This window comes from Salvia splendens, chromosome 3, assembly GCF_004379255.2.
Source record: "Salvia splendens isolate huo1 chromosome 3, SspV2, whole genome shotgun sequence".
Taxonomy (NCBI): domain Eukaryota; kingdom Viridiplantae; phylum Streptophyta; class Magnoliopsida; order Lamiales; family Lamiaceae; genus Salvia; species Salvia splendens.
Genome location: NC_056034.1, coordinates 42101664 through 42172216, shown reverse-complemented (window position 1 = coordinate 42172216; position 70553 = coordinate 42101664). Strand labels below are relative to the sequence as shown.

At 36.6% G+C, this 70553-nt stretch overlaps 7 protein-coding genes across 13 annotated transcripts; 5 read left to right on the top strand and 2 right to left on the bottom strand.

The window, feature by feature from the left end:
• Positions 1 to 19722: 19722 nt before the first annotated feature.
• On the bottom strand, positions 19723 to 20618 carry LOC121793352 (transcription factor MYB1-like). The gene is made up of 2 exons (XM_042191347.1): positions 20476 to 20618; positions 19723 to 20398 (listed from the first exon to the last, which is right to left on the bottom strand). The coding sequence occupies exons 1-2, from the start codon at positions 20606 to 20608 to the stop codon at positions 19872 to 19874; spliced, it is 660 nt and encodes a 219-aa protein (XP_042047281.1). The 5' UTR covers positions 20609 to 20618; the 3' UTR covers positions 19723 to 19871.
• An 11903-nt stretch (positions 20619 to 32521) lies between these two features.
• LOC121796126 (N6-adenosine-methyltransferase MT-A70-like) lies at positions 32522 to 37651 on the top strand. The gene is made up of 7 exons (XM_042194872.1): positions 32522 to 33652; positions 33932 to 34030; positions 34319 to 34402; positions 34490 to 34845; positions 35206 to 35422; positions 36469 to 36548; positions 37228 to 37651. The coding sequence occupies exons 1-7, from the start codon at positions 32543 to 32545 to the stop codon at positions 37451 to 37453; spliced, it is 2172 nt and encodes a 723-aa protein (XP_042050806.1). The 5' UTR covers positions 32522 to 32542; the 3' UTR covers positions 37454 to 37651.
• Positions 37652 to 39403: 1752 nt separating this feature from the next.
• LOC121796125 (metal-nicotianamine transporter YSL1-like) lies at positions 39404 to 42871 on the top strand. 5 transcript variants are annotated; one of them, XM_042194870.1, is made up of 8 exons: positions 39404 to 39620; positions 40050 to 40137; positions 40208 to 40572; positions 40644 to 40819; positions 41066 to 41160; positions 41253 to 41387; positions 41467 to 41656; positions 41749 to 42871. In XM_042194870.1, the coding sequence occupies exons 3-8, from the start codon at positions 40218 to 40220 to the stop codon at positions 42778 to 42780; spliced, it is 1983 nt and encodes a 660-aa protein (XP_042050804.1). In that variant the 5' UTR covers positions 39404 to 39620; positions 40050 to 40137; positions 40208 to 40217; the 3' UTR covers positions 42781 to 42871. The 5 variants fall into 5 exon arrangements, with proteins under 5 accessions (XP_042050804.1, XP_042050803.1, XP_042050802.1 ...); XM_042194869.1 differs by having other exon boundaries at positions 39405 to 39620; positions 40216 to 40572; XM_042194868.1 differs by lacking the exon at positions 39404 to 39620 and adding an exon at positions 39863 to 39920 and having other exon boundaries at positions 40216 to 40572.
• A 2128-nt stretch (positions 42872 to 44999) lies between these two features.
• Positions 45000 to 48538, top strand: LOC121796123 (granule-bound starch synthase 1, chloroplastic/amyloplastic-like). The gene is made up of 12 exons (XM_042194865.1): positions 45000 to 45074; positions 45680 to 46083; positions 46151 to 46249; positions 46327 to 46416; positions 46493 to 46556; positions 46626 to 46726; positions 46810 to 47169; positions 47272 to 47448; positions 47530 to 47721; positions 47807 to 47893; positions 47958 to 48086; positions 48173 to 48538. The coding sequence occupies exons 2-12, from the start codon at positions 45694 to 45696 to the stop codon at positions 48287 to 48289; spliced, it is 1806 nt and encodes a 601-aa protein (XP_042050799.1). The 5' UTR covers positions 45000 to 45074; positions 45680 to 45693; the 3' UTR covers positions 48290 to 48538.
• Positions 48539 to 48617: 79 nt separating this feature from the next.
• Positions 48618 to 50268, top strand: LOC121796124. The gene is made up of 2 exons (XM_042194866.1): positions 48618 to 48976; positions 49055 to 50268. The coding sequence occupies exons 1-2, from the start codon at positions 48753 to 48755 to the stop codon at positions 49650 to 49652; spliced, it is 822 nt and encodes a 273-aa protein (XP_042050800.1). The 5' UTR covers positions 48618 to 48752; the 3' UTR covers positions 49653 to 50268.
• Positions 50269 to 54932: 4664 nt separating this feature from the next.
• On the bottom strand, positions 54933 to 63334 carry LOC121796120 (ubiquitin carboxyl-terminal hydrolase 10-like). Of its 3 annotated transcripts, none has more exons than XM_042194862.1 (15): positions 63101 to 63334; positions 62824 to 63017; positions 62609 to 62704; positions 61535 to 61792; positions 61074 to 61218; positions 60364 to 60423; positions 60184 to 60279; positions 58990 to 59370; positions 58761 to 58901; positions 58214 to 58384; positions 57404 to 57661; positions 57163 to 57311; positions 55913 to 56446; positions 55542 to 55818; positions 54933 to 55464 (listed from the first exon to the last, which is right to left on the bottom strand). In XM_042194862.1, exons 2-15 carry the CDS (start codon positions 62976 to 62978, stop codon positions 55345 to 55347), a joined length of 2841 nt encoding a protein of 946 aa, XP_042050796.1. In that variant the 5' UTR covers positions 62979 to 63017; positions 63101 to 63334; the 3' UTR covers positions 54933 to 55344. The 3 variants fall into 3 exon arrangements, with proteins under 3 accessions (XP_042050796.1, XP_042050795.1, XP_042050797.1); XM_042194861.1 differs by having other exon boundaries at positions 62824 to 63040; positions 63152 to 63334; XM_042194863.1 differs by lacking the exon at positions 62609 to 62704 and having other exon boundaries at positions 62824 to 63333.
• A 2076-nt stretch (positions 63335 to 65410) lies between these two features.
• On the top strand, positions 65411 to 67397 carry LOC121796121 (coatomer subunit zeta-1-like). The gene is made up of 6 exons (XM_042194864.1): positions 65411 to 65537; positions 66093 to 66252; positions 66338 to 66485; positions 66577 to 66654; positions 66844 to 66928; positions 67029 to 67397. Exons 1-6 carry the CDS (start codon positions 65517 to 65519, stop codon positions 67086 to 67088), a joined length of 552 nt encoding a protein of 183 aa, XP_042050798.1. The 5' UTR covers positions 65411 to 65516; the 3' UTR covers positions 67089 to 67397.
• Positions 67398 to 70553: the final 3156 nt, after the last annotated feature.

Genomic DNA, 70553 nt, shown 5'->3' with positions numbered 1-70553 from the left:
TTTGAGCTGGAGTACTAGCATCTGTTGGCGGGAAATGCCTGAGGAATCTCTCAACTGAGGGACGCCGGGCAAGAACTATGTCGTACCGAGAAGCCCAGCGCCGCAATGATTTCACGACTTGTTGGCAAGCCGAGCTCTCCAGCGCATTGTTCCTCCGGAGTACATGATATTCCTCCCACAGTTCGTCAACTCGACTCTGAACATCTGAGATGGTCATTCCCCCGCGCCTGCTGATGAAATCCTCATACGCAGTCCTCTCAGCCACGGCGGTATTCAGCTCGGCCTCCAGATCCTTCTTTTCGGACTCTAAGTCCTTATTATCGGCCTCCAGCTTCACTAAACGAGCCAGAAGCTCGTCATTCTTCGTCTGATCGGCTATAGCTCTTTTCTCAGCTTCGTCTAAAGCCGAAGAGTACAGCCGTTTCCAGTGAAGTATCTCCATCTCCTTGAGTACAAAGCAGCTATATTAGTTCGGCAGCTGTACCGAGCAGATAGTAAAATACAACAGGAATAAAGGCAAGTACGAAAAGCTATACGAAGACAAGTGTAGAGAATTTTTCATTCACAAGGAAAATTTTTTACACTAGGAGGGCTTCAAGGCCACCGTACAAGGAAGAAACTAGACTAAGAGAAGGGAGACGAAATCATACTCCGCCAGCTTCGTCTCCGGCTCCTTGGTCTGGTTCAGCTTCCTTCTCCTGAGCTACCTCAGCCTCGGCCTCGCATCCTGCCGGCCTCGCCTCCGCCTCCTGATCGGCTTCCTTCTCCGGATGCCCGGCCCGCTCGACTTCGGCCTCCAGCTCCAGCGGCTCGGCCTCACCCTCTCCGTTGTAAGTCGAAGCGGGTGAAACGGGTCCCACGGAGGCAAAGATAGCCTCCAGGTTCTCGTCCCGATCAGCTCGACAACTCCGGACTCGGTCTGCAGAAAGCAGGACCGAGGATGAAGCGAGCTCCTCAAGGAGCGGCAGATTCTGAAGCCGAGCTGCTATCTCTCGGCTGTACAGAGGCAGCACGACATCGGCCCCCTGCTCGCCCTTATCGGTAATTAGCCTTACCAGACTACCGACAAAGGCCGAGAACTGGCTGCTCAAAAAGAGTTTCTCCGTGTAAACACGGAGAGCCTCCCCCTGGGCAACCACGGCGGCAGCATCACTCCGTTTCGTCTGCTCTCGCTGGATGACGAGCTGGTTTTTGGCAAACTGAGCCTCATCCTGGGCCGAAATCCTAGCAGCTCTGGCTTTCTCAAAGTTTGCCTCAGCCTGCTCGGCCCGGTGACAAGCAGCCGCCAATTTCCTCTGCATCTCAGCATAGTCATTGGACGCTTTGGAGAGTTCGACGGCGACGAGCTTGGAGAGCATATCGTTCCTCTGAAAATGAATAAAGAAAAAAGTCAACAAAGGGACCACAAAAAATACAGGAAAAAAGCAAGGCCAGAAAATCAAGAAGAGAATTCACCTCGGCGAAGTCCGTGGGCCATAAAAACGGCTCACAGATATGTTCCGAAGGAGGCGCCAAGACCACGTCTTTCTCTGGCGCTCTCGGGGGCTTCTGGGCCTTCCCCCTCCCCTTTGCCGAAGTTGACTCCGGCTTCTTCGGATCCGAAGAGGTTTTTTGCCTTTTCGGAGTCCTCTCGGCATCAGACGCCGAGCTGGTGGTTTTCGGCCTCTCCGGCTCCTTGGACTCCGAAGATTTTCGGGTAGCCTTGTTCAGCATGTACACTGCCAAAAAGCAAGAAAGCAAGGTTAGTTTTCTTCGTTAAAGCAGTAGAACATAAAGGTAAAGAGAAATCCTCACCCTCGGCCTCTTCGTCCGAAGACGAGATGTCGAACACGACGTCGCCCTTGACGAGCTCAGACTCCGTGTATTGTTTCCTAACTATGGGAATCTTGTTGAGCTCGCCATCGAGCTCGGCCAATGGTTCTAACCGAGGATGAGGAATCACGGACTTCGGCCCTCTCCAGGGGAAGCCCGGAGCCGCTGTCCTATTATAAAAAAAGAAGCGGTTTTGCCATTTCGGCCACTTGGTTTTGCAGAATGCCCTAAAAGGCTGTAAGGGGATCAAGTAAAACCAAGATCCCTTCCTTTTAAATTGAAAGAATTTAAGGATCGCCTTCAAAGACAAATCCCTTCCTAACCTACGGAGTTCGGCAGCGAAGGCCGACAAGTGCCTCCAAGAGTTCGGAGTCACCTGGCCTAAAGGAAGCTGAAAAAAATCTAGTAAATCTATAAAGGCAGAAGGGAGGGGGAAACGAAGCCCGCATTCTAAGCAGGCCTCGTACACGGTGGCGTAACCCTCCGGCGGGGAGTCAGCCCTATGATCACCGTCAGGTACCACCGCCTTCCCCCCAGGAAAAGAGTATTTTTCGTAAAGGGATATCACAGTATCCTTACTCAAGATACTGTGAAAATACTCTACGGTCTTCTCCCCGGATTCTTTCCGGCTAGAAGACCCCTTACCCCCTTTTCTACCGCTACCAGACTCAGACGAAGAAGAAGCAGACATGGTTCTTACTCTTTGAAAGTTTGAAGAAATCCTGTGGAAATTTTTGAAAGCGGAAGGAAATTTTTCACGCAAAAGATAGAGAGTGCAGAAGAAGCCAATAGCAAAGGTGTTCGAATGATGAAGAAAGGCGGTATTTATCAGATTTGGAAAAGATTTCAAATCATCGCACCGTTTCATATCCCACCTTTTCAGGATTCAACGGCCGGATTTTACTGTCGCATTTAATGCCGCATTTAATGCAGTCACGCGCAGGGCACGTCCCCTGACTTCAGCCTCCCCCGTACCCTTTTCCAGAATGCCGAAGTGACTCGCTTCGCCGAAGTGATTCACTTCGCTTTTCGGGGGGGGTAGTGATGGGGTATGGACTAAACAAGCCCAACAGCAATGACGGCCCATCAGCCCAAAGCCCAAGGAAGAGTATGAGTTCGGCATTACCAAAGAGTTCGGCCTCAGCCTACAGCTCGGTAAAAGCCAACCTATCAAGCTCTGCTCTCAGGTCGGCATCAAGCTCTACTCTCAGATCGGCAACCAAAGCAGGAGTATGAGTTCGGCATTACCAAAGAGTTCGGCCTCAGCCTACAGCTCGGTAAAAGCCATCCAATCAAGCTCTGCTCTCAGGTCGGCATCAAGCTCTACTCTCAGATCGGCAACCAAAGCAGTTCGGTCTCAGTATTCGACCGAACAAGGAGTTATTGGACCCATACTGGATTTCCACAACTTCCAACATACCCACTACCACGTGGTGTCAACTCAGGCCACGATCGTAGGCCATGACCTACACTACCCCCACGATCTTAGGCCATGACCTACACGACATCCACGACTTAGTGGTGATGCAAGCCACGATCTTAGTTGAATGTATAAATAGAACTTAGATCAGATAGAAAAAGGTTAAGCTCTCTAGAGATAAAACACCATATAGCAAGTCTGTGTTGTAAGCTGGAATCCCAGATCAAGCAATACAATCTTGCCCTCCCTTCTTCCCGTGGACGTAGATTTACTTCAGTAAATCGAACCACGTAAATTCTCTGTGTCGGGATCTGCATTTTCATTCTCTACCAGCATTTACAAACATCAGAAATTCGCGGATTCATCAGGATGTCAATGTAACCCGAACCCGCGGGCCGGCCCGAATAACCCGATAAAAATACAGGGTTAGGGTTGTAATTTCGCATCCCGAATTTAAAATCGGGCCATTCGGGCTGACCCATTCGGGTTGTCGGGTTAGGCGGGCTGACCCGTTCGGGTTACGGGTTGGCCCGTCGGGTTGAAGGCTTCTGCACAGCGAGCAGTTTTTGTAACGGTCATAACTTTCTCTACAAAGCTCCGATTGAGGCGTGTAACATATCCACGCGAAGCTCTTTCGAAGACGAAGAGAATGATATGTATTAGAGGTTTATCAGACTTCAAAATCGCGAGAAACATTGACTCAAACAAGGCTGCTGCACATCCACATATTTTGTGTACATTTTCTAATCAATTTTCTATCATTTCTCAACAAACATATAAACATACCAAAATATATAAATATAATCAAAATCATCCAAAACAACCCTCTAAAACCATGCAAAATCCAAATACGTCAACCGACTATATAAGATCACGAAAAAAAATCACCATGTGGTTCATGGATTCATAAATACTCGTATATAAAAGCTTTCTTTTAGTATATTTCCAATATAATAGTGCAAAGTGTTTTGACGCCGCTTCCTCATTGAATTATGCGTACTTTGATGATTCTTAAAACAAAGATAAATTATTATTTGACTTATTTACAGCTGGAATAAATTAAATTTGACCAATCATAATTCAAGAAAACTTAGAGTTACTCCAATTAGCTAGCATCTTGATAATTCACTCTTTAACAATTCAAAATATTTTCGTTACATCTAAGATGCACCTCTCACGTTATGAAAAATTTATTTAATTTTCTACGAATTGATTTATGTTTGAATTTTGAAACAAAGTGTTGATTTATGTTTTAAATACATAAACATAAACATACTATTTATAGATATTTTGTAAATAATTATGTAATGAATAAGTTATTTAAATTTAAATAACTTAATCTTTTTTAAAAATATTAAAGAAAATTAAAAATATGTATTTCATTGTTGAATGATTAATTAAAAATATGTATATAATTAAAGAAAATTTAAAATACGTATTATTTTTTGAAAATATTAAAAAAATTAAAAATACGCATTAGCCCGAATAACCCGGTGGGTTAGCCCGAAACCCGAAGGGTTAGGGTTAGGGTCGAACTTTTATAACCCGAAAAAATCATAACCCGAATAGCCCGTACCCGAATGGCCCGACAACCCGAACGGGTTGGCCCGAACCCGAACGGGTTGGCCCGATTGACATCCCTACATACACACATATACGCCAACTAAATCCATAATTCGCACAAATTTATAAATTCTAATCTTAATATATATGGGTTTAGATAAATGATATGCTACATATTTTTTACAAGCATTATTCGTTAGTAGTGAGCACTAATCTCGTTTAATATATGCTTAAGATTATTTATTTTGTGTTTTAAATAAATTTAATTTGGTTATGGGATAATATATTAAAAATTGTTACTGATACTTTTACTTTTATAATTTTTATAAAATTCAAAGCTTGGTTTGTCATTTTATTCATTTATTTAAGTTTAGTGATCCGTTTGAGCTTGTATTAATTAATTGTTGAGAATTGGAAGATAAAAGATGAGAATGTGACGAAGAGGCGAAAGGAAATTAAAGTCAGGCCGGCCCTGGGGGGGTCGAGCAGTGCCCCCGCCCCGGGCCCCCAAAACGTTGGGGCCTCCAAAATCCAAATACATACATGAGTATATACATGCTACTGGGCCAGGTCCAAGCAAGAAACAAGAGCCCACTGTTAAACTATTAGTTTATAGTATTATTATGGGGCCCTTCTTTTAGTTCCGCCCCGGGCCAATAAAAACTCAGGACCGGGCCTGATTAAAGTAGGCAACGAGAGTATTCAACTATTCATATATGAATATTAAGAATTAAAACAAAAAAATTAAAAAAAGTGGTTTTTTTATTTAATTTTTTTATAATTAGATTATTTTAATCAAAATCAAGTTTTTGAATATTAAAAAAAAAGGAAATTCTACATGTTACGCTAGGATTGGGTAAATGCAACGAGCTTAATGCGACATTCAGCACGCACTTGCGCATAATTTTACAATTGATAATATTAATATGCAATATGGATTATGGAATATTATAATCCCTTATATTTTTGTATTGATATTAGATAACCAAGAAAATTAGCAGAGTGCTAAACCGTTAAGAACAATTATAGAAGTGGCCGACCTTTGAAATTATCCTTGGGAGACTTGAAATTCATTAGAGCCATTCCCAACGGTGGTGGGAGTGTGCTTGTCCGTCCGTGCCGCTGGCAAGGACGCGCTCCGCCGCAGCTGCGCTCTTGCCGCTGGCACGGACGTGCTCTTAGCTAAGAGCATGGCCGTGCCAGCGGCAAGAGCACGGGGCGGCGACGTGGCATGCTCTGATTGGTCCGTTGATTTATCATTTTTTATTATTTTTTTAAAAAAAATCGAAAAATTCTGAAAAATTCAAAATTAATAAAAAAATATTTTCCCACTTTCTAATAAAATATATCCAATTTTTCCACACTTTTAATTTATTTTTTTTCATTATTTTTACCCCAAAATTCATACTTTCATCTATAAATACTCTCATTTCAAACACAAAAAAATGACACTATACCAAACAACTCTCTCAATCTCAAATTTTAGGATTTTAATTATGTAATTTTAAATTTTTAGGAGTCTAATTATGTAATTTTTATTTTTTAGGAGTTTAATTATGTAATTTTTATTATTTTTATAATTTGTAATATTATTCGGCAACGACTAGTGGTTTTTTTAATTTTTAGGATTTTAATTATGTAATTTTTAATTTTAGGCTTTTAATTATATCTTTTTAAATTTATTTATAATTTGTAATGTTATTTCGGGTTTTTTAATGAATTTTCATATTATGGAAATGTTTTTGTTTAATTGAATTTTAAATTGAATTGTGTTCGTCCTTGCGGAAGAGCACAGCTGTGGGTGTTGTGTTCTTGCCAGAGAGCAGGCAGAAAAAGTGGGACCGGACCCACAACCGTGCCGCTGGCAAGAGCACGGTTGTGGATGCTCTTATTGTCTTCCCACTAAATCCGAAATCCCGGTTTGTTGTGAAGGCCGTAAAAGTTTATATTTTCATAATTAATTAAAGGAAGGATGCAATATATTGGCCACCTAATGATTGTTTTTATCTCCGTATCTACATTTGCATAACATATAATCCATTTAAATTTATAAACCATTACACAATCAGTAGCCCACAACAATCTTGAAGCATCAGTAATGACGCCCGTCCCGGCGGAATTCCACGGCGGACGTCCGCCATTGTTCATGGTATGCACGGATACGGAATTCCGCCGAGGACATCGCAGTTCCGCGGCGTTACGCGGAATTCCGTCGCGACGGGCGTGCGGACGTCCGCCATTGCGTTGACTCCCACGGACGTCCGCGCCGAATTCTCGTTTATTGCATTAAATTTTAATTCCGTATGCACGGATACAGAATTCCGACGAGGACATCGCAGTTCCGCGGCGTTACGCGGAATTCCGTCGCGACGGGCGTGCGGACGTCCGCCATTGCGTTGACTCCCACGGACGTCCGCGTGGAATTCTCGTTTATTGCATTAAATTTTAATTCCGTAAGCACGGATACGGAGTTCCGCCGAGGACATCGCAGTTCCGCGGCGTTACGCGGAATTCCGTCGCGACGAGCGTGCGGACGTCCGCCATTGCGTTGACTCCCACGGACGTATGCGCGGAATTCCCGTTTATTGCATTAAATTTTTTTAAAAAAAATTTATATATATACGGCTCGTTGAACTGTATTTCATTCGCAGCGGAGGGGTCGTCGTTGATGTAGTTTTTAATTATTGAAATGTTTTTTTTTTTAATTTGGTGAAATGTACTTTTCTTTTTTTTAATTTAATGGAATTTTTTTCTATTTGTGTCGAAATTTTAATTCCGTAAATTGTTTAATTCCGGAAATTATTTAATTTGTGAATTTGTGGTTTTTTTTAATTGTGGGAAGTCCTTCGGGAAGTCCTTGGGAATGTCCGTCACTGTGCAGTGGGAAGTCCTTATGATGTGGCAGTGCAGTGGGAAGTCCGTATGACGTGGCAAGAGGTGTTTTTGGGAATTCCACCGGGAATTCCGTGCCACTGCTGATGCTCTGATCACACGTGGAAATATAAGAATTTTATGATTTTATCTCTCGAATTTCTAGAAGCATCTTTCAAGGTTTCACAAACCTTGAGGATCGTAAGAGGGGGATGCCATAATTAAAGAATTACATCTTTCAAGGTTTCACAAACCTTGAGGATCGTAAGAGGGGGATGCCATAATTAAAGAATTATCATCCTAATAAGGGAAGGAGAAATATACCAAAAGGAATTTTACTGATTTCTTATTGATTAAGAATGGCCAGACATCCTATGTCAATGGAGGCAAGCCCAAGAAAACGCCTAAACATTGGCAACAAAGGGCGAATCCAGACCCAAGGAAATAGCCATAACAATCAATAATTAATCAAACCTGGGTATATTTTCCTTTCGATATTAAAATTATATTTCCATAATTAATTCCTTAGTATCTTATCTCCTAGTTTATCCAATACTTACAAACTTAGCCAATCATAAATAAATACTTATAAAACAGAGTAGTAAAGGAAACTTACAAAATATATATTGAAAAACCTTTCCCGAGGGATAATTTACAATAGGAGTAAGGATGGAGGGTTACAAGAGAGAGAGAGAGAGGGTTCTTATCTCAACACATGAGATTCTGATCTTTTCCTATCACAAGACCTTATTTAAAGACAACAAAGTCGGATTTCAAATCCGGATTTGAAATTTATGATTTTTCAGCTGACGTAAGGGCTGACGAAGGTGAATGCTGGCGAAAGCGAATGCACCCTTTATTCTTTCATCTTTCCACTTTGTTGGCTCTCCTTTGCCTTATCTGGCGTTTTTTCTATCATTTTGATGAAGTTCGCAAAATTATCTTCTGTTGAGAAGCCTTCTTCTTCTTCGAATGGATCCTGAGCATCCCTAAAGTTTTTGTGCTCATTATTATCCGGAGAGAATTCTGGAGAATTAATATCTGTGTCTCCTTCTTCGTTTTCTTCTTCGTTTTCATCTTCATCCATATGATCAATGTCTTTTCCAATACTAGCCATATAATTTGCTATAAGTTCCTTCTCATTCATTTTTGAAATATTCTTTCTCAAGAATTCTTCAAAAGGAGAAATGTCTTTTTTCAGAGATTTATTAACTCTCTTTTGTTCTTTATAAAAAGAAACTTTCTCTTTTATTAATTGAAGAGTCTGGAGACCTTGAATATCTCCTGACTTGTCCTTCTCCATCATTGTAGGCCAAAACCTAGTGAAGAACTTCCTTTTAAGGCACGGAACATTATTATGATCAAAACCAATTTCTGGTTCCCATTTCCAGATCCATGGGATACCAAATTCTGCATAGAAATGAAGAGTCTCCATATTATGAAAAAATCTATTTTGATTCTCTGCTTCTATTAATGCAGGAGAAACTTGTTTCCATTTAAAAAATAAGGACTTAAACTCTTCTGGAAGTATTTTCTCAGAAGTTCCAAAGGTTTGCCACCAGTCATATACCCATGTTGGCAGTCCTTGTTCATAAACTTTTGGGCAGATTTTAATCCACCACGAATGTTTATGATAAGGATTTTGATAAAAGAAGGTTTTATAATAAGCTTCCTTAATATCCCAATAATTGAAGTTTATGACTTCTCTGCCACCATTATTATTCTTAACTTGACATTCTCTTTCTCTTAGGGTTCCAAAACCCCAATCTTCAGCTGTTATTATTTGCTTAATAATAATTCTGCTAAAATTATAAACTTTAGCTTCCCTAAAAGTTTTGAAATGCCTGATCTCACAGGCTCCCATACTTGTCAGGAATTCTTCATAAAAAATTCTTCTTTTATAAGAAGGAGCAGCATATGATGCTGTATCCATATAACGCTGCATAAGCTTCCAAGGCTCCTTTTCCCATCTAAGGTCATGAGTCTCAAGGAAGACAATGATATCTTTGAAGGGAGAAGGAATATACTTTTCTCTGTCATCAGATGAAGTAATTGCCTCAGCATAAGATGTTGAACCTTGAACTTTATTAGCCCAAGATGATGAGGTTCCCTCATTATCCTTTTTCGAGTTCAGATATTCCTGAACTTTCTGAAATAATTCTGGATTATCTTCCAGTTGGTCGATACCTGTGATATTCTCTTTAAAGAGTTTCTTATTACCATGCTGAATGATGGGGATTCTTCCTCCTCTTCCTTTATAAAAGGAAGGGAATTGGCTCCTTTGGCCCCTTCCTCTGGGGAGCATAACTACAAAATGAAACGTTTTTAGGTTAAACCAATGAGAATAATCATATTAATTTTATCTTCACAATTTCTTATCAGTCTTTTAAGATTAAGAGCTTCTTCCAAGATAGGCCTGAGGGAATCCCAGGGTCTCCATCTTCTAATATAATACCTTTCTCTGTCAAGTTCCTCCATTCTAATCTTATAATTTAAAATCATATTTTGGAGATTCCTAATCTCCTGTTTATAGTGATTCCTGTAAGGATTAACCATTAGTAATAAATTCTCTGGTTAGAAAATCGGGTAAATTATTGTCCGATCCTTTTTTATAAATAATTTCAAAATCAAAAGGAGCAAGTTGAGCTTGCCACCTAGCAAACATCTGCTTAGAAACATCATGCTTAAAATCTTTATCAAACAAAAATTTTGCTGCCTGGCAATCTGTTTTTATTACAAAACTCTTATTAAATAAATCGTCTTGAAACTTTAAAACGCATTTAAGGATAGCCAGGATTTCTTTAACAACCGTAGCATAGTTCTTTTGACTACTATTCCATTTTCCTGAGTAAAATCTAACAAGATATTCTTGTTTATTTTTTGGATCAATTTGTTTAAGGATACCTCCATATCCTATATTTGAGGCATCAGTTTCTATAATTTTTTCCCAATCAGGATTAGCAATTAAGAGGCAAGGGATATTTTTAACCTTTTCTTTTATCTTTTTAATAGCTTCTGTATGACTATTATTCCAGGGCTTAGGATCCTTCTTGAGTCTTTCATAAAGAATAGCTGTATCTTGAGCAAGATTTTTATAATAGGGAGAAATATAATTAATACTCCCTAAGAATCTTTGTAATTGAGTCTTATCCCTTATTTCATCAGGAAATTTAGACGCAAACTCGATGCTTCTATTAATAGGAATTATCTTTCCTTTCTCAATATTATGACCTAAAAATCTGACACAAATCTGAAACAATTTCATCTTAGATTTGGATATAACCAGGCCATTATTTGAGATAAGATTTTTAAAAATTCTGAGATGCTCAAAATGAGTTTGGATGTCTTTTGAAAAGACTAAGATATCATCGATATAAACAATGATAAAATCACTGTAAGGATTGAATATATCATTCATGATTTTTTGGAATTCTGAAGGTGCGTTTTTTAAACCAAAAGGCATCACCTTCCACTCGAATTGTCCAAAAGGAACATTAAAAGCAGTTTTATAAACATCCCTTTTATTAATCTGAATCTGCCAATATCCAGATTTTAGATCAAATTTTGAAAATATAATAGCGTTTAAAAGCCTATCTAATAAATCTTTTTTATTGGGCATCGGATATCTAAACCATTTCAAAGCCTTATTAAGCGGTTTATAGTTAATAACTAACCTTGGAACTCCTCTTTCTTGCTCAGCTTGCTTATTAACATAGAAAGCTGTGCAGGACCAAGGGGATTTAGAGGGTTGTATGAGACCCTTTTCTTCAAGACTTTTGACTTCTTTTTTACAAAGATCCAGATACTCTTTATTCATTTGACCTGGTCTAGCTTTAGTAGGGATTCTAGAATCATCAAAATCATCTTCATAATCAAGGTTAACAATATGTTTTTTCCTATCCCAAAAAGCATTAGGATGTTCATTACAAATTTGTTCAGTAAAATTATTTTCTATTAATTTAATTTTTTCTTTAAGCTTCGGATTTTCCAATTGGGCTTCAATATTAATAGAATTAATTTCTTGTTTTATAAAATTAATTTGGTTTTGTTTATTAATAATATTTTCTCTAATATTATTCAGGACTCTGGTAATAGGTTCTGTGACGAAAGGAAACTCTAAAGATATATCACCGAAATTTCCTATTATGCCTTTGTTATCAACTCTGATAGGTAAGATTCTCCTAAGGAAAGGAGTTCCTAATATAATTTGGTTTGAAATATTCTTAACTAAAAGAAAGCTATTAGGAATACAAACTTTATTTTTACATATAAAAGCTTTAGGAAGTTTATAACTAATTTCCATTTTTTGATTATTAGCAGAGAATAAATTATGCGAGGTTTTTTCAAAGTACCTAGTAGGTATTAAACCTTCCTGAATACAATTAAGATCTGCACCACTATCAACAAGAGCAATTAATTCTTTCTTATAATTATTATCAATAAGAAGGATGATTTTTATAAACCATTTCTGAGAAGTAATAAATTCAAGTTTTGAAAGAAATAACCCTTTGTCGTTGCTATTTGAAGTAGAAACTTCTTTTCCTTTTTCAATTGTTGAGATCCGTAAATCTTGGATCCTTAAGTTATCTCTTAATTCTTTAATTTCTTTTTTAAGGTTATCTATTTCTGAATTTAAATCTTTTACTACAGGTTTATTAGAGTATTTTTGATTCATTAACCTTTTAACTTCGGCCATAGTATATGGCTCTGAATTATTATAGGTCATAGTATAAGGTTCATAATCATCGTTATCTTTCTCAATTAAACCTTTATTTTTTAATTGATCAAAGATCTCAAGTCTTAATTTCTCATCTTTTATTGTTTTTAAAAGTTCTGTTATATCATTATTAGTTATAACATTTATACTACTACTTTCTGCTTCATCCTGAAACTGGGCTATGATTTCGTAAAGATTATCACATTTACAAGAATCATTACAGGAATCATTACTGGAATCTGAAACAGAACTATTTTCTGTTTCTTCACAAGCCATATCCTCATCGGAATTATGATCACTAAATTCTCCTTTTTGTTCTAAAATTTCTATAATAGAATCTTTGAGATCTTTATCTATCTCAAGATTGTTAATTTTTCTTCTTATATTTTTCTTATTTTTTACCCAACAATTACTAGCATAGTGACCTGGTTTTTTACAAAAATCACATATAACAGGGATATTTTTCTTCCTTCTATAAGTTTCCCTTTTTTCTCTTTTTTCCCTTCTTTTATGAGTTTTTCTAGTGGGGACATTATAATCTTTTCTTTTATCATATTTTTTAGTTTTTTCTTTTGTAACAGGGATATTTTCAACACCAAATTGGTTACAAAATTGCCCTAATTGTTTTTTCTCATTAAGATTATTTTTCTTAATTTGTCTATCAAGTTTTATCTCATTGCAAAGAGATAATCCTTCTTGGATACAGAATCCTATTAATTTTCCATAAGTAAAATTATCATAATTGATATTAATATTTCCTTGTCTTAATTGGGTTCTTACTCTTTCAGCAAAGAGATAAGGTAACCCATCTATGAATTTAGACTTCCAATGAGCACTATTACTCTCTGGGAGTTCCATAACCCTACTTAAAAAAGTATCTTTGTACCATCTAAAATTAGTAAGAGTTTTGCATCTTAAATTTTGAAGTAGAGTTCTAATAGTCTCACTATTATCAGACCATCTTCCTGTAAAGTGTTCCATAATATTTATGACAAGAGTATAAACAGAATTTTCTATAACCTTATTGTCTTCAGTTTTTATCGATGTAAGAATAACATTTCTATTTTCTGTGGTGAGGTAATTATCCCACCAACCTTTTAACTGACCTGTAAAGCCTGCTGTTATCATTTTTGCAATTTGGCTATCAGTATTACCAAGGTTTTTTGCTACAGTACTATACATGAGCATTCTATGGATAATATTTTGAATGTGTCTATCGTTATAACCATCAATATTCCATTCATAAATATTTTTCCCATTATAAGAATTGTTTATAGTATACTCCTGTTCTTCAATAAGGACATCCTGGGGAGTTGGTCTATTATAATAATACATCCTTTGGGTTGGTCTATCAGCAAATTTAAATTTTTCCAGTTTATAAATTTCTTCTATATTTTGGCTATCACTATCAGTTTCCTCCATTCCTTTATTGAGAGTATTAATCTTAAACTTATTGAACTGTTTAATTATAACTTCTTCAATGTTATCCTTAGCTCTCATTTTAAAATCTTTTATGATAGGAGGAGGTTGTATACTAGGAGTACAAACAACCTGTTTAACTTCTTTTTCAATATAAAAGTGTTCTTTAATACTTTTTAATTCAGAAGTTATTTTTTCAATCTTACCTGTTATACAATTAATATTTTCTCCCAGCCTTATAAGATAAAGATTTGTAAAATTTCTTTGTTTAATAATCTCGTTAATATAACCCATGGTATTAATAAAGGATTCGTTATCAATCAATTTATGAAAAGCTTTAAAATATCTAATTTCATTGTCTTCTTCTATTTGAAAAGATTTATGAGGAGGAAAACTAGATTTAATAATTTCTCCTGTTTGGGAAAGAGTATAATTTCTTTCAATAGTAGAGATGTAATTTTTTACATAAGTATTTATAAACCAAGGAACAAACGAAATTTCTAGATTAATTTCAGCCAGTTCTTTATAAAATTTTTCAGCAAAATCTTTCTTTTCTTGAAAAGAGAAGCTGGTATCAAACCAATCTCTAAAATCTTTCCAAATGGGTTTTTTATAATCCTCCTGTATTTTAAGTCTAGCAGGGGATCCTTGACTAAAATCAATTTTTCTTTTATCCATTTTAATCAGAGAAATTAAATTCTGATACTGTCGCGTTTGGATCAACAGTATATATTCCTCTAGCAATATTATCTTCTTTTATTTTAATTCCTTCAACTTTATCTTCCCTAACTCCTGTCTCTCTTATTCTGGAGGTGGAGGCTCTAGAGGACTCGGGATATTCAACCTTATAATTAGGGGCTATATAAAAATAATTTTCTTTATCAGATCTAGAGCATAAGCTGTCACTAGATCTTCTGTGATTTTCAAATTCGATTTGAACTTGCCCATCAGGCGTTTGCGTAATACTTAAAGGCCTGTTTTGAGTCCGAGGAACTCGTGGGACAGCGTTCTCTATGATCCAGCTTTTAGGAAATTCAATTTCTTCCCATTTAATAGATCTTCTAGTAGTGATCTCAGATTTTTTAAAATTAGTTTCTATTAAAACAGTTTCATTTATGGATTTATCCTTGATTCTACATCTTGGGTTTAAAGTATGTAGAGGTTTATAATATATTCTGCTACAGACACATATAACCTCAGATCCTGAAGTATAATTATAGCCATGAGTTTTAACATTTAATGTTAAAGCCTCATATATATTAATATCTGATAATGAAAGTTGTAGATTAGGATAAACATTAAAGTATACAGGACCATGAGCTAAACTTGACTGTATAATACCCATTAATGAAGAATTATAATCAAGATTTCTAGCATCTCTCAGGGCTGCTATAAAACTTTCTGGTAAACCTTCTAAAGTTAAAGGTTTAAAGGCAATTTGAACTAAACCTATATGTAAAAATTTATGAGTTTTCTTATAAATTTCAAGACTCTTACTATTTAAAAGTTTTATTTCCATATCCTCTTTATTTAGAGATATGGTTTCCTCTGTGGTTTGGACAACCTGGGTTAATTTGATATTATCAAAAAACCCGTATCTATAAACAGTTCTAGGATTAATCCTAGGAATAGTCCACTTATTTAATAATTCAATGTCTTGAGGAACCTCATATTCTTCCTCAATTCTGTTTTTCACAATATTATCGGCCGTAAAGGACATGGATAAAATAAGTATTGGACAATCTAGTTAATAAGATACCAAGAAATCACATGGCTCTGATACCATCTTTCAAGGTTTCACAAACCTTGAGGATCGTAAGAGGGGGATGCCATAATTAAAGAATTATCATCCTAATAAGGGAAGGAGAAATATACCAAAAGGAATTTTACTGATTTCTTATTGATTAAGAATGGCCAGACATCCTATGTCAATGGAGGCAAGCCCAAGAAAACGCCTAAACATTGGCAACAAAGGGCGAATCCAGACCCAAGGAAATAGCCATAACAATCAATAATTAATCAAACCTGGGTATATTTTCCTTTCGATACTAAGGTGACACAATATATGTCAATTGGAGTAACTTATATGTTTCGTGCAATCAAATGATATATTTTATATTGCCAACTAATAAGTTCTGAAGTTGTATATTAAAATAGCTCTGAAATGAACCATTTCCTATATAGTACTCCATATAAGTATAACTTTAATAATCTTGTCAATCTATACGCTTAGATATATAGATTTGAACCCACAACTTAATTAGATTGATTACAGAATATATTTACATGTATAAATTACCATTTTATTGTTTGCTTGAAATTCTTTACTATGCTCTAGTTAATTGATTTGTTGTAGATTGATCGCTAGCTAATCCGAATTCATTTACATTTGTTTACACAAATGAAAGCTTTTCATTTGCGATTTATATATTAATTGTCATTTGCGATTCAAATATTAATTGATAATCCGATTTCATTTATATTTTCTGTGTACACAAATGAAAGCTTTTTATTTGTGATTAATATATTAATTGTCATTTACCTTCTCATTTCGAGCGAAACATTTCCAGTTTAACATAGAATTAATTACAGTGTTTTCCGTGTGTCAACCAGGGAAAATTTTCGTAAGAATGACAAAAAGAAAACACTAAACGAAAAAAAAACAAAATAAAATAACAAGAAAAAAAATAATGTTAAATAAGAAATAGGAGAGATGTTCACAATTAAAATAGATAGAGGAGAGAGAAAAGTTTATGGTGGCTACACATATAAAAGACACCACAATATTTCAATGGGCGTCCATCTATTTTTACCTTTAATTTTGTAGCCCATTTTCGTAGGCCCAGGATTACTTGCCCAAATTATAGTACTAGTACTACACTTTATTTATTCAACAAAGTTCAGTACTCCCTCCGTCCCAAGTTATTTGAGGCATTTTTTTTCGGTACGAGATTTAAAAAAGTTATGTTTAGTGAGTTAAATAAAGTAGAAGAGAGAATAAAGTAATAGAGAGGAGAGAGGGTTAAGTAAAAGAAAAAATAAAGCAAGTGTGATTAAATGTTTTGTTTTTAACCAAAAAGAGAAATGACTCAAGTAACTTGAGACAAGCTAAAATAGAATACGACTCAAGTAACTTAGGACGGAGGGAGTATTCCGCAGGCTGACAGTAGAAATCTAGCATTAGTCTTCTGAGATGCAAGTAAATTTGCTAATCAAGCAGTTAGCCGAATATCAAAGAGATTCTATAATACTACCTCCGTCCCCAATTAGGAGTCCCTCTTTGACCGGGCACGGGTTTTAAGGAAGTGTTTGAATGTGTGGTTTAATAAATGGAGTTAGGTAGTGGAATGTGAGACCTCTTTGACTTTTAGGGTATTTTTTATGTTCATATATAGTAAGTAGGAAGAGTGACTCTTAATCGGGGACGGACCGAAATGGAAAAGAGAGACTCTTAATCGGGGACGGAGAGAGTAGTACTCTCTGATTAAAGTTATTAAGTTATTGAGAAGTAGGTGAGCTTTGTTAAGAACTAGTAGTCTCTGATTATAACAGTGCAATAGTAATTCTTTGAAGTTTCGAATTTGTAGACTTTTATTTCTAGTTCTTATCGAACTCAATAATTAAGTACCTAGCTAACCCCCTTTAACAGAAAAATAGCAAGATACTCCACAATCATCAGACCCCTTTTTACTATAACAACTAATTAAGAGCTAATGTTGGCCATATATTTGCAAATGAACGAATATGAATAAAAGATCAACTTACAAGTTTTAGGGGCCCTTGGTAGGGAAGATAGATAATGCAAACATGATAACAACACACATTTTATGTCATTTTAGGATAGATAACTCCAATATAAAATGAGTTGTCTACTCTATCATTAAGAATTATATTTCTGGTAACACAATAGTACATTCTAGTTTAATGGGCTTTTTTATTCAGAAAACTATTATTTTTGATATTGTATCAACGTGCAACCAGAAAATTATTCTTCTTTATCTCATTTTGACTTAGTTTTTATGGATTCTAAAAATTTATTTTAAAAGTTATAACTGTTTAAATCGTGAAATTTAATTATATTCAGGTCAATCCTATAATATTTTAAAATGTAATATTACGTCAAGAAGTTCCAAAAGAAATTGGCACATCTATATACAAAAGGACATGTTTTGTTGCTCTTAAACAACGTAATTTTATTAAAATAAGAATGAAAAGAAGAAAATAATAGAGAAATAAAGTTCTTATTTGAATGGAATAACTTTGTTTTGAGCACTACGAGACTAAAAAATTGAACTGATTTAATATTCTATTTTCAAATATTACGAGTCTAATTAGAATTTGACTAAATTTCATGAGTCAAATTAATATTATCCTTTTATTTAATTTTGTAATACAGATTATGTAATTATATCATTTATTATTTTCACATCCTAATTTTATGGGACTAATTCGTATTGATTATAGAAACTGTATAAGATGGTAACATTATTAAACATTAGAAACATGGTTGACATAATCGTACACCAATAATGCACAAAATTGTTTAAGTAGGGCATCAATTGCATTTACACAATAATAGAACTTTAAATAAAGTTATAGGATACAAATTTTAAAGTTGAGGATAAAAGTTTCAAAGTTGAAACTAGGAAGTAGTAGCTATTATTGCGTATTAATTAAGTTATAGGCCAAAGGTTTCCAGATTGAAATTAGGTTGGATAATCAAAATTTGAATTGAGCTATGGTAGAAGTTTCTAGCATTGAAACACTATTCATTAATTAAGAGTGTGATCATAATGCATTTACTTCATGATAAGATGCAAATGCAAACAAATACAATAATGCAATCACATATTTCGAAAGGTCTAATATTCTTTTAGGTAGAATGGGAACGTATGGTAAAAAAATGTAAAACCTATTTTGGTAAGTGAATATAACACGTTTAACTAGCTAATTTTATTTATATTTTATTACATACGTATATAAGTAGAAATGTAAGACCCATTATATTTATATAAATTTATGACAAGTTAGATGGAACATTTATTTCATAGGCAAAAGGGAGTCCCTATTTTTTTGTTATAGTGGCACACTAATTTTATACTACTAATCAAGCAATTTATCATGCAGTAAAAGTAGCTGGAAGCGGATTAATTTGGTTAACAATTAATGATGGCTTCATGAAATATGATGAGTTGAATATAAGATGAATTGAAAAACGTAAACAAAGCCATCAAAAAAGGTGGTGTTGAGATCTCAATGGATTTCTATCCACTTGTTCTATTAAAATACTCACTTTCCTTTTCGAGGGAAATGTATCACGTGATAACTATGCTAACCTTTGACACAGACATAAAGCAATGATAATTTTAATGCAATGTCATGTCATAACATATGAAATCAAACTATATACTACTATAAGCCTACGCAAATTCTCGCTAAAACAACCAATTTTTAGTCAAATTCTAGTTCGTTCCACTATTTTTACATTGTGCCCAATTTTTTTGATGTCAAGAAAATCATACATCGACGTCAATATACATAAAAACGACAAAAAAACATTAACAATATATTACAATCAGTCGAACTGATTTTTTTTTCATGGGATACTTGTGACCGAATTCAATTTTCATAATTTTTTCAGTTCATGTTCGAAGTACTTTTTTGTCATGGGATACTTGTGATCGAATTCAAGATTCATGATTTTTTTATTTCATTTTCAAAGGTACACATGAGTACAGTATAATTTAACTAAATTTAATAATTTTTCCGATAATTAGTTGTAGAAATAAGTAAGTAATTTCAAATCTTTTACCTCCGTTGGCGGGCATGTTCAATGTTTTGAAAAGTCTCATTGGAGTATGTCACAATTAGCAAATCTAAGCACTAAATTTATGAAAACAAAAGAAGAAGAAAGGAAAAGTAAGCAGAAATAGTAGTAGCAATAATAGAATTAATAATGATGAGGCGCAGACATAAAGAGACAATAATAAAACGATAAAAGCCGCCAGTTTTGCTTTTTTCCATCCACTTATTTATTTAATTAATTACTATAATTAATTAATTAATTAATTAAAGAAGCTGCATATACTCAGCGTACACCTGCTCCCACATCTCTCCGCCGAACGAATCGGAGAAGTGGTAGAACTCCATCTCCGGCACGGCGGCCGCCGCCGCCGCCACGACCTCGCTGCTCGACGATCTGCTGCTGCCCAAGCTGTCGTAGCTCTCGTTCCTCAGAAAAGCAGAGGAAATTCTAGTAGGTTTGGGCGAGAAGACTTTAGCAGTTTCGATCTCCGGCGGCGCGGTGGCGGCGGTCTTCTTAGACGGCTTCTTTTTCTTAGCTGCGGTGGAGGGTGGTGGTGGTGGTTTGGAATCGGAATTGAGTTTTTTGAAGAGATGAGTGTTCCAGTAGTTTTTAATCTCATTGTCGGTTCGACCTGGCAATCTGCCGGCGATCAGGGACCATCGATTCCCGAGGAGGCGGTGCAGCCGCACGATCAGATCCTCTTCGTCTTCGCTTATGTTGCCTCTCTTGATCCCTGGCCGTAGATAGTTCATCCATCTCAATCTGCAGCTCTTTCCACACCTCAGCAGCTCTGTTTCAATTTCAACCATTTAAACTCAAATCAGTTAGTCAATTAATTAATTATATTTATACACAAAAATACTATACCTGCTTTTTTGGGGAGAGAACGCCATTGGCCTTCGCCGTGTTGTTGGATGTAAGAGGAGAGAAGAGAGTCTTCTTTGGCAGACCATGGCCCTCTCCTCAATCCCACTTTTGAGCAGCAAGCGGATCTTCCCATTGCCTCTCTCTCTCCTACTAATGTGTTTATTATCGTGATTCCATCTTTCTATATATATATATAGACAGAGAGATCTCTACACCTCTTCCCACCGAGCATTCACATCCGTACTCTTGCCAAAGAGTACAGACGTGGTCCTGGACCCACATTTATTACTTTTTACTCCCTGCTCGTCCCCAAGAGCACAACACTCATATTCATGCTCTTCCGCAAGGACGTGCTCAAGGGTCCCATCATTTTATTATTTAATTTAAATACTTCAATTACTAAAAACATTTTCACAATATTAAAATGCATTAAAAATATCCGATACCATTACAAATTACTAAAAAATTAAAAATTACATAATTAAAATCCTAAAAGTAAAAAATTACATAATTAAATTCATGATATTAAAAAACACATTACTCGTGGTCGAATTTCGCCCAAATGATTAGGTCTTCTTGTAGCTTAGTGTGGGTTCTGGTATCGCGCATTGTGTGTCTTGTTTCGATCCTCTCGCCCACCGTCGTATGCACACCTCGGCGTCGGGGAGACCTCGCGGTTGAGCTTCCGGCTTCATCCTCGTCCTAAAAGTTAGCCGCCATCGGTCCTTCATCAGCTGTAATCATGTTGTGCAAGATAATACACGTGTACATGATGTCAGCGATATTCTTAACGTACCACAGCCGAGACGGGGCCTTCACAATGTTGAATCGGGCTTGAAGGACCCCAAAAGCTCTTTCGAAGTCTTTCCGAGCCGACTCTTGACTCTGCGCAAAAAGAACCCGTTTCGGGTCTTGCGGATTGTTGAACGTCTTCATGAAAGTAGACCACCTTGGGTAGATACCATCGGCGAGATAGTAACTCATGTGGTATGCATTTCCGTTGACAGTGAAGTCGATCACCGGTGCTACACCATTCAAAACATCATTGAAGAGTGGTGAAGAATAGAGCACGTTCAAGTCGTTGTTGGATTCGGCAACACCGAAATATGCATGCCAAATCCATAGGCGGTAGTCGGCGACCACTTCAAGGATAAGCGTTGGGCCTCCGCCTTTGTGACCGCTTAAGTATTGCCCCCTCCAAGCAGTCAGACAATTCTTCCACTTCCAATGTATGCAATCAATGCTGCCAAGCATACTGGGAAAACCGTGGACCGTTTCGTGAAGATGAAGTAGTCGTTGACAATCTTCGGTGGTGGGTGCCCGAAGGAATTCCTCACCGAAAGCAGAACGAATGTCGTCGCAGATATTTTTGAGGCATAGGATTCCAGTTGACTCATCCACATGCAAATACTCATCGAAGAGGTCAGCCGTTCGCCGAGTAGCAAGTTGTCGGATGGCACAAGTACACTTCTGCAACGCCTAGAGACTTTGTCGACCTGTTGCGTCTCTAATTGATTGAAAGTATTCAATACGGGCGGACAATGTATTGACAATACGCATAAACAATCGTTTTGACATGCAAAAATGGCGCCGGAAGTAATCTTCAGAAAACCGCGGCTGGTCGGAAAAGTAGTCGACAACGAGCCTTTCGTTGGCTCCCTCCCGGTCACGAGGGATGTAGCGGCGAATTGATCTAGTTGGTCGAGGAGGAGGGGCGGGGGTGGTGGCGGCGACATAGGCTTCATAGACGGTACGATATTGTTCATAGTATTCTTGTTCTTCGCGCTCCGCTTCAGCCATGATATCGGTGAAATCCAATTTTAGAGAGGGTTTGAGTGAGAGAGGAAGATGTAGATGAGTTGTATGAAAAATGATGAATGAGAGATAAATTTGATATGAAAAATGGATGATGAATGTGTGTATTTATAGATGATTTTGGGGTTTTAAAAAAATCAAAAAATTCCAAAAATGGTAAAAAATGGCTATATTTTTGGGAATTTGAAAATATTTTTTTTAATTTTTGGTATTATTTTTTATTTTAAAAAAAATTCCAACGGAAAATCCGTTGGCGAATAGAAACGTGCCACGTCGCCTGCTCAGCGGCACAGACGAGCTCGATGTATCGAGCAACAACGTGCCAGCGGCGAGCAGGGAGGTGCCGCGCTAGCGGCGCGGACGCCGTCCGTCCCAATGAGCACCACTGTGGATGCTCTAATACTCCGAGAGAAAAATCGAAAAGTAGGATTGGAATAGCAGCCCCAAGTTGGTTCGAGGGGGCTTCCTATTAAAAATTTAAAACCCACCACAACTAATCTAAGCAATTATTGAAATAAATTTACGCATGATGTCGTTATTGTTTTAGTAAATGAAATTGACAACTTGTTGTGGTATTTATGTTTATGTATTCAGATCGTGATAAATTTCCCGGAATGCCTGCAACCAACCCATACCTACTAATATTTGTTACAATTGAATTGTCATTTACTAGTTGCATTCCGGAGTCAATGCTATTTTGTTCACACCTTGGATCTCAAATCTAGGCATGATGACTCAACGTTTCACCTGGTCCAATTTTCATCTCCAATTTCATGGAGTATTTTTAGTATTATTTAGTACTCCATCAAAATAGTAATGTTTGTACTTGTATTCATCAAAATAGCATAAAGAACAAAGACATATCACATATGTGGGGGAGGAAGCAGCAGTGGTGGAGACTGGAGTACCATTTATTGGAAAGTTAAGTACTCCATCCTCCGTCCTCAATACGTGTCTTGCTTTGATCTAGCAAGTGTTTTAAGAAATTTATAGGAAATGAGTTAAAAAACTTTTGTGGAATATGAGTCATACTTTTATGTTAGTACTCCATCAGTCCACCGATATAAGGCCAATTTTGACACAACATAGGTTTAAAGAAACGTAGTAGAAAGTGAGTGGAAAATCTTAGTGGAAGGTGGTCGTATTTTTATATATTTGTTTTATATTGAAATGTGACTGAAATGAAATTAGTGGAATGTGATGTCTATTATCAAAAGTAGTAAAAAACAAATGAGACATTTATTAGTGGACAGATGAAAATGACAAAATGAGACATTTATTGATAAACGGAGGGAGTAATAAAATGAGTAAGTTTTAAATTGGGTTAGTGAAATATTAGGTCTATTCTAAAGAATAATAAAAATAAAATAGGACAATTAATATGAAATGGATCAAATGAAAAACTGGAACAGATAATAAGGGACTGAGAGATATTTTTAGAAAGTATGGAAAATGAATAAGTGGCTATCTATTGGACATTTATTGGGAGTACCTGATTATATCATTATTAACCAATAAAAGCATGAATTCTGCTTTAATTTTACTTGTATTAGATGCAGACAAATGCACATGTAACACATAATTGTTAAAAATAAATATGTGCCCCCACCATCTAACCTCATGGACTCATGAATTTAATAATTAAATTGTGATTAGAATTTGCTACCGTTTATATTAATTTTGTTATCACAGTATAAAATTTCGAATATAAGTACATATAGTTTTTTTTTCCCACAATTCAATTTAATTTATAAAATAGTAAGAATAATGGAGTATTAATACTTATAAGCTTAAAGAATAGTAACATAGGAAATATGATATCATTTGTTAACATTGTTAAATAATTTAATTTATAGATAAAATTCGATTTATCTCTATATACAAATCCTTTTAAAAACCAGTTTTATTAAACACCCCGTCCTATCTCAAGAAAAGTGGAGTACAAAAAAGACAAGACAGAGAGAAAGAAAGAAAATACATTTTCCATATCAAAACTGTGACAATTTTTTAATTGAGAATAGTAGTAATTTTTCCTTGCACCGAATAGAATAATTTCAAATGATTATTTAAATTACCTTGTTATTTGCAGAAAAAGCCACAGAATAATTTACTCATTTTCTTCTTCATAGCAAACAATACTCACAAAAACTAGTCATTTTCTATTTCAATAATTTTTTCTCTTTCATTCTTGATAAGTTTTTATATGAATGAGTTGGATCATGTATTCTATACTGAAAATATTATAACTATTGTTTCCCTTTATCTTTCGTACGTAGTTTAACAGTTGTAGATTCTTTTATTACTAAGACTATTAAAACAATGACTATCTTCCATATATTACATTCCTCCTGAACGAAACTCATATAGTAATTGGTATTTTTGCTTTCTATATGTACGCTTTATATTATGTTGGTATTTTTATTAAAAAATATTTGTGCATATAGTTTGTTTGTATATATGTTTTTTTCGTAGTAGTCCGTAACGATATTTTTATATGTATACTTTTCTTTTCTTCGCAATAAATTTACTACTTTTATCCTTCATCCTCGTTTTCGTTTAATTTTTATCGGAAACTTTTTTTTAATGAGACTTTGCCCCTGGTCAACGTTTTCTTTTAGCTGTATTTCATTTCTTTAATGAAACTTTATTTTATAGTACTAGTATCTATCCACAAGTTATAGTTTTCCTTGATAATAAAGATAATAATGATACTTCTTAATATCAAATAATACATTTTTACGAGAAGTTGTACAAATATTTATTTTCTATGTGTTTACGAGAAATTGTATTATTTTATTATTTAAAATGATCTTATAGTCCATGGAACTATTGAGTATACAGGATTTTTCTATACTAAAACCGAATTTTTTTCTCATAGAAAATTTCAAAAACATAACAACCTTTTTACACAATACTACTAATTGTAATACTTTCTTTGTCCACGAATAAAAAACACATTTTTCCATTTTGGACGTCGGTAATAAAAAACACATTTACTTTTGTATTAACATTCACATTTTACTAATATATAATTGATATATAAAAATGGAATTTATGTCACACTAATTTTTAACTCATTTCTCTATAAAGTCAAATAATATGTTAAAAATAATGTGGGTGAGTCATAAATATATTTTGAAGTAGTACTATCTTTCTAGTGATTAAGAGCTTGATTTGAATAGGATTGAAAGATTGGGTATACAAATATACAATCCAACTCAAACGTCCAATATCCACATAGTGTTAACATAGTTGTATGTATTACTATTTACCATACATACATAATTCATTAATGTTAAATTGTGAATTACGCTCTTACATTGAAAAGTCTCCAAGTAATGAACCAATCCCACAAGTAATCTACTAATAGTCAAAGTAAAACTATTAACAATTTACGATTGCTACGTTTACGTATCGAATTTAGTTTCTTCATAATTCAGAGTTTATGACTTTTTCGTGTTTGAGGGATACCAACAATTTTCCCAATTCAGAACATTTCCACATCATAGATTGACACGCGCGAATGCGTGCACTTTTTACAGCAATAAAATATTAGTATGACACTACTAAAATAAACTATTTTTTACTATAATTGTAGATCAAGATTCCTAATACAAAAGATTGGTTAATTAACCTATGGAATATATGTGAGATAAGTACCGCAATATGTGCTAAGTGAAGTTTGAAGATAAAGATAAAACCTATATAAATAAAAGCAGCTCAACAATGTAAAAAAATCTTAGAATAATTGCATTAACTTCTAGTTAATCGCAAAAATTAAAATAAATACTTCATTCATCCCAAGTTACTTGAGTCGTATTCCATTTTAGGTTGTCTCAAGTTATTTAAATCATTTCTCTTTTTGGCTAGAAACAAAACTTTTAATCACAGCTACTTTATTATTTCTTTTACTTTACTCTCTTTTACTTTATTTTCTCCCCTACTTTATTTTACTTTATTTAACTCACTAAATACAATTTTCTTATATCTCGTGTTGAAAAGAAACGCCTCAAATAAAGTGGGACGGAGGAAGTTAATTTTTCAATTTTTTTTGCAATCATCCCAGAAAAGTAAAAAATGAATAAGTCAAAATAAAAAATCCATGGACCATGATATAAGTATAACACCAAAATTACGCCGTTTCAGTTATAACTTATAAGTATAACAATGTTGTTTTGTTGTCATATCATATTGGTTTTGCTAAATTAATTTTCAGCTTTGACCATTGTGGGATAACTAAAATATATTTAAAATTTATGATTTTATATTCTAATTTAGATTAACCAAAAAATAACAATAATTGTAATTTAAATAACAACTAGCCCAAAAACTTAGCAATTTGTTCGATGCTCAAACACTTGGGTCTAAAAGGTTATGGCTAGGAAAGAAAAACAATTTTAAGTACACATAACTTAAACGTGAGTTTCACTCATTACTTAATCTCTTTATACACAAGAAATTAAAACACGTTTACGAGATATAAAACAAAAACTCAATACTATTCACATCACAAACACTCCATTTATATATAGCACAAAAGGTTAAACCGTAACATGAAAATACTACTACTAAATTGATAGCACTATATATTCTAAACTTATATGTTTGTGGATATGCCATATAAATTTTTCATTTTAAGAAATAAAACTTAAAATGTATAGCTTTGCCTTAGCTTTTGAGGCGAAATTTATGTGGTGGGAATTGTTACTGTATTTGATACTATGAGACAATGAATAGTTATATCCCATGCATTATGACAAGACGTCATTTTATTTATTTGTCTCAATATATGTGTAGCCACTATTTTCAACGACGGTAAGAATATTAAGTTTAATTAGAATATTCCTCAAACACCATTGTTTTCTCGTATTACACTTGTATCCCTGCAACTTGTTTCAGATGCAGCGTACTTATTCATTTATTTAATATTATTAATGATGTTTAGTTAATTACTCCATATATGTTTGGTATAATTAATTGGCATCAGATTACTAATTTGAAAATTAGATTGAGCATTTTTTTATATGAAAGAGCTTCATAGAATTAGAATAGTGAAGTTTGTGAACAGATAAATACCAAACTAATTCTTCTGAATTAGTAGTTGAGAGGTTAGAATCACGACTTTTAATTCATTCAACTTTTCTGCTTATTAGATTATGATGGACCTTTGTTAATTTCTTGTTATTTAGTTATTCATTGTGAGATCAAAATCATAATTATTGATTTAATTATCATTTAGTCAGACCACAAACATAAGTCCAGCATCATCATTAAATGAAATACTCTCTCTGTCCCATGTTACTTGCAATGCTGTTTTTTGGCTCGTCACAAACTCCTTACACTATTTATAGTTAAAGTTAGAATTAATGCATTTAATTAATATGTTAGATTAAGTTAAGAGCTCCTTTATTAAGTGATATCTCATTATACTTAAAATTCTAATTTAATTATACTAAAAAATCAATCCCAAATTTACGATCTAAAATGAAAAGTGCGAGTAACATGAGACGGATGGAGTAATTCTCTGCCAAAAGGTCTCACGAATTCAAAATGCATAAAACCAAAATAAAATATGCATGTATATATGAACAGATGATAGAACAAAATTGGTCTTGTCAATATTTAATGCTCTTGTCAAAATTAGAATTAGTGATAATAGAAATAAACAGCAAGGCCAAATTCACTCTATTCGAAGCTCCCCACGTTACTCATCTTCCAGCCCCATAAAATAAATCACAGTTGTAACTAAAAAAAGAAAACACACATTTATATATGCGACATTCAGCAATGGCATTAATGGCAAACAGCCAAAACTAAGATTTTAAATATGAACTTTCAGTACAGTTCTTTTAATTGCTCATATTTATTTAAATGGAAAAAAAATACTGATTTCAGAATATTACCTATCACACACCTTTTTTCTAAAATAATTCATATCATTAATGTACTTATAAGGGACACCTAAACTTTCAAATCTTGATTCTTATGTACACTCCCATTAATAAATCGATTCTCTCTCAATAATTCCAGCAGTACCACAAAAAAATGGCTTTAAGTACTCTATTTAATATACTATTAAGGACAATAATTTGTGTTTCTAATTACGCCACCTGCACTTCATAAAGTGTCTTTATTGTTGGTGTTCCAACTAAAATTAGGAGAGACAAATAAAAGCATCTTTAAAATGTGTTAAAGATGGAAGCAATCAGCAAGGTGATGGGGAACTAATTAGCATCAAGATTGAGTTGGTTAAAACGGTTGGAGCGTTAGTTAGTTCATTCTCATTGTAATCACACACTATCTTTGTGAGGCTTAGTCGAGCTTGAGAGTTCATTGTAACCGAGAGAAATGGCTTAAGCGTGTGAGGATTCTTTTGTATCTTGTATCTTCTCTACCACATTGAGCGAGTAATAAAAGTGCGATCTCTTTCCTCCGTGGACGTAGGCTTCAATAGCCGAACCACGTAATTGTTGTCTTCTTGCTTGTGAGTTTTGCGTGAGTGTGTATTGGTGTTCATACAAAGTTCTTGCGTTCATCTTCATCCTCTTCGGGCAAATTATCAAAAAAACAAAAGATTATGATAATTTGTTCTCAATTTAGGACACTTTCTTTTGTGTCATTAATTATTGGTATTTTAAAAATTTTCCAAACGCCAATAATAACGTCTCAATCTCCGTGTCCTTAAAAAATAGGAGTAAATTTTTTGTAGTGCAAATGGGTTAAAAATTTATTAGGATATATTGTGGCAAGTGACAGCTTGTTGAGTTGTAGGGACTTCAGGCTTGTGCCTGAGGCAAGCTGAGCTGAACACTATCAGACTCGAGTTCGGCACACAAAAATATTAAGAGCTCAAGCTAGGCGAGCTTAATTAACTACAGGGATTAGAATATTATTAGGATAATTAAGTGTTAGTTAGAATGATTAAATAAATATGGTTTAGGGCTCATGGAGTGGAGAGTATAGGCGAGCAACTCTTTTTATAAATAGTTCAAAAGGTCATGCATTTTTGCAAACCAGTCTAAAAATTGGGTAATGATGTGAAACCAGTCACAAAAATAAATCGCCTTTTTTCTTTTCACACACTATAGTAGTAGTTCTTTAACATCGAAAGTAAATGGGCTTTTCACACTCATGAACCGAACAGCCACTGGGTATTAATTTATTGAGCCCAATAGAAGCCCATTAGTAGATATTACTTGGACCGATATCACATTTGTTTGGCCCACTTAACTTCCTACGACCCTAAACAAATTTCATTCTCCATAACTTGTCCCGTTCATTTGGCCCATTTTATTTTTTGAATAGTATCTTTCTTATATTTCACTAAATAAATGAATTACATATTTTAACGATATAATCTAGTTTTTAAATAATTATACAAAAGAATCCAAATCAGAGTAAACGAAGTAGTATAAATTGAATTGATATTCCATTACAAAATTACAAGATATTCGAACATTGGGATGACTTTGAGACATTAGAGCATGCGCAGCGGTGGCGTCCGTCGCCACCGCCGTCCGCGCCGCTGGCACGGACGCCATCCGTCGCCGCTGCGCTCGCGCCGCTGGCACGGCGCTGCTCGATGTATCGAGCACGTCCGTGCCAGCGGACGCACACGTGGCGCGCTCCCATTCGTCAACGGCATAGCCGTTGTGTTTAAACATTTTTTATTTTTATTTTTTTGAATCGGTATTTAATTATAAATAATGCTAAAAAAAATATTTTCCAAATCCCAAAAATATGGCCGTTTTTTCCCCGTTTTTTCTGAATTTTTTTTTATTTTTTTTCCCAAAATCATCTATAAATACACACATTCATCACTCATTTATCACATCAATTCATCTCTCATTCATCGCTCATTCATAATTCTTATACAAACTATCAACACATTAAACATTCACTCAAAACATCAAATGGATTTCACTCATCTCATGGCGGAAGCGGAGCGCAAAGAACAAGAATACTACGAACAACAGCGTGCCGCTTACGAAGCATATGTCGCGGCGAATACCCCCGCTCATCCTCCTCAATGCACTAGATCAAATCGCCGCTACATCCATCGTGACCGGGAGGGAGCTCACGAAAGGCTTGTTGCCGACTACTTTGCCGACCATCCGCGGTTTCCGGCAGATTACTTCAGGCGCCGTTTTCGCATGTCAAAGCGCTTGTTCATGCGAATTGTCAACACATTGTCCGCACGTGTTGAATACTTTCAAACAGGTGTAGATGCAGCCGGCCGGCAAAGTATCACGGCGTTGCAGAAGTGTACGTGTGCCATCTGACAACTCGCTACTGGGCAAACGGCCGACATCTTCGACGAGTATTTGCATATCGGTGAGTCCACTGGAATCCTTTGTTTAAAGAATTTTTGCGAGGGCGTTTGTTCTGCTTTTGGGGATGAATTCCTTCGGGCACCCACCACCGATGATTGCCAACGGTTGCTTCGTCTTCACGAATCAGTCCATGGCTTTCCCGGAATGCTTGGCAGCATTGACTGCATGTATTGGAGGTGGAAGAATTGCCCGACTGCTTGGAGGGGGCAACACTTAAGCGGTCACAAAGGCGGCGGCCCAACACTTATCCTTGAGGCGGTCGCCGACTATCGCCTATGGATTTGGCATGCATATTTCGGCGTTGCCGGATCCAACAACGACTTGAACTGCTCTATTCTTCACCACTCTTCAATGATGTGATGAATGGTGTAGCACCGGCGATCGACTTCACCATCAACGGAAATACATACCGCATGGGTTACTATCTCGCCGATGGTATCTACCCAAGGTGGTCGACGTTCGTGAAGACGCTCCACAACCCGCACGACCCGAGACGGGTTCTTTTTGCGCAGCGTCAAGAGTCAGCGCGGAAGGACGTCGAAAGAGCCTTCGGGGTCCTTCAAGCTCGATTCAACATTGTGAAGGCCCCGGCTCAGCTGTGGTACGTGAATAATATCGCCGACATCATGTTCACGTGTATTATATTACACAACATGATTATAGCCAACGAAGGGCCGAGGGCGGCTAGCTTCTACGACGAGGACGAAGCCGGAAGCTCAACAGCGAGGTCTCCCCCACGCCGAGGCGAGCATACGACGGTTGGCCAGAGGATCGAGACAAGACACACAATGCGCGATACTCGAATCCACAATCAACTACAAGAAGACCTAATCAACCACATGTGGGCGAAATTCGGCAACGAGTAGTGGTTTTTTTAATTTTTAGGATTTTAATTATGTAATTTTTAATTTTTAGGATTTTAATTATGTAATTTTTCATTTTTAGGATTTTAATTATGTAATGTTTAATTTTATTTGTCATTTGTAATATTTATTGTGGTTTTTAAATGAATTTTAATATTATGGAAATGTTATTGTTTAATTGAATTTTAAATTAATTGTGCTCGTCCTTGCGGAAGAGCACAGTTGTGGGTGTTGTGCTCTTGCCAGAGAGCATGCATGAATAGTACCGCCCGGGCCCACAACCGTGCCGCTGGCAAGAGCACGGTTGTGGATGCTAGCACCCTTTGTTATTTTCGGCCATCTCAATTCTCAATTGATTAGAACTCTTTTATGTAGTAGTAGGATTTCATTGTAGGTGATAAAAATTCAATAATTATTTAAGTTCGTGATATTACATACCAAGTTCAAAGTTCATGATTTTTTATAAAAAAATTCTTAATATTAAATGTCAATATTGAATCATCCATCATAATAATAAATATAATAATAAGTATAATTACTATAATTATTTATTGATAATATAATAGGAGTAGAATTTATAATTTTAAATTTTTGATAAGATTTTGTTGATTAATTATTTAAAAAATAATAGTAAAATTATTATTTATTATTATATGATTCAAGATTTTAATAATTATTACTATTATAATTATAATCATAACTAAAGTTATTTATTATATTGAAATTAAGTATGATTCATAATTTTAAATTTTTTAGTTAATATTAAAAATTATATAAAATTAAAGAAACTTAAGAAACATTTGGATATAGAATTCTAGAAAATTGTATTACTTTCAAGATTTTGATTTCTTTTCCATCTTTACTAAAATTAAAATATACACATAAATTAAATATTAAGAAATTAGATTATTTTTGTAAATAAAATTCTGACAATTAACCATGCCCTAAATACAAATTACTATTAATATAGAATCCATAAAAAAAGTAGTAAAGGGAAAAGATATAATAAGAGATGAACTAAACCCTTTTTGATAGTGAAGAAGATTTAGCATTGTCATGAAAATAAAAAGAAAAGAGAACCGTCTCTCTGAAATTGGAAACCCTCGAGAGAAGAAGAGGCAAAGATCCATTTGTTCAACAATGGAGACTGAGGTTAACGAAGAATCAATGACAATCATAAAGGAGATGAGGCAGCTGCTTGAATCCCGCGCCGACAGCCTCCACTGTGTCCAGCTCGACCTCATCGCCTCCCTCCAAACCACCAACCTCGTCCCCGGCCTCGTTTCTTCTCTCGACATCTCTCTCAAAGCCATCTCCTCTTTCCATCCCAACAAATCCTTCACCCCCCTTTCCCAGATTCTCCCCTCCCACCCTATTTCCAAAATCCCATCCGAAAACAATCCCAAATTGCCCTCTTCCGCCCCCCTTTCCCGCCCTTCGCCTAGGGCTCTGATCGAGGAGAGCGGCGGCCCTCTCTCAGTCGTCAGGTCCATGGTCGCCATCTGTTTGCTGGAGAGGGTACCATTCATTGCCATCGATTCGTCCACTGTGCTGAGGAAGCTCGAGAATGACTCCTCTGCTACGGTGGCCGAGAGGGCGGTGCTCCGGGAGCTGGGGGGCGATTCGGGGGCCATGCTCGCGGTTGAGATGGCGTTGAGGTCGATGGCGGAGGACAATGGGGGTGTGGAGTTGGATGAGGTAGTGTTGAGCGGTAAGTCGGGGGTGATGGTTATGAATATCGATAGGACTAGGCTGTTGAAAGAGTTACCCGAAACGAAGCAGTTGAATGAGGGGATTTTGAATTCGAATGATGGGAAAATGGTGGTGAAGAGTGGGGAGAGTTTGATTGGTGGAGGTGGTTTTGATGTGGGGAGAGGGATGCCGGAAGTGTGGATGCCAGGGCCTATGATGATGGGGCCAAGGAGTATGGGGATGAATATTATAGGGGTTCCCAAAGGCGTGGGGGTGCCGCCCCCTATGCAAAGACAGCCCTTGATGCTGCCCTCCCTCTCGATGAAGCCGAGGACGGAGGAGGAGGATATGAAGGATCTTGAGGCTTTGATAAATAAGAAGAGCTTCAAGGAAATGCAGAAGTCGAAAACTGGAGAGGAGCTTCTGGACCTCATCCACCGCCCGACTGCTAAAGAAACTGCAGTGGCTGCTAAGGTTTGTCATTTTATAGGAGGAAGTACAGTACTTATGCTTGCTTGGTTTGGTTGTGCTCTAGGCTTAGCATGGATTTGAATTAGTTGACATAGTGTAATCAATGACTTGTGATAATTTGATGAATGTCTTTGCTTTATATGTATTATTATGTGTGTCTATGTTTCCTTTCTATCGGTTGAGATTTGCAGTTGATCTAGCTGGTTGCATTGACTTCTCATATAAATCTAATTATTTTTGGTAGTGTGTCTGTTTTTTTAATTTTTAATTTAATTTTATTAGTTTAAAAGCAAAGGTGGGTCTCAAGTGAAAGAGTACTGTTCAGCATTGACAAAAGAAGATTGCCGACGCCAAACTATTTCTTTCATTGCTTGTGAAAAGGTAAGTGCAGTGATATTTATTTCCCTTACTCCGAATGTTCTGTAGAGATTTCTACCCTATTATTTTAGTTGATACCAGTTTACTTTAAAAATTGTAAAGTGTTGGTCTTTGTTAAGCGGAGTGGTCTTATGTCACTTACATATTTTTCATTATAAAAACTGTAGAACTGCATCGAACATTTTCGTATGTGAGGGATTTGTCATTTTTATGTAAGACAATTCAGTTTTCGACGCATAAGAAGTGACTTTCATATTCTAATATCCAACAGATTTCATTCATTGAACACAGGTTCATTTTCGGCGGATAATTGCTGCACATACTGATGTGAATTTGGGGGATTGTTCATTTCTTGACACATGCCGTCACATGAAGGTGGATTTTTCGTGCCTTTTCATACCCTTTAGAGATTTATTTGCTTACATGTGGAGTCAGAATACTGACACCTTTTCTCTTTGACAGACATGTAAGTATGTCCATTATGAGCTCGACTCAACTCCCGATGTATCACCTATGATGATGGGTCAAGCTACTTTACATCCCCAAAAGGCATTAAAGCCTCAAAGTGCTCATTATTGTTCTGAAGTAGAGCTCGGAGAACCACAGTGGATTAACTGTGACATACGATCATTTAGAATGGATATTCTAGGTCAATTTGGAGTTATAATGGCTGATCCACCTTGGGATATTCATATGGAATTGCCTTATGGAACCATGGCCGATGACGAAATGCGTACTCTTAATGTTCCTGCATTACAGAGTGATGGTATGATATTTCTGTGGGTCACAGGACGTGCAATGGAACTTGGACGCGAATGGTATGCTTCACTTTTACCAGGCTTTGTTACTTATAGTATTAATTTGATAGTATCTGATTATATCTCTTCCTTTTGATTTCTTTCTTGGTTTACTTTCTTACTGTGCAAATTTTCGAATGTGTAATTCAACTGAAGTCTGATCTGTATGTATGTGTGTTTTTGTCTCTAAAACAAAAACTAGTATACTGTAGTACCTTTTATGCAAGAGAGTAATATGTTTAAAAGTGTCCATTTGTAATTTTTCTCCGTCTCTGGTAAAATCGCCTAATATTATGAACTCGACGGTTTGAATCGTAAATTCGTAATTTGTGCTACGGCATGTATGTTCACCTTAGCCTGTTTTAATTTTTGTTTGTGCAGTTTGGAACTTTGGGGTTACAAGCGTGTTGAGGAGATTATCTGGGTGAAGACAAATCAGCTTCAACGGATTATTAGAACTGGACGTACAGGCCATTGGCTAAACCACAGCAAAGAGCATTGCCTTGTTGGGGTGAAGGGTAACCCTGAAGTAAACAGAAATATTGACACTGATGTGATTGTTGCTGAAGTTCGTGAAACAAGTCGCAAACCTGATGAGGTTAGTGGATAGCTCTCCTATCTTTCAGTTTCCAAGTCACATATTTAACTTGTTTTACATACAATACTCACTCGACCCCCTCCATTGATGGTCCTTTTCATTTTGATGGAAGTTAACACTTTTTTGTTCCTTTCTCCATAATATTCCACTATTTGTTGAAGCACATGGTAATGTTTACATGAAATTTCCTGGTGAAGCTACATTGTCCACAAATTAAATTTGTTGGTGAGGCATGGTAGCATGTACTTATGTCGTATTATATATATGATGATTCAATTTCTTCTAATATATTGGATGTATAATGTATTTAATACGAAGTTAATGAACTTTACTAGTTCAAAAATGTATTTAATCGCCAAAAAATGTATTTAATGAAATGTACCTGACATGTATGCTAAATTGATAATCTATGTGTTTCATTGTTTATCAACATTATAGGTAGACGTATACAAGTCTGCATCGTACTACAGTTCATATAGGATTCAACATGAAAAGTAGCTACTGCAGACTCGTTTTGCATGAAAAACCTACAAACAAATATTTTCATTTTGCAGTCGTATTATATTTTAGTTGCTGTAATCTGACAGTCACGGAATTTTCTTTTCTTCATCTTCAAAGCTCAAAATGAAAGTGGAAATAAGATATTAATTTGTACATTAGATAATTACAGAGAATCATATCAATTTCTGTTTTTGCGGTTGTTTTTTATGTTATTTTTGTTCATCATTATATAGTAGTAGTATCTCATAGTGCTTTCAGAGACAACATTAAATGGAGAGGATGTTCTTAAGCATTCTGAAACTTCTATTATGCTCATTTTAATTAAATTATCTCAATTTCAACCCCCGGAAAAGTTTGTTAGACCATCAACTGCATCTGTAATTGTTTAAACCTTTTAGCACTCCATGTTTGGCATCTTAGGGGAGGATGGATTGCTTGGCTGCTTGTTTTGTCAGTCCAATGGCCTGGAATGTTGATTCACTTTGTCTTATGGAGTATCATTTTCTCATTTGTATGATCATAAAGTAACAGATTTTATATTTTAGATGTACGCCATGCTGGAACGGATAAGTCCAAGAACGAGAAAGTTGGAACTGTTCGCAAGGATGCACAATGTCCAGGCTGGGTATGCTTTATTTGCTTCATTCCATTCAAACTCACTAATATATGTTAGTGAAGAAAATAAATAGTTTAGATTTTTAAAACAGTTTGGTTGTTGCATCATATGTAAATAAATGGAGAGCCAGAATGCCAGATATTACTATTTTGTCTGGTCAGAATATTTCTGATAGACTTTAGTGGGAATAGTATTTTTGTGTCATAGGGATAGAGACATGAAAAATGGCTTTTGGCAACACTTGCATTGCATGCCTTAGGGCAGAATTATATTTCCATTTGATGCTCTACTTTTTTCTATCCTTTAGTCGAATTCGCAAACTACCTACCTAGGTCTTGAGTAGTGAACATTTAGGAACAAAAGGCCGGACAAGCTGGGTTACCCCCGATTCACTCTATTTAGTACCGAAATATGACAGAATTGAACCCTAAAGTATCACTTCAAGCGCTTGATTATTATGAGAAATCTCATCATTCTGGCTTTGCTTTTATACCTGAATGATTCCTAGAAAATATGCTGGTGCTGAGACAAATCATCTCCACCTTGGTATATTATACAAATAATCGAACGATGTTTTATTAGCCAGTGTATATGATAAAATTTTGACATATACAGAAAACACCAAATAATCACTGTACATTTCAGTTTATCCTATATTGTGATTTGAAGCCTATGAATGAATCCTCAGGTGGTTATCACTCGGCAATCAGCTGCAAGGAGTACGACTGGTAGACGAAGGGCTGCGAGCAAGATTTAAGGCGGCATATCCTGATGTTGATGTGCAGCCATCATCTCCACCGAGGGCAGCTCCCATGGAAGTGGATAGACCGCCACATCTCTCTGGATCTGCCAACTTGACCGAGTCGACAGGACCAGCCTATACATTGGAACCAAAACCAATGAATGAAGGGTAGAACTTGTTTGACATGAATGAAGTCTTGAGCTAAATTAGGTGGGGGATTGATTAATGCAGTCAGGGTTTTTTCTTTTTGTGCTGTACAAGTGACAAAACCTGGTTTTAAGGAAAGAAAACCAATAGTTTTTTTTATGGTATGACATTGTTATCACATTAATTACTGCTATTATTATTATTATTATTATTATTATTATTATTGTTGATATTGTAAATGTACATTTTTTTGGTTCGCACCAATTATGTAAAAGGCATGCAGTGATCGGTCAATCTTCAACAATGGAAAAGTGATATATCTTTCATGGATGATACACAAATTCTCTTAATTCCCAACCATCTCCAATTTTTTTTTAAATATTCTAAACTATTTTCGACCCCTACTTTAATATCAACCACTGTCAAGTCTGTTCTCATTATATGTAACACTTCCTTTTGGAAATGGTATACTACTGGTTATTTACCAAAAACAAAAAAAGATGTTCAACCTATCAAATCAATGGTTTGATTAATTTTCTTAGTACCTCCAATGATCATGATGTAGCAAATGATGATTGAAGAAAATTTAATGTACATGTCATGGCATTGGTTGGGACTACATTCCATATACATTATGGTTAAATTGCACTAGCTATAGTTTAATTACATAGTATAAAAATAGTGAACTTTGTCACCTCCTCAAAAAGTTAATGCATGCATGGGCTTTTAATTTTTATATTTGCGACGAAACAATGAGTTATTTTATGCAAAATATTTGAAATTGATTAGGTAGAAAATTATCTTTATTTTACAATAAATCAAGAGTTCCATCTACATCAATGGATAGAATAACCTGTATTTTAAATTGATAAGGTAGAAAACTGTACGACTTAATATAAGTAATTGCTAGTGACGAAATGGTTTCTAAATTACAAAAAAGTACTTAATATTAGTTTTATGGTAGGTTGATACAGTATATCTTATAGAAATTGACATTACATATACTTTATCGATAATATTAGTATGAATAAAAATCATATCATTATTTTATCAAAATTTTGATATACACATCGAATTTTAATCAATTTCAATACCGACATTATACCAACTTTTTAGATGTTGTACATATACCATATTTTTACAACATACTGATTTGGGTACGACATATTGAAATACCATTATACCAAAATCTTATTTCATCTTGTTATATTTATTTAGTACGATATGAAAGTTTGGTATATACTGTATTACTGACACATGTTAGTATCGTAGATTCGTAGTATGCCGAAAAATTAGCATATACGTACCATACTTCATTGTATATACCAAACAAATACGATATATACCGATTACCGAATTTTCTGTATACCGTAGTATATATAAAAATGCACGACACCATATTGAAAATCACAGTATATTGAAATTTCAATATTCTCAATATTATTTTGGCAAGATAATTACGATATGCGGGTATTTCGGTATAATATTCCACCATATTTCAATATATTTTTCCACCAATATGCTAAACTATAAATAAGAAAGACAATGCTTCCTGTTTTATAAAATGCACAACTAATTAGATACTATAAGAAAGATGATTCGAACCTGAAACTAAATAAAATCAATGTTGTTTTAACTGTAGAACACAAATGGTGACAAAGACTTTTGAGCTACCCAACAGTGAGAATCTCTTTGACCCCTCCAACCAAACATCAATCAATTTCAATTCTCAACCTTTTGCGACACGTCTAAAACTACATTACAAATGATCTTTTTTCTATGGTTTATTCTCCACCATATGTATATGCATCACCACATCCAACTTGTAAGAACTTGAATCCGATTCAATTCTTCCTTTTCACTGATATTTAGCAAATAACTTGGTTTAAATTTCCTTGTTTTAGTATATATAGAAACTCATTGCATGAAGGCTTTTCTAGTGGAGGAATTATTACAACTTCAAAGTTTGAATTCGACATCTACCGAATTTATTTTTTCATTTCATATTCTCTAGTCTCCCCTCATGCACATAGTTATTTAATTTCAAATTGTATTTTATCATAAGCATATTTAATTTGTCAACTTCTTTCTTTGAAGCATTTTAAAGGAAAGAAAGAAATGACACTGAAGAAAGGAGTTACAGTACAACTTAATATGAGCAATAACAAATCATAAATTGTATCACTACAAAGGTGAGATGCCTACCTTCAAGAATTAATTGATCTAAATTAAGTTGTCTACAAACATAAGCGTATAAGAGCGAAACACGTTTACCGTTTAAATGATTGATAAATCTATGGAATCAACTGATAGTGCTTTGCTTGTTCCTCCTATTTTAGAAAGTCTGAGATGATGAATTGATGATAGAGGTGAGTTGACGAGATTAAATACAAAAAAAGATTTATATATACATTCATTTAACCTCTATAACTTTATATATATTCAGACCAATTCTAAGTCACAAGTAGTAGAAAAAGATGTTTTCGTACAAGGTAAACGGCTACACTTATATTTATATGTAGACAGGTCATTCTAGGCATGTGTTGAGGAATTGTAAGACTTTGGACTTTAGACAATAATAATTTAGTTTAGAATATTGAGTTTATACATATATATTGCAGCTGCAGCATCACTCATTGGCATTCCTAAGCAATATTCTACTTTGATCTACTTGAAGAATCTCAAGATCAGAGTGCATTCATATATAAAGTAAGTAAACATTTAGTAAATGAATTGTTTACTTTAACTAATCCTCATCTCATCTCCCATGTTACTGGAGTTTTGAAGGTATGAGCAACGCGGAAAGCGGATCAGACAGGAAGAGGGAGATAGAGGAAGAGGCGCGCGTGTTTGAGGAAGAGGATCTCAAGAGGGTCCAGCCATGGCAGAAGCAGATAACTCTTCGCGGAGTGATGGCCAGCGTCCTTATCGGCTCCATCTTCAGCGTTATTGCCATGAAACTCAACCTCACCACTGGGATCACTCCAAACCTCAATGTCTCAGCAGCTCTTCTTGCTTTCATCTTCATCAGGGGATGGACTAAACTCATCCACAGATTCGGATTCGTTTCTGCGCCTTTCACTAAGCAAGAGAATACCATGATACAGACATGTATTGTTGCATGCTACAGCATTTCTGTTGGAGGTTTGTAATAGTCCATCTTTCTTCTCAATTACTACTGTTCCATTGATAATTAATTAAATTGAACTCTTCAGGAGGGTTTGGATCTTATCTGTTGGGGATGAACAAGAAGACATTTGAGCTATCTGGTGGAACCACCACAGTTGGAAACACTCCCAACAGCATCAAGGAGCCCGGGATTGGCTGGATGACCGGTTTCTTGTTTTTAGTCTGTTTCATCGGCCTTTTCGTGCTGATTCCTCTTCGAAAAGTAAGTTGATTATCAAACCAAATAAATCCAGTTTTATACATGATGTTTGTGATCTTTATCTTTATACACTGCTGTGATCTTGCAAGTTTTTATTTTATCTTGACAAGTTTGTCCCCTACTCTACCCAACTGTGGGCTAGGACCACATCATAATGTCAATGAAATGGATTATTTTAGTTTGTGACAACTAGTATTTAATTATTTAATTCAACTTTGCACTAAGAGGCTCCAAAAATTGGTCCCCCAGATCTTGATTATTGATTACAAGTTGACCTTCCCGAGTGGCATGGCAACTGCAGTGCTCATCAATGGATTCCATAACAGAGGTGACAAAATGGCCAAGTAAATCATAATCCCTTCAACATCCTCATCAATATGACAACAATTAATTAAACTTTCCTAAATCCTAATACACATATAAATCTACTTTGTAGGAAGCAAGTGAAGGGATTCCTCAAGTCCTTCTCTTTCAGCTTCTTGTGGGGTTTCTTTCAATGGTTTTACACTGCAACAGTGGAGTGTGGCTTCTCCCAGTTCCCGACCTTCGGACTTCAAGCATGGAAGCAATCGTACGAACTCCCTTTTCGTCTCTTCTTTCCCTTTTTGTTTCTTTTTTACATAGTCAGCTAATGTAGTGTGGTTTGGCAGATTTTACTTTGATTTCAGTTTGACTTATGTTGGGACTGGAATGATATGTCCCCACATTGTAAACTTATCATTGCTTCTTGGAGCTGTGCTTTCCTATGGCATGATGTGGCCACTTCTACACAAGCTTAGAGGAGACTGGTTTCCTTCTGAAATACCCGAATCCAGTATGAAGAGCCTCAACGGTTATAAGGTCTCGTTCTTCTTCATCATCTTCGTCTCTTCGCCATCAATACAAGAACTTCTCTAGCCATGATCACCTCCAATTTTCCACTTTCTTGGCAGGTTTTCATCTCCATAGCCCTCCTTTTAGGCGACGGCCTCTACAATTTCTCCAAGATACTATACATCACAGTAATGAACTTCACCACAAAGCTAAGCAGAAGAAAACTGGATCCAGCCGTGGACAACGCGCTCAGCGATCCAAGAAAAGACGAGGTTTTCATGCGTGACACCATTCCCCTATGGGTAGCCGCTCTTGGCTATGTAACACTAGCACTAACTTCCGTTGTCGCCATTCCCTTCATAATCCCCGAGCTCAAATGGTACTTTGTCGTGATGGCGTACGTCTTCGCGCCATCACTAGCCTTCTGCAACGCGTACGGAGCAGGGCTGACAGACATAAACATGTCCTACAACTACGGCAAAGTAGGACTATTCACCATAGCCGCGCTCTCAGGGAAAGAGCACGGCGTGGTGGCAGCGATGGCCGCGTGCGGAATATTCAAGTCCATCGTGAACGTGTCGTGCATACTAATGCAGGACTTCAAAACAGGGCACCTCACCCTGACCTCGCCCCGAGCAATGCTGCTGAGCCAGGCCATTGGGACGGGGCTCGGCTGCATAGTTTCGCCGTTAAGCTTCTTCCTGTTCTACAAGGCCTTCGACATAGGCAACCCGGACGGGGAGTTCAAGGCGCCCTACGCCATCATATATCGAAACCTCGCAATCATAGGCGTGCAGGGCTTCTCGGCCTTGCCGCAGCACTGCCTGCAGCTGTGCTACGGCTTCTTTGCGTTCGCGATCGCGGTGAACTTGGTGACGGATGTGTCGCCGAGGAGGGTGGGGAAGTGGATGCCGCTGCCGACGGCGATGGCGGTGCCGTTTTTGATCGGAGGGTATTTTGCTATTGACATGTGTGTGGGGAGTCTTGTGGTGTTTCTGTGGCATAGGTTTAACCCAAGCAAGGCGGATTTGATGGTGCCGGCGGTGGCTTCGGGTTTTATATGTGGGGAAGGGATTTGGTCGCTTCCTGCGTCGGTTTTGGCTTTGGCTAAAGTGACTCCGCCGATTTGCATGAAGTTCCTGCCTGCCTAATTATTACACCCACCTCAACAAAAGCAGATCTTGCTAACTTTTGTTTGTAAAAGTTTATGCAAATAATAATAAAAAAAAAGGAATTGGGATATGAGTTAGTACAAATTTAAAACATTATTGTTTGTAATTGTGATAGTTAAAACATTATTTTATTATAAAATTTGTTAAAAAAAAGATAAAATACAAAATAAAACGCACAACTAAAAATAATCACAACAGTTAAAATATAAAATTGAAAATACACAATTGGTACTTAAAACATACTATAGGTTGTGTGGATAAATATATATAATAAATTTTATATATTTTTGAAAATAATAAACATGAAAGATATAATGATTTTATTTTAATACTATTGAATATTATTACTCTAGGAGATACGAAGACGAGAGACTATATGTTTCTTCTTTATCAATATAAATGAGAGAGGGAAACATGATCGTTGATATACATATTCTTGTTGGTTTATGGGGATTACAAGAGATACAACCAGGAGTAATATAACCCAAAAGGAAGAAAAGGAGAAACTGAACTGAATGAAATTACAATTGAAAATCGAAACAACTGAACCAGTATGATAGCCGAGTCGAGGAGACCTCTTCCCGCAAGACGAGATACGCCCCGGTAGTGCTCTTGGTTTGGCGTGTCGTCCCCAAAGGTAAAACGGCTACGTCTCTTTTGATGCAGCACCGCAATCAGCAGAGCTCCGGCGAACTGGATGAAGGAGAGGGCAGAGCTTCGACAGAAAGACAATGCAGAGAGAGGGAGAGAGCTTATGCTGTTATGCTTGTGAATAGTAGTGTCTAATGCAGTGGAATGACTAGCCTATTTATAGGCCAAGCCACCATGCAGGGTCAACCAAGCCATGAAGGCTCATCATGGCAGATTCGTAACCGCCGACGGTTACGAGCGTGTGTGGCAGAAGTGTGCCTTTCGCGTGTGCTTTTCTCACGTGGCAGCTCTAACTGTGCCACGCTTGACGACGTGTCAAGCCACTTGGATTGCTGACTCTGCGGTGGTATAAAAAGATCCAAGCACCAAGCACAATTGCCAAGATCCAAGTCCGAGATCGGGCCCGCTCGGGCGGGCGGCGGCGGCGGCGCGCGCGTGCGCGCGTGTGGGCTTTTTCACCCATCTTGGTCCACTATAATTATTAAGTAACATAAAGTCACTTAATTTAAACACATTAAAAGATGTGTTAATCCTCCAATGTGGGATAATTAACACTAGTTAATTATTCCCTAAGCTCCAACTCCAAGCTTTAATTAAAAGCTAATTATGCCCAATTTTAATCCACTATTTCTCACTCACTGGAAATCGGATTTGAGAAAGTGAATATACAACATTTATCTACGTAAAATGTAGATCGACGCTATATCATTTAATTTCACAAAATTAAATGTCTCGTCCCATTTATTATTTGGTCAAAATCCATTGATCGGGCATATTTAATCCATGATTTTTACAATTCTTAATTTAGAGAGTTAAGATCATAACATAAAAATATGTAGTATTGCAGAGTTGAAATATTACCAATCTAAATTTGATATGTCAAGCTGGAGAGTGTATAGACTCCTAAATAAGAAATACTAACAAATAGTAGCACAGTATATATACTATCGTATATTCCAACCGTTTTATGCACATATTACGATAATGGTATGTATAGAAACAGAAACTTGTCCGTATTGGAAATTCGACGGTACTCATTTTCCGATATTATTTGCCACCGTTAATCATGAAACGCACTTGTCATTATGTTGTATTCATCTAACTTCAAGTGGAGCACAAAGCACTAGTAACCTCTTGTTCAACTTGGAGTAGGCAATCAATTGATTTTCCCCTGAAATTTTGGATAGAGAAATCTTGTACGCTGAATTGATTGAAAGTTGAAAGAAAAAACATTTCTGTAATTCAAAAGAATATTCCTATATATATATATATATATACAAACGTGAATGATTTGTAACCGTGAATATAACGTGTATATTTTTCAATTACTACTATATTTTGAGGTCGAAAATGGTCAAAAAATGCGTAAATTAAACTAAAAAACATTAATGAAAACACGTGAGAATTTTAAGCCTCAATTTCTCGCATATTCCGATTATGCCCCCACCTCATGTTTGGTAATCAGTGGCGACCACTGTGGTCACGCCACGTGTCGTGCAGGTACTATTTTTTAAATGGGATTCACCTTTTTAGCAATGATGAATCAATTCACTTGCAATTCCCATACATACTGATACTCTGCTGCGCTCAAAGCTCAACTCAAAGCTCTGCTCCTACATTTGGTATCTTCTTTTTCTTCAATTTTGCTTCAATTGCTTTCACATCCATTTTGTGAACTTTGATCGATTTATTCGTGTGTTTTTGGATCACATTTTTAGTTTTATCTGTCGTGGTTGATTTGCATGCAATTCCTGATGAGATTTCTCGATTTTAAGATTCATCCCCTCCACCAATAATCTGAGCACTGGCAGGAAAATTGAGTGAAAACCTATGCAGGATATAACAATTCCTCACCAATATTGGGCTAGGAAATACTAGAAGTAGGCAGTCTAGTCGGCGACTGGCTTAGTCAAGGGGTTTTGGGGATTAAGGTTTTCGATGGCTGGAGTCGGGACGATTGAAATGGAAAAAGGAAATATAATTTCCACGTTTAAAAAAGTGAAAAGAAAGTTACAAACTACGTTTCCCTTTACAGATGTGGAGTAAAAGATTTCATTTTTTGATAAAAAAAAATGTAAAAGAATCCGTTAAATGCTTTGCACATAATTAACTGTTACTCCATATGCCATGATATTCCTAATACTATTACTATTTGATGTTTTCTTATTATATTGTATTCAATCCATATTTAATATTTTGCTTATTCTTTTATAACTCTGTGTTTCAGAGTGAGGTGTCTCTATGGCGAGTATACAGTTTGCTTCGTATGTCCATGGAGGCGCAACCTCAATGGATTCTAAGTTAAATCTGGCCCAGATTGGGCAGCGGACTCAAGTGATGACGCATACGGGGTTGAGATTAGTGAAGACGGCTGAGGTGCTTCAAATGAGAAACAAGGTGAAAGCCAGTGCTAAACAGTGGAAGAATGTAGACACAAAGATCATATGTGGAACTGGGATGAACTTGGTTTTTGTGTCGGCCGAGTGTGGCCCGTGGAGCAAGACTGGAGGCCTTGGGGACGTTGTTGGTGGACTGCCTCCAGCCATGGCTGCAAATGGACACAGAGTCATGACTGTGTCCCCACGTTATGATCAGTATAAAGATGCTTGGGACACTAGTGTCACAGTTGAGGTTAGGGACTTCCATTCTTGTTTCTTGTTTTTCATTAATTTGCTTCTAACTTTTGTTCTTGCTCTAGGTACTAGTTGGAGACAAACTTGAAACTGTGAGATTCTTCCATTGCTGGAAGCGTGGAGTTGATCGTGTTTTTGTGGATCATCCCATTTTCCTGGAGAAGGTAGAGTGAGTTGTTTAGTTGGTCAATGCTACTAGCTATGCCGGATCTTATGTTTTTAATCAATGTTGTTTCAGTAGGTCATCGGAAAAACCAAATCCAAGATTTATGGTCCTTCTGCTGGAGAAGATTATGAGGATAACCAGTTGCGCTTCAGCATGTTGTGCCTGGTCGGTTTCTCTCCTTTATCAAACAGACTTGATTGTGAAGGAGATAATAATAAATTGGCTGTTACTCTGTTTTCAGGCTGCTTTGGAGGCTCCTAGAGTCTTGAATCTAAACAGCAACAAGTTCTTCTCCGGACCGTACGGTATGTTCAACATCAACTCTGGTACATAAAGTGAAAATGTGTGTGATTGATACTGGACTTTATAAATAGGTGACGATGTTATCTTCGTTGCTAATGACTGGCACACTGCTTTGCTTCCATGCTACCTGAAAACCCTTTACCAACCTAAAGGAATCTACACCAACGCTAAGGTGAGAATGAAGCTAGAGAGAATCGAGAATTTGTTCCTGAACTTTCAATTCTCACTTTTGCTTGTCTGCTACTATACATATAGGTTGCCTTGTGCATCCACAACATTGCCTATCAGGGAAGATTTGCATTTTCAGACTTCTATCTGCTCAATCTACCTGATCAACTCAAGAGCTCTTTTGAGTTCATTGATGGGTATGAGAAACCAGTGAAGGGAAGGAAAATTAACTGGATGAAGGCCGGGATTATAGAATCTGACAGAGTTGTAACTGTGAGCCCCTATTATGCCAAGGAACTTGTTTCTGGTCCCGATAAAGGTGTTGAGTTGGACAACATCCTACGTATCATTCCTTTTTGTGTGTCTGGCATTGTAAACGGCATGGATACTCAAGAGTGGAACCCACTGACTGATAAACATATCGACTATCACTTTGATATCTCCACTGTAAGGCTTTGATATCACCACTGTAAGGATAGTTGATATTAAACTCAATCATGCTTATTGAAGAGTAGAGGTAATGTGGTTTTGGTTCTGTAATTGTTTCAGGTTATGGATGCTAAGCCATTGCTGAAGGAAGCTCTTCAAGCATTAGTGGGTTTGCCTGTTGATAAGAACATTCCTCTCATTGGATTTATTGGCAGACTTGAAGAACAAAAGGGATCAGATATCCTTGTCGCTGCAGTTGAAAAATTTATTGGGATGGATGTTCAAGTAGTCATCCTTGTAAGTAGTCTAAGCATGTGCGATTGTTTATCTTGTTAAAGTTGAACACTGTCTTATGACGATCACTTGTTGTTGCATCAGGGAACCGGGAAGAAGAAGTTCGAGAAGGAGATTGAGAAACTTGAGGAGTTGTACCCTGATAAAGCTAGAGGAGTGGCTAAATTCAATGTGCCATTGGCCCATGCCATAACTGCCGGTGCTGATTACATGTTGGTTCCTAGCAGATTTGAACCTTGTGGGCTCATCCAGTTACATGCCATGCGATATGGAACCGTAGGAATATCCTTGCCTCCCTATATGTTTGCATTTCATTTCATATAGATGAAAGTGCTGAATGAATTATCTGTGGTTGGATCAGATACCGATCTGTGCTTCAACCGGTGGTCTGGTGGACACTGTGAAAGAAGGATACACTGGTTTCCATATGGGAGCTTTCAGTGTTGAGGTATGTCACAATATCGATTTTTCCCAAGATGTATATGTAGTAATTGTTGTGAGCATGGTTGCAGTGTGCTGCGGTTGACCCAGATGACGTGACGAAGATTGTGAACACAGTGGGCAGAGCTCTTAATGTGTACGGCACGCCTGCATTCACTGAAATGGTAAACAACTGCATGTCACAGGATCTATCTTGGAAGGTAAGTCGTGTAAAATACACAAATGATGGGGTATATAAATATATAATGTATAATGGTTGTATTTGGTTTTGCATTTGGATTTGCAGGTGCCTGCAAAGAAATGGGAAGAGATGCTACTAAGCTTGGGTGTGGATGGGAGTGAAGCTGGTATTGAGGGAGAAGAAATAGCTCCACTTGCCAAGGAAAACGTTGCCACTCCTTGAATTCAGATCTCATTTCCTTCATTCCACTACTAACCTATGGACAATGGGTGATTATAAGTTTTGGTTTCACAATAAACTTCCTTGCTTACAAGTTTAGTTGTCTTTTTTGTTTATTATTGTTTAAAGAGTCCTGTCATAATTTTAAAGCAATCTAGGATGACATACAAAATCAAGATTCTTATCTTATGTAGTTTTGATGACATTCGACCGTTCTCTAAAAAATTGAACTTGGTGAGCTTATCTACTTAATCAAGCTTGTACCAGCTTCAATTAATATTCTAAATCTTTGTAAATTACGGCAGACTGCATCATTTCAAATTACCGTTAATGCGAAATAGTCAATTTAATAAAATAACTAGATCCATCCACATTAAATATTGTGTGGGGTCGGTTCCACCGTTGGCTGGCAATGGCATAGATCAGAAATGGCAGTTCCATCTCCACCTTCACCCACATCAAACTCATGGAGTTTCAAAAAAAAAAAAGAAGACACAATAGTAGTCAATACAACGTGTTTAACAGTGAAATAAAAAAAGACAGCACGTGCCAAGTGACACTAGTCCACAACCCAATCTTCATATCTCCAGCTTCCACACTATATCACCATCTCTCATCTCTCCAAATCTCCTTCCACCTCCACTTCACTCATGGCGTCGGCGTCTCTCACCCTCTCCCTCCTCTTCTCAGGTAATTAATTAAGCACTTCACTTCTCCACTCTCAAAACAAACAATCAAATCAACTAATTAACTAACTCAAATGTGCAGCACTATTCCTCACAACAACATCAGCAATAGGCATCAACTACGGGCAGATCGCGAACAACCTCCCCCACCCGGAATCAGTAGTGCCCGTTGCCAAATCCATGGGCATAACCCGAATCAAGCTCTACGACGCCGACCCCCACGTCCTCAAGGCCTTCGCCAACACCGGCGTGGAATTCGCAGTCGGCATCGGCAACGAGTACCTATCCCCAATTCCAAAAAAGCCCTCTCCTGGGTGAAATCCAACGTCCAATGCTACCTCCCCGCCACCAAAATCTCCTACATTGCCGTCGGCAACGAAGTCCTCACCTCCAACGACTCCTCCCCGCCATGGAAAACATCCACACCGCCCTCGTCTCCCTCAACCTCCACCGCCAGGTCACCGTCACCACCCCCCTCCGCCGCCGTCTTCCGCCGCGACATCGCCAAGAAGCTCGCCTGCATCCTCGACTTCCACTGCAAAGTCGGATCCCCCTTCCTCATCAACGCCTACCCTTACTTCGCCTACAAGGCTGACCCCAAGCGGGTCCCCCTCGATTTCGTTCTCTTCGAGGGATCCGGGATCGTCGATTCAATTTGTTTAGGTTATGTATGTGAATGAATTATTAGTAGTAGTGGTGGGGCAGGGAGAAATAGAAGTAGCACTAGCATTAAGCAAATTCAATTTGGGACATGGAGGGGACAGACAGAGAGTATTGATGGGAGTCAATATACACATATTTTATTTTCTGGATTGAAACAACCATAACAAATATTTTACTACTATCCATTTTGAGTAATGTGACTGGGGTTTGCCATGTGCTTCTTCTGACTTATATGTATGGTAAATAAAATAGAGACGTATAATAGTTTGTTTATTTTATTTTATTTTATTTTATTTTATTTTGGAATATTATGATGGAATCTGTGGAGGAGTTAGTAGTGATGGTGAATAAAATAAGTATTTTGAGGCCTTGGGTCAACACATAGAATTGATTGTTTAGATTTAAATTAATTAAGGTGATTTTGGATGCAGGAGAGGCTTGGAGTTGGAGTATTATCGATTTTATGCCTGATCATAATTGCACTACAAATATGATCTGATGAGAATTGAATTCATCGAAGACGAGAAGTAATAGATGAGTTGACAAAATTGTGTATGAATATGATGTTCATTACTTATGTACGTACTTATTACTCCCTCCGTCCCCTAATAGGAGTCGTTGTTTGACCGGGCACGAGTTTTAAAAAATGTAGAGAAAAGTTGGTTGAAAAAGTTAGTGGAACGTGGGACCCACTTTTTTATATTGGTTTTATAATAAAATGTGAGTTGAGTGAGTTAGTGGAATGTGGGGCCTACTACCATTTATGGTAAAAATAAAGAGTGACTCTTAATGGGGGACGACCCAAAATGGAAATTAGCGACTCTTATTCGGGGACGGAGGGAGTATTTATTTGAACTCGATTCCTCAATTTTAGGCTTTTTTAAAAAAAAATTAGTGGTGTGAATTCGGTGACTAAAATCCAAAATCAGTCGTATCATAAACATGGAACCGCACTTTTAGGCTGACAATGCCAATCATGTCAATGCTTCTTGTAATTTATTTTTTGTCTACAGTATTTTTTCTTTTTCACCATTGCAGCAAAATAAAAGCGATTCTGTCGGGCCCCACACTCCGGCCCGACATCATATGAGGGGGTTCAATCAGGGTACGCAGTAGCCCGTTAAGGGGGAGGCCCTAATCCACTGGCTGCCAGAAGCCCATCTCCCAAGGCCTCACACTTCTGCCTGAGAGATGGAAGCAAAAAGCGATTCTGTCGCCTTGGCGGACCCCACACTCCGGCCCGACATCATATGAGGGGGTTCAATCAGGGTACGCAGTAGCCCGTTGGCCCGACATCATATGAGGGGGTTCAATCAGGGTACGCAGTAGCCCGTTAAGGGGGAGGCCCTAACCCACTGGCTGCCAGAAGCCCATCTCCCAAGGCCTCACACTTCTGTCTAAGAGATGGAAGCAACTACACGACAGCAGTGAGATTCGAACCCAGACTCATTAAGCAACTAGACAGATGGAAGCAACTACACGACAGCAGTGAGATTCGAACCCAGACTCATTAAGCAACTACACGACAGCAGTGAGATTCGAACCCAGACTCATTGCAGCAAGATCTGCCCCTCCGTTGCCAACTGCGCTACGCCCCTGCAGGCATTTTTTCTTTTTCACCAAATTCTATTATGAGTAGTGATAAATGTACATAATTTCTACGTACATAATTGGATATTTTAGGTATTTTCACTTCAAAATCAGTTTATTATTTTTAATTATTTTAAAATAGATTACTATATTACATATCTGTCCTTTAATAATACATCCGAAAAATTAAAACTTTCAAATTAAAGATTATAGATTTGGAAAAAGATTTGCAATTCTAATGTATATCTATTTAATTATATCTAAATCAAATGCAAATCAATATGAATCTTACAAACTGCTTCCTTCAAAGCATTTGCGTCAATTAAAATTAAATGTTAGTCATATAGTTGTACAGAGAAAAAGAAAAAATATTGTTGATATAGCTTTAAAATATTAAAATCATTCCAAAAAATTTAAAATTATACGGAGTACTGTAATTCTTATAATCAAAATAGTAAACTCAATCAATATTCATATACTATCATACTTTAATTTATTTCATCATGCAGTTAATTGAGTTAAAAACTACCTACTCCATTAATCTCTAGTAAGTGATACATTTCTTTTTCTCACAGTGTGTTTTGAGAAAATAATAATAAATAATTAAAGTACATTATTCTTCCACTTACTTTATTTTTTCATCATTTAACTATTTATATTTATTTTTCCAAACACATGCGAAAAAGAAATGTGTCACTTACGTTGGGATGATGGGATGAGTAGTATTTCTATAAAGAAAACTATAAAATACTCTATATAGCTTAAAAATATTAAATACATGAGTTAGGAACATGTTACTATTATTTTATCGAAATTCAACTGTAACGTTCTAAAAATTAAGAATTTAGTGGAGCTAAAAGTTTGGAAAGTGAAAAGTTAAAACAAAATTGTGAAATTCTTAAATCAAAATCGTAAACTCAATTGTTGGTATCTTTAAAGCATAATTGTTTCCAATTTTAATTTCTTTCATGATAAAATAAATTGAGTTAGGAAGTCTAATATTTTTACAAAGAAATACAGAAATATTAAAAATATAAATTTAAAATATTAAAGCTATTCCAAAAGTTAAGAGTTTAATTAGAAAACTAGAAATTTGGAATGTCAAGTAAACTGGGCTAAGGTATTTAAATAAAAAGATATTTAATATTTATTTTTTAAATTGTTAAGTGGACAAGTTAGGAACATGCAATTATTTTCTAATAGAATTTGCTTATAAAATTCTAAAAAGTAAGAATTTAATAATATTAAAATTGAAAAATAAAGTATTAAAATTAAATAAAGTCAGAAATAGCTAGGATATGGTTTGTTTAGTATGTGATAGTAATTATAGGATAAATAATTAAATATTTAGCTTCAAATATAAAATAAAAGAGTTAAAAATATGTGATTTTTTTATCAAGGTTCAACTATAGCGTCACAAAACTTAATAATTTAATGAAATTAAAATTTTAAAAGATAAAGATATAACATGAAAGTTTATGAAAATATTTAAAATAAAATTGTATATTCAATTAGGATTACAATAACATATCTCAAATTTTAATTTGTCATCTCATATTGTGAATCGAGCTTGAACTCTAATATTTTATGAAGAAAAAGTTAAAATATTAACTATATAACTTTAAAATACTATTAAATAGATGAGTTATGAACATATTTTTTTTTATCGACTGTAACGTTTCAAAAAGTGAGAATTTATAAAAATTAATCTTTTGGAATGTAACGTATTCAAATTAGAACTACGAAATTTTTAAAAAATTAAAACTGTAAACTCAATTAGTAGTATTAAATTTTAGTTTGTCGCATATTATAGTAAATTGAATTAAGAAACCTAATACTATGTAAAAAAAAGAGAGAAAATATTAAATACTATATATTTATAATACTAAGTAGATGAGTTAAGAACATATTTTTGATCGAGGTTCAACGTAACGTTCTAAAAATTAAGAAGTTGAAGAAATGGGTTAAAAATAACAAAAATAGAAATATTAACTATATATCTTAAGATAATTTGATAGATGAGTTAAGAACGTGTGATAATTTTTTTAATTAAGGTTTAACGTAATGTTCTAAAAATTATGAATTTACAGAAAAGAAGAATGTAAAGAATTAAATCAAAATTATAAAATTCTTAATTTTAAAATTGTAAACTCATTAATAATAATATATGGACTAATATGTACTATATCAAATTTAAAATTCTTTAAATTCTTTTTTTTAAAACTTTACTTGAACCTCGATAAAAAAAATAATCAAATACTTTTTAAACTCATTTAATTAACATTTTGTAGATATAACTAATATTTTACTATCTTTTTAAAAATAAATTGAAATTTGGAAAGTAAAGGTATATACCTTATTAAAATACTACTCCATGTATTTTGGAAGTAAGATATATAATCTTTTACAATTTTTATTTTTGAAAGTAAACGTATATAGTTAATGTTCCAAAATTAGTTCTCTTATAAACAAATAATCTGTTTTTATGAATGTAGGAGTAATTAATAAGGTATACGAACAACTTAGAAATTTAATTAAAAATAAAATACGTGTAATATAAAATTACAAAACATCATTTTCCATTCCATTGCTTTAAGATTTTAATTTGTACGTTCATAAGATTGAATAATTGATTTGTTACAGGTAGATTCATAAGAAGGATAATTTAGTAAATTAACAATATAATTAATAACAAAACTAATTAAAATAAAACTGATTTGGTCCTATTTAAAAGGTAAGGGTATTATGTACATAGAATTTAGGTACGTTTATCTTTTCCCTTCTATTATAGTACTAGAAGTTTTTGTTTATTACATAACCAAAACCATATTTTACAATGAATATATATGCTCACTGTTAAATAAAAGGCTACTGTGGAGATTAATGGGATGTAAAAAAGCGAAAATCTAAATATTACTACTGTTAATTAGAGAATAAAATAAAATAAAGTCATAGCACGATATATTCTACTGCATTCATCCATAAACAGTTTATAACTTTTAACTGGCACATTTGAAGAAATTTTTGGCGGATTTCAATGAATAAAAGATTTAAGCAAAAGGTCAATGTAAAAAAATGTATTTTTAGATGATAAAAAAGAAAACTGTATTCTTTTTGTGTCAAATAAGGCAATTATGATGTTTTTTTATGTACGGATAAAGTATGCATTATGAAAATTCTTGTGGTAAATATTTTCTTGAAGTCACATCTGTAGTACATACCCTACTCCCTCATTATGAAAATTCTTGTGGTAAATATTTTCTTGAAGTCACATCTGTAGTACATACCCTACTCCCTCCCAAAAAATACTCCATCTGTCCTAGATAATTTGTCCCAGTATTCCATTTTGATCCGTCCCGGATAATTTGTCTCACTTTAAATTAACCATAAATGGCAAAATAAACACTCCATTCACCCACCCCCACCATCAGTCGACTCCTCTCCTCTTCCTCGGCAGATTTGAGAGAATCGGTCAACTCCTCTCCTCTTTCTCGGGGGAGGAAGAGGAGTCGACCGATACTCCCAATTTGGGCAGCAGATTTATGAAAAATGGAAGTATTATGCGTAGCATTTGGGCAGAATTTGGGAGTATTTTGGGCAGTGGGAGTATTTTGGATGATTAAAACATTAATTACAACAAAAAATGGAATTTTTTTTTTAATTATACTCCAATCATCACAAATTTAATATTTCAATAAAACAAAGCAGAAAAAAATCAAAATGAGACCCCTTTTCACTACATACCTTCATTTAAATCAAAGTCAAACAACATTTCTTAAAACCCGTGTCAGGTCAAACTGTCCACGGAGGGAGTATTTGATAAATATAATTATCATTACACCGTCAAAATCATTTTGCTCCATTCTGTATGATTAAAGTTACCTCATTGCTGTATAGAACCCTCCGCATAAAAAAGTTACAGCAATCAAATAATAGGGCCCGTTTTCAATCGGCAATACCAAAATTATATCCTTTCTAACATTATGGCTTCTTTGCCACCATCATATCTAATCTCCATTAAGCTTGGCAGCATGGGTGCAAAAAAGCCCAAGCCACACCGTCATTAGCCATATAAAACGATCAAAACGAGCCCTATCGTCATCTGATGGTTCGCCCATTTCACCGTTGGCTGTTAACTCGTTGGTAGAACAGCACATATGCAGCAGATGTCTTGATTTCAGATTCATTCACCGGGGATACATGAGCGTCGTCAAAATGGTACCACTTGCCATCAGTTAACTGCAACAAGATTTAAATTAGTCCCACTGCAACAGAAATTAAGTCATAGGCCATGAATTTCAAGCCATGAACATTACCTTGCAATAAGCAGAATAGTGCCCTCCACCAAGACCTCCATAGTGGTTGCTTATGGCATACAATTCGTAAGTATGCGACCCTTCAGATGCATCCTTGCTCTTCACATACTTGCTCAAATCGAGATTATGAATAGGAAAATTTACAAATGTATCAAGTTTGTTTTTCAGCCATCTGCTATATGAGAACCGCTTCAAGTGAAAGACAAGAATATCAGGCAACCTCCACAAATCTAACTTTTTACTCGCTTGCCTATGTTCCTTGCATTGAGGACAATACCTGCATTGTTAATTGAGAATGAGACACATTGTAAGAACAAACAACCTGTTAAAAGAGGTCAAGATAAACAGACATTTCAGGGATTATCCTATACCACATATCATCAGGGCCTAAGGGCTCCTCTTTCAGAAATGCATCCAGACACGAAAATAGGGAGATAGCCTCTTGTTTAGTCTTCTTTGCAAGAATTCCAGACTTGTGAACCTCAGGAAGATCCTTTAAATAGCTGGAATCATAGAGCTCATGCTCTTTATCAGTCCAATCCAGCATGACTTTCACCTTACGAGCAGGTTTAACAGATGAATCCTTCAATATTGGCCTGCAGCTATGACCCTTCTCATCAGTTATGCAAAGCCGGAATGACAACTCTTTGCTAGACATTCCTTCTGCATCCATTTCTTCTGTTGATTGGATCGCCGGTCCCAACTGGGAGCCAGAACTCTTCATCTGCTCATCCAATGCATTAAAAGCAGAGCCATTTTCTCCGCTACAGTGACCCGTTGTAGATGTAAAGAATGATTTTCTTCTTAAAGGAGAGAGGATCCTCTTAACAGCAAGATCTATCCCCATCCCAGAAAGTGGGTCCTCCAAGATAGTAACTAAAGGCGTTAGGAAGAGCTTCCTCTCACTGGAATAGAAGTGGTATCTTGGTCAACAACCAGAGCAGTTCAAAATCTCAAGAATAAATCATCTACATAATATAACAAGTCATTGGAACACCAAATAAATAAAGAAATACTCCCTCCGTCCCACAAGAATATGCACTTTCCTTTTTAGTCCGTTCCACAAGAATATGCACTTTCTAATTTTGGAAACTCTTTTATCTCTAATGAGGTGGGACCCTTTCTCCACTAACAATACTTTAATTACTTTTTCTCTCTACCTCTCTCTTACTTTACCAATTTTGCATTAAAACTCATGCCAAACCCAAAGGGCATATTCTTTTGGGACGGAGGGAGTATGATCTTTTATCTTCCACTAAAGAGAATAAAAATGGGCTAGAAATCCTCATACACCAAATATAATATTATTGCCTTAGACCAACTTTACAAAAACATATTAATTCAAGAAACATAATCTACACATTCTCCCCCAACTCTGAACTCGTTTTCCAAGAAAAAGTCTACAGTCTTAATTATGCAGCATACCAATGCAAACTTATCAACCTAAACCATCTTCAAGCATATAAAAGCTTGACCAATAGGAAATGCTTAAATTTTTAGAAGTTCAGGACAATAATGATAAAAAGAAGTATTGGCAGCCAAATGTTACAAACAATGGATATTCTTTCTAGTTTTCCAAATAAAGACATCCAAGAGTCAGCTGAGGTAAAGGAGAACTCACACATCCTGATACCGATGGCATATCTCTAGTTTTGTTAACTCCACCTCCCTTCTGGGGAGCCTGTAAGCAACAATATGTTCATCATCCTTAATTGTAGCCAAAGGTTCTGATGGATTTTCCAGGTAACGATATATCCGATGTTCATGAACCTGGAGATCAGAGCCTTAAGGTCGGTATATAGTGGAAATATATTATTTAATGCAGAACTCCTAAACACAAACATCAATTGACCAATAAATACCTCAGCAAGGAGCAAGTATTCATCATTACGTAAGCAGCACGCAACACCCAAAGCCTTGTTAAGATCTTTACAGCATCCTTGCTTCAGAACAGTAACTGTGAAGGGCATAGGCAGGCCACTTCCATCACCATAAAACACTGTTACTGTCATTGACCTAGTTGCTGTTGAAGGAAGAGGTAGCGAGAGATACATGAAGGGGTCAAATGTTATTGAAATTTTGTCACAAACAGGGCAAACCAGCGTCGATTTGTATTGGCCCTGTAAAACTTCCCTATTATTAGATAGATGTCACCAAGAACTCACTGATAAAAGTAAATCAATGTCACAATGAAATTTGAGAGAACAGAGAGTCACTAACTGAAGGTATCTGGAGTCTGGACTCTATTTTCTGGAAACAATTAATATCAACAACATTTATTGCTGATAAATGAAATTCAATATGGAATGAATGTCATTTCAATTCAAGTGAAAGAGAAAATCAGAAAATTAAGGATAATCTAGGAATATAACAAGATTGAAATATACGGCTTCAGAGAACAGAATCAGATATCTATTAATATTTAGAAGTAACTACAGATATTTAATATTTACTTTAAGTTCCTAATCTCAGCATAAGGCTTTAACCTTGGACCCATTATAACTTACTATGTGCTTTTGTCAACCATAAAAGAACAAGTACTCCTGTTACAGAAATAGTGCATCTCAAGACATCAAATTATTATTTTTCCTTATCTAAGAGACCTTTGAAAACTCATCCTAGCACTACTAATCCAAAGTAGAGAGATGAATGCGTCCAGGCAGAGTTTTAACCTGACAGATATCCACAATTACAGAATCATTCCTCGCCTTGTGATACCTCCACAACTCATCCGCAACATCCTCATCGGGCCGACCACCAGAATCCTTAATTTCAAAATATGGTTTCTGCATAACACGATTTAAATCTTCATGTAGCCCATCAAGCAGAAAGGCAAGCAGCTCCTGAGAAAAAAAGTTACATATCATCCTCTAAAGCTAACCAGAACAGGAAAAATGAGGAATAAGGGGTCTTAATATAGTTCTTTATATCACTGTACATTACAATTCTGCATAAATCTCATAGTACCATTTTTCATAAAAATCAACAAGATGATGTTAGCCTAAGATGACAGATCACAACATATAATGATGCAATATAAAATTTGTCATTTCATGTTCATGGCATATAATCTAAGTCAGTATTCTTTATGCAGAGCCTTTTTCATGAAGTTATTTGTAAATTAGAAAAACACTTCACCAAACAACTAAGAAAAGTTTTTTATTCTAGACATGCACATGACATAAAGTATCATATATTCTATTCAGGAACAAAAGTAACCTGTGAATCATGCTGATTATAGCCATTAAACTGTGGAGCAAAACGTGCAAGTTTCCCCTTAAATGCACGAGGGGCAACTGGAGCTCGACCAGGTGACCAGAGTTTCCTCAACAAATCACCAAATGAGAGGGCGAGCTCTCCCTGAAAAATTGACGTATAGTAATTAACGACATATTACTACAAAAGAACCCATCATGAAATCTAGCACTGCAGGCAGAAAAGAAATTACATTCATTCCCAGGGGGTTCTGTCTATTGATTTCATCACTATAATCTTGCAGGAAGTAATCAGCAAGGGGTGGCGTATGAACTAAACACTGAAGTGAACTGTTCATAAAGCAAGTATTCCCCAAATTCTGCAATCCTGCTAAGCCACCCCTATCTTCTCTTTTCAGAGGCTTCAAACCATCATATGCATCTTCCATATCTCCACTTGTAGAGGTGGATGTACTTCGCTGGTAAATGGGGTTATAACCAGTTGAATTTCCATTAGACATAGTTGGACAGCCAGCAATTGAAAAGATTGACCTTGAAGGTTCCACTGGAACCAATGCTAAGCCATTCCCAGTTGAATCCATGCCAAGACCATCAGTTGGCACCTCAAGAAGAATCTAAAACAAGGGGGAAAGAGAAAAGAGTGAAGGTTATTAAATTGATTGCATTATGAAGTCTTTTCTTTGCCTAGAAAACCCATATGAGAAAATGTAGACATTCTATATACAAGCCTATTGAAATAGGGATCCTGAGCTTGATGAAGGACATCCTCTGTTCCAAAATAATAGCACCAGTGAAGGGAATGTAGCAATCATTTTCAGAAAGTAAACAAATCAGAAAGAAGAACTCTTTATTTTCCGTGCAAATGATAAACTTTGGTACCCACCAAAATATAGAACGCATCAAATATCAAAATACCCATTTCAGTGAACCTAACTATTAGCAAGAAGAGAGAGCCCTGTCTAATGAAGCACACCTTGTCACCATATTTTTCTCACCGTTTAAGATAAGTTAAAAGAAATTTCATAAATACTACCCATCCCAGCCCAACAAAAAAATTTAGGAAAAAAAACTCCGTTTTCCACCTACTCGTGATAATTAAATTCTGATAAGATTTTAGAAGATTTCAGTTTTATCAACCAATCATTAGTCAGAAACTCCCCAAATGCAAGGCCTCAACTGAAAAGTAACATTTCGATGATAATTAAGTAATGCTATTCCTCTTGGGCCGATTAAATTTTTAAAGATGTGACCATTTGACGAACCCCCAAAACTTAAAAGAGAGGAGCAAAGACATTAAAAAGAAAATGATAGAATTGCCAGCCACATTCCAAACCATGATATGATTGTAACACAAACATACTAATCAGAAAACATACAAATCATTAAAGGAACATTTAGCTATTATTGACAAGGAACAGTAGGCCTACATCTTGATCCATCTGTAAATTAGACTCCTCGAGGGTTTTGCTTGAAGAAAGTAATATTGTTTGCTTCTGCTTATTGAAAAAATCCCACATTCGTGCCTGTAAAAGACTCACAAGAAAAAACACATTAATGTATTGCCTCTAGGCATATCATTAAGGATGATATATGTGCCAGTGACAGACCTCTTGAGGGTCCAAACCTTTGAGTTGGCATACTTTGCCATATAGGTCATTTAAAGAAGCCTGAAACACATAATCCAAAGGTAATTAGCACCATTATCAGAAATAATTGCAAAGAAAGCTTTAACAACAAGTGATCAAATAATTGGTACAAAGTAGCAACAAGGAAATCTTAGAAAAATACTGAGTTTCTGTTGCACAAAATGTCAGCTGGCATGCATACAAGGATACAAAAGACTACAATAGAGAAACTCAGTACTTATACAATAGAGAAACTCAGTACTTACTCAAAAGCATCATTAGAGTCTATACTTGAGGAAAATATGGTCATTTGCATCTAACACCGAGATATTCAGTAAACTCTAGTAGTAAGGTAAAATATATTTTTTATTGTATGCAGATAGGCACAGACTATGATCCTGTTACTAAAGGTAAGTGCTCAGCCACACAGTTTGGCAAAAAAGATTAATAGGAAGAGGGATGAACAGTTAGCTACCGTGGAAGTACTATATATCTGGGAAGAAAAGGAGAAATGACCAAACATATATGATAAAGATTACAAATGATGTTAACCATGCTACGGATCTCTGGAAGAAATAAATAAATAACATGCTGGATAAAACTTGCGAAAAATATCACTAGATAATTCACGAATGAAGTACCAAGCATCTAAAGTAACCTTAGTCCTCAATAAGTTAGTTTGAAAACTTCACCTTTTTACTTAGCCTTATAGGAACTTCACTCTGGTCTCTAGAATCAATTAGTCTGAGAGAAAGGGGGAACACCTCCACAACAAATTGCTTCTGTTGGGCCCCAACAGAAATCATCTTCCGTGGCAACGCCGGGCCTCCTTTATACCTGGGGACCAAGAAACTCGATACTGAATCAACTTATCTAAAAGGTGGCAAAGTATTATCTAAATCAAGGGTGAGATTCAATAAGAAACTTGCACTAATCCCCAAAAAATATGTTAAGCTCCTAAAATGCCACTACGAATTATTCTCAAAATTGATGTCTGTTGTCTTTAAAAAATGAAGAGAGCAATCAACAACAATAGAAATTCTAGTTATAATTCCGACAACTAGGATAAATCTGTTGGGACACGTAAATGAAAATTTGGATTAGAAATTTAGAACATGGAAAATAAAGAAATTCCAGAGAGTAGAATATGTACCATTCTCTTAACTTCTCCCAAACTTCTTGTTGTACTAAAACGTAATCACGTCCTTCATCCAAAGTTCTGAGAAGCTGAGGGTCATCATCTTTATCATCCCCCCCACTTACAATAATATCAGTATTGTCAATCACTCCGGGCCTAGGCCTATCTTCTACTGTATTTGACGATGTTACAGATTGAGATTCAAACGGATTGTCTGTAAAGGGATATAAACCTTCTGTTTGCCCAGTGTACCTCTGCCAGGCTCTGAACCACCTGTAAGAATAATTAAGAAGGATACTGAGACAACCTATCTACAAATGTCCAGGAGTATCACATCTATATAGGGGAGAGGGGGGTCATTTCCCACGAAAAGTGGAGTTAAACAGACACCCCACATCTTTGAAGGAGTATGATAAGTGCTGATACTGGCATTCTTAAAGGATACCTTGCAGTATAGTTTGGGCCATCCGCACAACCCCACATAACACAGCTTCAAGTTAGTTAATTATTGGACATGGCTCTTTTATAATTATTATATGCATATATTAACTACAACTGCATGACAAGAAGAAATCGGTCTCCTATAAACTAAACTAAACTAAACTAAACTAACATGAATGCCTTCAAGCTCAATTCAAGCCAAGGAAATCAATGGGATGCAGAATCCTACTAATTTTATTAAGTCTCTTCAAACAGGAGCAATTAGTACCTCAATCATATAGTAATATAAAATATGCTTATATCGTTCCTAATAAATCATGACCATAGGCATCCACTGAAAGGCTAAACTAAACCATTTGGAAGTAGTAAAGACCAATAAAGCGAATTTTTCCCACATATCTCCATTTGCTTGGCTTTATCTTCCATGCAGCAGAATGGCAACCCAAAGGTGCCCACTCAGAAGAAATAGAAAGAGAAACTACACCCCAGGACCCTAGTCAATCACCACTATAAAAATATTTCCAGTCACACAAAATACATAGTATTTGATAGACATGGTCACAAGTGGATCTTATTCAAGAAAAAACATCAGGATAATTCTATTTAACTGGCTAAATACTCGTACGGTGGACAACATAAAATGCATACCATGAAAGAGTTTTCCGAGAAGAATCAAAATTAAGAGTAACCTTCAAAACAAGAAGTGGTCCCTTCAAACAGCCAAAAATCAAAATCTGCGTTCGTCTATTATTAAATCACAATAAAAAAGAAACCAACAGCAATCAACAAACAACACGAACTAAGGATTAAAATGCAACTACTCAATCGACTATAAGAAACAATCAATCAGCAGAGCATCTTACCGACTCGAGATGGGGTAGTACAGATTCCCCTCCCGAAAATTTGAATCAGCCTTGGCACTGAGTTCCTGCACAATCCTCCTTTCCTCCTCCGGCTTGCATGGCAATTCTATCGATCCATTTTCCATCATGAAGTGATAAGAATCTGGAATCGTCATGATCTAGACCGCGAGCAATCGGAACAACTCACGCAAAGGCTGAACCGCCAAATCAAGCCACTCTAAACAAAAAAATAGTACTTAAAATCAATATAGACAAGTATCCGGAAACACAAACTCACGGCGGATCAGAGAGCAGGAAGAGTGCAAATTAGTGAGGGGGGGAGAAAGACCAGATATACGTCAACGTGGAGAGCGTAATCAGGAACCCTAGATTATGGGGAAGAAGAATTGGTGTTCGGATTTAATGTCAGATCGAAAACTTTAAGGGGAAATGACTGAAGGAAGACAAGACAGAGGGATAGATAATTCGAGAGAGTTAAAGTTTTCCGAATTTTTGGTTTTACTAATTACACCACAATAGTAGATTTATTATTGTTGGTTGGAATCATTAACTAGGCAATCTCGAAATTTATTGTTGTAGAAATAGCACCAGTGAAATTAGTAAAAAAAGTTTACTTGAAGATTTATTCAATCTTTCTGGAGCTTTCCATTGATACAAGAATTGCCAGAATCAGATAAGTAACGAAGAAATATAGCCAAAATATTTTTTTTGAGTCAAAATTGAATTAAGGAAATACACAATCTGAAATATGATAGAGTCGTCCAAGCCTAACTCTCCATAATATTTTTGTTATGGTATTTCATTTCTTACTTGACAATTTGTAAGAATTTAGGAGGCGGATGCAAAAGTAAATAACCATAAGGGCTGAAATTTCTAAATTTTATTTTAAAATATATATTTGAGTGTTTTAAATTATTTATCTTGTTTTACGTAATAATTAGTACTTGGATAAATTTAAAAAAAAATATAAAAAGTAAAAGTTAGAAAAATAATTTTATTAAGAACTTTAGCCCACCCTTATTACACATGGGTCCACCATCCACCCTTATGTAAGATCCTTTTACCGATGTACATCTTACTGTTAGAGCATGCCTAACACTGCGGGTCGGACCGCACCTGGGTCTCGGCCCGCAGCCCGTCGCGTTGGAGGGAGCAAAATCATGGCTTGGGCCGCGCATGGTGACGCAGTAGCGTCCCGGGACCTCGCCCAGGTCCGGCCCGGCGTAGCGTTGGAGGGCCTTCGGGCTGGACCGCAAGCCCCAACCCTTTTTTCCTTTTTTTTCGAATTTTTTGCCTATTCATATCTCATTTCTTCAACATTCTTCCACCAATTTCTCCATTTCTATCCTCTAAATTATTTCAATATTTGTGGCTGCGATGGATTGGTTTAACAGCGATGAACGAGTTCGTCAACGCCAACAACTGGTACCTACCGACATCGCCCAACCCAAATGCAGCGCCTAGTCCGGGGGTGGCGTCCAAAATGGACTTGTCATCGCCAGTTAGCACTGATGAGTACGACATCAGTGATATGGAGCCCGCTCAAGGGAGGGCAAGGTTGCAACTGCGATGATGAGGGGCTGAAGAAGTATAGCCCGGGGGAGACATTGTGGCAGGCCAAGAACTTTGTCGACGTCTCCAAGGATCCTGTCATCGACAACCAGTAGAGCGGCAAAGTGTTATGGGAGCGAGACATAAATATAACGCTGGTCGACCAAGAGGGACGTTCGAGCGTAGCTACGTGAAGCTACGCAAGCATTGGGGTCGGGTCCATAAGGAGATGACGAAGTGGAATGGCAAGTGGACTAACGTAGTCCGGATGTGGCCGAGCGGGCACAGCGAGATAGACTTCGTGGCGAAAGCCAGGGAGGAGTTTTACTCTGACGGGAAGAAGCACTTCAAGTACTACGACGTTTGGAAGATTGTCGAGAAGAGCCCAAAGTACACATCGGGGCCTGAATCCGGGCCGGGGTTGTGGATGCCCTTACAATTATGGCCTACCTTGATAGTATATGTGCAATTTACATATCTCATCCATTACTAGTTTGAATTACTTGACTGTTTATCATCGAGGTTTAGGTATTAGGGGAGCAATACAGGGGAGATCTTTCGAAATATGAAGTTTTTTCATATCTATGTGATATGATTTTTTGAAATTACCTCAATATTTAAATGGGATAAAATTTTGAAATTGACAATTTGTATATCTTGTTCTTTCAATAAGAACAACATATATAATTGAGTCAGTTCTTACTTCATTGAAAATATTATTGAAAAGTTACCTATCACTTACACATTAGAATAACAGAATAATTATTTAAATCACATAATTTTAGCAAATTATGGTCACCCATTAGATTTGAAACACATAATAATAAATCACAGTTTTAATTTTTTTTGGGCAATTTTTGCATCCAAATTACCATATACAAAACGACATTTTTGGTACATCGTTTGGAATATCACTAAAATACATTTTTAGTACACGAACAAGACAACTGACAAAAAAATGAAAATTTTCAACCCATCGGGCTTATAAAATATCTCCGACTATTGGGCTTTTTCTTGGCCCATAAAATAAGTATGGCTTTACGACATAATCAACAAATATAACTGCAAAGCTCTCATATTCATTGATTTTTAGCTTTCAATCAAAATTTATCTCCATAAAAATAATTTGATCGCTAGCAGCAATGGCCACATTTCTCAGTCATGTAAGTATATTGCGTTTCCATCGTACGTTGATCCATCCATATTTCGTCAATTATTTGATCGCATTTTTCCGATCTGCAAGATCTGATCTCAATAAGAAAGAACTATGGTGGATTCATGCGATTTATGCTATTCAAATTAAGATTATTATGAAATTGATCATTTTCACTGTTCGTAGAATCGAACATTTTGATCGCACCTCGTTAATGGTGATTCTAGTTTGTGATAGATGGCTATAATTTCATTGGATGATTATTGTAAACTGTGAGTATGAACTATTTTGGTATTGTCTGATCTACGCAGCTGGAAATTGTATGTTGTGATTGGATATACAAGTAGGAATTTAATTGTATGATATCCATCATTTCCGGATTTGTTGGCATTGCTGTTTGTGTGCACGAATGATTTCCAGCACATTCTTTTTCTTGTACTTATAAAATTTATTGTTCGCTGCAAATGCTGATAATAGATTTAACAATGCAAGTAGAAATTTTGGGTAATTGGTTTAGTCGTTTTTGAAATTGTTATGTGGTAGTGATGAGATCATTTGAATGTAGGAGACTTGCCCGACTATAAAAAACATACTTTTGCTGGATTCTGAGGGGAAGCGTGTTGCAGTTAAGTATTACTCAGATGAATGGCCTACAAATAGTGCTAAGCTTGCTTTCGAAAAATCTATTTTCACAAAGACTCAAAAAACCAATGCTCGAACAGAAGGTACATTTCATTTTTAGGTCCCTTTTTAACACGTTGCACGAGCAGTGGCTGTGGTCTCGACTCCCTAACTCTTTTGTTGGTGCAGCGGAGATAACAATGGTAGAGAACAACATAATCGTTTATAAGTTTGTCCAAGATCTGCACTTCTTTGTGACCGGGGGCGATGAAGAAAATGAGCTGATCCTAGCTACCGTTCTACAGGGATTCTTCGATACAGTCACCCTACTCCTTAGGTTCATCTCTCAACGCGTTTGAAATTGCTTTACATCTCGTCTATCACGACTATCTGCTGAGTGGATTCTCTCATTCTGATCTGTGCTTTAGGAACAATGTCGACCAAAGAGAGGCGCTTGAGAACTTGGATATGATTCTTCTGTGCCTAGATGAAATCGTGGATGGAGGGTAGGTTATACCTCTCATTCGTTTTTGACAAAAAAATTCATTATGCTTCATTTTCATTCACTCTGTATCCTTAATGCTTCCTCAAACGCATCCAAAACTTGATATATGTACAATGCCACTCGCTCATGATCAGCTTGTTCATTTCAAGAGTGAAAATGTGTGTCGCTGTTGATATATTTGTTCTTGCAGGATTATTCTCGAAACAGACGGTAGTATTATTGCTGGAAAAGTAGCAACCCATAGTATAGATGATGGTGCACCATTGTCAGAGCAGGTGATATCTCTATGCTCTTGATCTTAATACTTTTTGGTGAATATATAATTTCACAGTCATTTGAATGCATCTCTTGACATGATGATACACATTGTTGCAGACGATATCTCAAGCTCTGGCTACTGCACGCGAGCATCTAACAAGATCTCTTCTGAAATGATTCAAAAGCAATCTCCCTTCACACTCTTTTATAGTATGATATTCTGTTATACTGAAGTTTTTGGTGCTTATGATTTGCTGTTAGAGTACCATATAATAAATAATCTTTGGCCTTCAATACATAGTACAATGAAAATAAACAAAACTGCTTGTCTGAAATATATTAGGTAGAGAATTGACATATACTACATCATGTTTCTTCATTTTGTGAAGAACAACCTCTTGTTCATGGGAGGGTGAAAACCTCTTGCTCATGGGAAATTACTTGAAAATTTTGGTTTCGATAGTAAACATTTCTTACTTGATTAAATTCATTTTTCACGAATTTCTTTTGTCTTCCTTAGATTCGCAAAAATTTCATTTCCCCCACTAATAAGTTTTAATATACAATAATCTATTTGACGGAATCACAACAATATACAGTACTCCCTCTGATACGAGTATATCTTCAGAAATATCTCTATTATTATATTATCATATCTTTTCCATATCATTATTATATTGTTCACCAAGTTAGATTATTCATAGGAGTATTATAAATATGACTATTGTTATTCTCATTAGGCAATCAATGAAATACATAATTTCCTTTATTTACGTCTTCTTTATTGTTCTTTATCGTTCTTTTTGCACAAACCCTAATCGGAGCAGATCTCGGGGAAAGCTCGAGACGTCCTTCGTTATTTCTCTCCGTCGATCCCTCGTCGGCATCGATATCGTGTTGAGGGAGAATTCCCTTAACAAATTGTTGTACTCATGTCGGATTGTCAATCTTTCGGAGGGTGTACGGAACCCATGTGTACCTTGCCGGTGATTACGGATCCGGTGTTGTCGCCGGCCAACGAGTCGTCTTCCCTTAACCCAATTAAATCTATGTTTGAACAGATGCTGGCCGGTATGGCTAAACTCCAGTCGCGCATGGATGACTACGATCGGCGTCCGTCGTCGTCGCGTATTCCAAATCGGCCAGAGCCGGAGCCCCCGGATACTCGCGCGAACCACCGTCTGGTGGATGTCAATGCTTCTTACACCACTCCACTCTCGGCGATCAGCGCCGCCGCACCTCCCATCACAGCCGCTGCCCCGATCCTAGGGTTTCAAGACAACTTCCGTCCGAACCCTAATGGGCCGTCGGCCTCTTTTCAGAGTGGGGTCACCAATCGCATGCAACAGCCAGAGCCGCGGTCTGCCTGGCCAACTCCAGCGTGGGACCTGCCACCGGCGTCAAGGCCAACTCCCGCGTGGGATGTTTGGGGCTCTCGCTTCGGCAATCAGACCAGCCATGGGGTTAGGTCAGCTTGGGACCCCCCGGGACATCGAGACCCGGCGTCATTGCCGATCGCACAACAAATCGCGCAACCCGCCGCGGCAAGAGCCCGGTCCTCCCTACAGCCGCGCGAACGCGCATCAATTGGAGGTAGCCATGCCCTACATCCCACCGTTCTCGACGGCGCCCGTCGCTACGCCGTCTCTGCCGGCGACCGCTCTATTCTTCAATTTGCATGAAGGATTTCGCCCAAACCCTAATGGGGCATCGACCTCAATGCGTTCACGCGACGCCCAGCGCCTAGTCCAGTCGGAGACACATTCGGCGTGGGATCTGCCCCCCACATCGCGTGGACCCGCAGCCTGGGATCTGCCCCTCCGGCGCGCGCACACACCTCTTGGGACCTGCCTCCCACGTCGCGCGCACCCCCGGCATGGGATGCTTGGGGTAATCATTTCAGCGATCACCACGCACACGGAGGATGGTCGTCGTAGGACCCGCCGGGACAACCCTCATCGCAAGGATTCCCGACATATGAGCAGCCATCCCCAACTGGCTGGCCCCCGCAGCCGTCATACTACCAACCGTCTTCCCACAACAGCCACTATCAACCCAACGGCTACGGACCGCCGACCACGTATAAGCATGAACCATACCACCAGCCGCATTCGGGGGCGCCCCAGCACCCACCCTATTCGGGTTGAGAGTCTTATGTGCAGCGGTTTCTGTTCCAAGACACTCAGGTGGGGGGAAGAAAACATGGGGGGGAATATGGATTCAAATGGACAACAGGATGTCAACACCATTGATGACGTACAAAAGTTGAAGATAAAACTGCTTCGAGAGGCGGCTGCCAAAGGAGAAATTTCTGCTTGTGGCACTGAGAACGAGCTTCTAGACGTGGTACGTGACAACGATATAGTGAAAGAAGAAGCCAATGAGGAGAAAATTGTCCCAACTGTGAAGAAAGATTCTGTTGTTATGAACTACAGTGAGTCAAGAAGTGAACCACCAACTCAAACAGGAACAACACCTGACGAATCGAAGGAGGAACCTCGTATTGTCAATTTTATCTCACTTATTTGCACTATAAGGCAGCTTCTAGGTGAAGGTCTTGAACGTTGGCGTGGATTTTACCAGAGCGTTCATCCTACTCAGACGGGTCTATCACACATCGATGTGTCACCCACGGCAGGCATCGAGCCTCAATCGGTGAATGTTTATGGGAATAATGAAGGAAGTCGTTCAATTATTCGGTGGGCATTTGATCCGGGGGGAGTTATCTCGCCAAAGCTGTTGTTTCGGACTCTCTTCATTGTGTCGTGGTTCCCACCTTGAGGACAAGGTGGATTTTAACCGCGGGGGAGTTGATACGAGTATATCTTCGAAAATATCTCTATTATTATATTATCATATCTTTTCTATATCATTATTATCTTGTTCATCAAGTTAGGTTATTCATAGGAGTATTATAAATAGGACTATTGTTATTCTCATTAGGCAATCAATGAAATACATAATTTCCTTTATTTACGTCTTCTTTATTGTTCTTTATCGTTCTTTTTGCACAAACCCTAATCGGAGCAGATCTCGGGGAAAGCTCGAGACGTCCATCGTTATTTCTCTAAGTCGATCCCTCGTTGGCGTCGATATCGTGTTGAGGGAGAATTCCCTTAACACCCTCAGTCTCAAGAAAGTTGAATCACTTCTTTTTTGCACTCGTTTTGAAAAAATTGTAATAAATAGTTAAATTGGATATATAGTAACTAAAAGCTAGAATAATATAGTAGAGACTCTCCTCAACATTATTCTCACTTTTAATTTACTATATATCCACTTAAACCATTTATCATGCAAGCCTCAATCAATCATGAATGTATATTAAATGACATTAACAAATATTTCCTCCGTCTGCAAATAGGAGTCCCGGTTACCATAAATAGTAAAAAGGCCTCACATTCCACGAACTCATTTCACTCACATATCATTTAAAACTAATATATACTGGGAGTCATATTTCACTGACTTTCTTCCACCCACTTTTTTTAATATTTATTAAAATCCGTGCCAAAAATGAATGCGACTCATGTTCGCAGACAGAGTGAGTACTAGTAATTGCAAACGGTAGTGTATACACTCAGAATTTACAACCAAGCTTACATATAATAGACAAGCTGGAAAACAATAAGAAAACAAGAC

Coding starts and splice junctions, on each gene's coding strand:
- LOC121796124 (XM_042194866.1), top strand. CDS start 48,753: ATGGAGTTTCAAAAAAAAAAAAGAAGACACAATAGTAGTCAATACAAC. Junction 48,977..49,054: donor CCTCTCCCTCCTCTTCTCAG/GTAATTAATTAA, acceptor TCAAATGTGCAG/CACTATTCCTCACAACAACA.
- LOC121796126 (XM_042194872.1), top strand. CDS start 32,543: ATGAAAATAAAAAGAAAAGAGAACCGTCTCTCTGAAATTGGAAACCCT. Junction 34,403..34,489: donor ACACATGCCGTCACATGAAG/GTGGATTTTTCG, acceptor TCTCTTTGACAG/ACATGTAAGTATGTCCATTA. Junction 36,549..37,227: donor ATGCACAATGTCCAGGCTGG/GTATGCTTTATT, acceptor ATGAATCCTCAG/GTGGTTATCACTCGGCAATC.
- LOC121796121 (XM_042194864.1), top strand. CDS start 65,517: ATGGCCACATTTCTCAGTCAT. Junction 66,655..66,843: donor GATGAAATCGTGGATGGAGG/GTAGGTTATACC, acceptor TTGTTCTTGCAG/GATTATTCTCGAAACAGACG. Junction 66,929..67,028: donor GTGCACCATTGTCAGAGCAG/GTGATATCTCTA, acceptor ACATTGTTGCAG/ACGATATCTCAAGCTCTGGC.
- LOC121796120 (XM_042194862.1), bottom strand. CDS start 62,978: ATGACGATTCCAGATTCTTATCACTTCATGATGGAAAATGGATCGATA. Junction 61,219..61,534: donor TGGGAGAAGTTAAGAGAATG/GTACATATTCTA, acceptor CTTGGTCCCCAG/GTATAAAGGAGGCCCGGCGT. Junction 59,371..60,183: donor ATTTACAGATGGATCAAGAT/GTAGGCCTACTG, acceptor CCCTTGTTTTAG/ATTCTTCTTGAGGTGCCAAC.
- LOC121793352 (XM_042191347.1), bottom strand. CDS start 20,608: ATGGGAAGATCCGCTTGCTGCTCAAAAGTGGGATTGAGGAGAGGGCCA. Junction 20,399..20,475: donor TTCTCTCCCCAAAAAAGCAG/GTATAGTATTTT, acceptor AAATTGAAACAG/AGCTGCTGAGGTGTGGAAAG.
- LOC121796125 (XM_042194870.1), top strand. CDS start 40,218: ATGAGCAACGCGGAAAGCGGATCAGACAGGAAGAGGGAGATAGAGGAA. Junction 41,161..41,252: donor AGAGGTGACAAAATGGCCAA/GTAAATCATAAT, acceptor TCTACTTTGTAG/GAAGCAAGTGAAGGGATTCC. Junction 41,657..41,748: donor AGAGCCTCAACGGTTATAAG/GTCTCGTTCTTC, acceptor CTTTCTTGGCAG/GTTTTCATCTCCATAGCCCT.
- LOC121796123 (XM_042194865.1), top strand. CDS start 45,694: ATGGCGAGTATACAGTTTGCTTCGTATGTCCATGGAGGCGCAACCTCA. Junction 47,894..47,957: donor TGGGAGCTTTCAGTGTTGAG/GTATGTCACAAT, acceptor GCATGGTTGCAG/TGTGCTGCGGTTGACCCAGA. Junction 48,087..48,172: donor CACAGGATCTATCTTGGAAG/GTAAGTCGTGTA, acceptor TTGGATTTGCAG/GTGCCTGCAAAGAAATGGGA.